This window comes from Symsagittifera roscoffensis, chromosome 1, assembly GCF_963678635.1.
Source record: "Symsagittifera roscoffensis chromosome 1, txSymRosc1.1, whole genome shotgun sequence".
Classification (NCBI taxonomy): Eukaryota; Metazoa; Xenacoelomorpha; order Acoela; family Convolutidae; genus Symsagittifera; species Symsagittifera roscoffensis.
Window position 1 is genome coordinate 83,018,559 of NC_087062.1, and position 72,089 is coordinate 83,090,647.

Here is a 72,089-nt window from a genome sequence, read left to right on the forward strand (position 1 = left end):
TAAATTAATACCAAAGGGAGACCCTTTGGTTGGTGAGGGGTGGAATCCCTGAGAAGAATGGGGCGTCGATCGCTCCCCCTAAATCCGCCCCCTAATTCTAATCTAGTTGCGAAGTGGAGGTGGTTCTTTTCAGTCAGGATTTGAAATAAGCTGGTTATGAGTCACCAAGCAACCAGTAAATTTTAAAAATTTGCAATAAAAAATTAGCAATTTTGGCGTAAAGACTCAGATTTTAATCTTTTTCTGCGGAACACTAAAATGTGAAATTACTTACACTTGCGAAAGCAAGTGTCTTGTAATAGGGAACTAATTCTTTTTTCCCGGCAACAACTTTTCGGACAAAACTTTCTGGCTTTTCCTACTGGTATTATTATTGAAGCTTCAGATCTTTCAGATTGTTCTTCATTCCCAGTTGCCTAGAGGTGACGCCGTCTCATTTGAACCCGATGGTCAGGGTTTGAACGCTGTGCTCGGCCGGACCTTTTTTTTCAGTATGCTTGCAATAGTCGTTTTTTTCCTGTAAAAATTGAATTGACGGACTTTCGTTTCTCTGTTTTAAGATTGTCGGCTTAGTTGACGCGCCAGAGATTTTTTTTGAACTGTTGGTAACTTTCATTGTAGTTGCAAAATCAAGAGTTGCTAAAAATAGTTTCAGGGGGCATTGAAAATTTTAAATTTTTTTGAAAATCATTTTTTTTCTGCTCCACTTGTGTGTGCTCAGTGGTTTATGTGCTCCATATTAAGTACCGATTCAGTGTAATAAACGTAACGAGCGTACGTTGTTTGGGGTAGTTTTTTTAAACTAGAAAGTCAAAATTGATTTCCTATTGGCTATTTTTCATTTAGGGTTAAGCTTTGTTTAAGTTTCGAATTAATTTTCCAAGCAGAACTGAAGTAATGCTCTTTGAGGACGAAAGTTGAAATGGCGTAAAAGTTGAATTTTAATTCGTTTCTTCAGCGGAATACTTATTCACATGTGGACTTAACTTGGTGGTCAACTCCAATTTTAGTCGGCGTCCTATTTTTACCCATGGTTTTGATTCCCATATTTTAACCCATGGTTTTGATTCCCATATTTTAACCCATGGTTTTGATTCCCAAATTTTTGATTCCCATGGTTTTGAAGGTTAAAATAGCATAAATGTTCTTCACAATAAAGTTTAATTATTCGTAGAGTGCGTAGATTTCACCTCAGTTTGTGTCAGGTTTCTTTTGGAAGTTGATTTTCCTCATGTTTTTTTGTTTTTCCAATTACATTTAGCTTCGGTATAATTTTTTTCACAACTAGCTTTAATCAATTTGATACATCTAGTTTTTTCGGCATTTCAGATTTTTCTGAAATTTTTTATCTTTTTTTTTCGATTTTTTCCCGCGGTGAGAAGATATGCTTCGCCTGTGTTAGATATTTGTAAAGGGGTTAATATCATTTTTAAGAATGATGAGGAAACAGCAAATAAGGCTGAAGATCTGAAAAAAGCAATGAGTTATTATTGATTCTGGTAGCTTTGTGATTTATTGTGTGCGCTTTTTAAACTTCAAGTTCCTTAGTTATAAGTAAGCACTGAACTTTTCATGATAGCTCATTACGTTTCGCTGAAAGTAGTGCTCTCGTCTCAAGTCCAAGAATCTCTGCAGCTTGGTTAATTAATGGGACGATGCGTAAACTAAGGCAGCTAAGGAGTAGTATGAATTCCATGTCGGCTAAATTTCATTTTTTGAGCTACGGTTCGTTTTGAAATTTTTGTTAACTGATCCATATCATTTTTGTCTGATAATTTTTGTTTCTGAACGGTTTGTGAGAAGTTGCTTCGCCGCTATGTTGCCAGAAATGACTTGAAAATTTTATCCGAACTGCGTTGTACGGATAGTCCTGTGATTGTAGTGTTATCGTGTTTCAGATGCTATGAAAAGCAGCAGACATCCAATGGTAATTGCGAGCAGTTCGCCTTTGAATGTTTCAAGATCAGGCGCAAGCACCAGCTTAAACACAACACCACAAGCGCAACCTGAAATGGTGGAGCGAAATAATAACAACAACTCACTCTCTTACAGAAAACCGCTGAAGCGACACAACCCTGTGCAGACATCGGCAGCAGCCGCACCCCCCTTTCCGAAATTGGCAGTCCCAACTGGGGGAGTAGCAAGGACACTGTCATCGCTGAGTTCGGGTGAGTCAACTGAAGGAGATGGAAATTATTCGAGACGACGTGAACTTTTTGGTTAATTTCAATTCTCGACTTTGCTAATCAGATCTGAGTCACGGCAATAAAATCAAATATGCAAAAATTTCTAAAATTAGAAACTGTTCACTTCTCACTTTTTCTCTTACTTTCTTCGGTTATTGCTATTTTGATAAGACCAATTCGTTAACTACCCTACCCGCGAAATAATAAGTTAGGAGTAAAAAAACTAATTTGGAAACTTTTTGAGTTGTTACTAACGTATTTGTCTTGAGGTATAAAATATATAAATGATCATGTTTTTTGTGTTCAATTTTTTAGGTATTAAAGATGCGAGTCCACTGAAGCGATCTAGAGAAGATTCATCGTCTCGATCATACCTGTCCCAAACTGAAATTGCTCTGCGAGATCATACTAAATATGAAAGGGACACTAATCGGCTGCCGTCTGGGCTTGGGCGAAGTGCAAACCAAAGGAAACCTTTCGGACAAACTTTTGTGCCTGTCAAAAGGTCGCCCTCAAAGCTGAGGCCAAATCTGCACAATAAGCCACCCGTGGCCACGAAAACACCATTTGGAGAACAAGTACCCGCAGATGTTGAGACTTTCAGTGACTGGGGGCGACCACGTCCAGCAGGGCAGCAGGACAACAAAGGGCCGGTAACTGACCAGTCAAACGTGCCTAAGGCGACCTTAGTTCCTCCTGTCGGAATCCAAGCAGTTCCAAGACTGGGAGCGCCGCCTTCAACGGTGCCGGATATACTGGCAGAGAGAAATCGAAGGTCTCAAGAACCACCCATGCATAAAGATCTTCAGTCTCCGGTTGATGAACTTGGACCTTCTAGGAGTTATCCGGAAAGCGAATTAAGGAGACAAAATTTCGGGAAACCTCCGCATTCGGCAAATGAAACCCGTGATTTCAGAAATGGACCTAGGGATTGGTTGAATAGTAAAACAGAAGATCTAGAACCATCTAATGATTCCAAGAGTTTCTGGAATAATGACAGGCGAGGAGGTTTCAGAGGGAATTCGAGGTGGGGTGATAATAATAAAGGGCATTTCAATGACCGGCAGCAACATTTTGATGGTAGAAACGAAATACGTGATCAATTCAGTAACGGAAGAGATCAGTTTGACAATAGGCATGATCAAAACGACAGAAGAAACGATTTTCAAAGCGAGCGAAGACGTGAAAACGAGAACTTTCCACGTGGGCGTGATAATCATTTCAGACGCGATTGTGATCGAAATTCATGGCAGTCTGATCGAATGCGATCAAATGAAAGACTTGAAGATCGAGGATGGTTGGATCCTGCGACTGAAAGGGAAGCCAACAACTCATTCGAAGCAAACTCTTTTGGAGCGAGAAGTGCCAGTCGCAATGCTGATGTATGGACAGGCGGTGATAACCATCGCGAAAGAAGAGGGGAATTTGTTCCGAGGGATGAAAACAGATTTCTTCGAATGAATGAAGATGTAAATCGAGAAAAGTTTTCGCAGTTTGAAGAAAGCTGGAACAGTGGAAGAGGCAACCAAACACATTCTAATGTACATCGTATAAGTCAGAATTCGTTTGGTGCCTCGCCATTTAACAGTTTTGGGCAAGCAGCCCCCCAGCGCTCGGATCAGAGAAACGAAGTGGTAGCGGACGATGGCAAAGAAATAATCATCGGCAAACACATGTCCTCAATGAAAGATAACAGTCAGTCAATTACCGGCTGTCTTCAATTTTTAAATTTAATGATTTTGCAAAATTTTTCCCCGCTTGATGATTTTAACTAGGTGGTCTTAAAATGTACGATTTTTTTTTTTTTAAATGCATAATTTTGGAAAAAGAGCTAATGAGAATATGGAACGATTAACAATTAAATCAAATCTATTGTTTTGTCCAATTGCGATTTAGAAAAATACATCTGTTTTTAAGATGAAAGTAACATTTTTTGAGAATTTGGTTTTAGATATCGCGGACACCAATCAGCAGGCGACTCCTTATGACCGGTTTCACAGTCAGCAGAATACAAATGTCGGGTATATGCAGCAACCGCCACCTCAACTTTATCAGCCAAACTCGGCGCCAACTGGTTTTGGGGCTCAGGTTGGTCAAAACAATGCTCCGGTTGGATACACTCCTGGATCTTTCCATCAAAGCCAAACGAGTAATTCTAATACTTACCCCATGGCACCTAATAGTCTGGCATCTGTTGGTGGTCTTACGAATAACATTCAGGCACCACCACTACATCAGCAGAGCATCGCTCAGCCAGGGTTCCCATACGGTCAGACGCAGTACCAAACTTACCCCCCTACTAGTTTCCAGCAGATGCCAAACCCCACTCAAAGTTATGCTGGAATGCCTCAAAGCTTCACGATGCAACCTCCGACAATTGCAGCAGCTCCGTCTTCCTTCTCTTCTGCACCAAGTATAGGCCACACCTCGACTACGCATGCTACGGCATTGCAAACATCAGTTCAAGGAGGCATGTTGGCAGGCCAACCGTCTCCACAGCAAGTCCAAGGACAGTTAAGCCAACAAACGACGCAACAATTGAACCCACTGGTTGCGCCTCAAATGAACTCTCAGAACGTACCTGGTTGCACGCCTGAACAGTTGAAAGAGTATCAAAAACAATGGGACGAGTACAAAGTGAAATACGAGAAGTATCAAAAGGAACTAGCCGAGTATAACCAACAGATGCAGCAGATTTATGCCCAGTCGGGACAAACTCCAGCTAACCAGCAACCGACTCAAGTGTCTAATCCTATTGCTGCTCCTAGCTTTGCTAATCAAGCACTAGTGGGAGGAGTTCCGGCAAATCCGATGGTTGGCGCTCAACCAACCCCTCAAACCCCGAGTATCCCTGGGACTCCGACAATGTCAAACTTCGGTAACAATCAAGCCATGGCCTTTATGTACTCATACCAGCAGCAGCAACCTCAAATGAGTCAGCAAGGTGTAGCTATGAGTGCGACCTCAATGAATGGGCAAACACCTTCGTACCCAACTGGTTTTTACCCGCAACAGTCAGTGGCAGGCATATCTGCCGCAGTTTCAATGCCACCGTGGATGTCTACGGCGATTCAGAAGTAAAGTCACAATTCAAAACCAGAACAACCTCCATTTTCCATTCTTCAACACCTGAGCAGCCTTATTAGTTCCTGGTCTCGATTGCTTACTATGTTATTTACTTCGTTTTAAGTATGAGCATTACCAAAAAACAGCAGTGCTTTTCTTCACAAGAATGGACCTGGCCGAATCTCGAAAAGTAATCGTGAGTCAATTTTGATCTTAAAATGTGCTTTCAGGGGTTGATGCCGTTCGTGGAGATGAAATTATAAAGCAATAATGTTTTGTTGGTTAGTGTGAAAAAAATGCTATTAAACGAGACAAATATATCTCGTTTTGAAGGCGTTGATCAAATGAGCAAACGCTGTTCATTCGCTCAAATGTATGCTAACTAGCTTAATTGAATATCTAAGGAAAAAATTCACATTCTGCCCGAGGTAATCATAACGGTGTTATATTCAAGTAGGACACTTTAGCAGAAAACACTAGTAAGGGTAAGTGTTTTTCTTTCAATAGCTTGTGCAGCAAATGCATCTAATCAATTGTAAAAAGATTTCGATATTGTCTTTTTGATTGTTTTTCCAGCGTGGAAGCGTTCAAACTTCGCATCTACAAAGTAATACCGCAGAAAAGGTTATGAAGATAGCAGAACCGCTTGGTTTGTGCATTTTTTTTTTTTCAAAACAAGGTGGTTGGTTTAGCATGTAATTTGAAATTTTTTTTATTTGTAAGCTTCGCTAATGTTCAAATGCGAAGCTTATTTTTGTGTCTGAAAGTAGCGATTTGAGCTATGTGAAGATCATGATTTATGTGTATTGTTATTTCCGCGTACATGGGCTAATCGCTTAGTTTTTTTTGCAACCAAGGATTCGTTTCTTGTGGTGACACTATATTGTCTTAGAGGTTGACTGGTGGACTTGGAATCAGTAGCTCGAGGTTCGAATAAAAATATATGCTGAAAATGTCTATGTTCGAGCGAAATTTTCATTTGAAAGCCATTATTTAAACTTCAATTATTAAATGGCTTTAAGTTTTCCAACTCGGCTATTTTGAATTTGTCCGTGAAGATGTTAACGCCTACGCGTTTTGCGGACTCGTAGTTCTGTTCAGCAAGGTAGATTTCACCGCCATTAACCTGATTTTAAGGTTGCGGGCTTTGTTTCATATGCGAGAGCAACTGTCTTGTAATTGGGAAATTTTTTCCCGTGATCAACTTTTCTTAAAATTCTGTAAAAAGATGAAGTTGCTTTTTGATTAAACCCTAACAACTTCCAGGCCCCTTCTAAATTGACTGCCTTTGCTCCCTAAATTGACTGCCTTTGCTCAAACTTCGCATCTACAAAGTAATACCGCAGAAAAGGTTATGAAGATAGCAGAACCGCTTGGTTTGTGCATTTTTTTTTTTTCAAAACAAGGTGGTTGGTTTAGCATGTAATTTGAAATTTTTTTTATTTGTAAGCTTCGCTAATGTTCAAATGCGAAGCTTATTTTTGTGTCTGAAAGTAGCGATTTGAGCTATGTGAAGATCATGATTTATGTGTATTGTTATTTCCGCGTACATGGGCTAATCGCTTAGTTTTTTTTGCAACCAAGGATTCGTTTCTTGTGGTGACACTATATTGTCTTAGAGGTTGACTGGTGGACTTGGAATCAGTAGCTCGAGGTTCGAATAAAAATATATGCTGAAAATGTCTATGTTCGAGCGAAATTTTCATTTGAAAGCCATTATTTAAACTTCAATTATTAAATGGCTTTAAGTTTTCCAACTCGGCTATTTTGAATTTGTCCGTGAAGATGTTAACGCCTACGCGTTTTGCGGACTCGTAGTTCTGTTCAGCAAGGTAGATTTCACCGCCATTAACCTGATTTTAAGGTTGCGGGCTTTGTTTCATATGCGAGAGCAACTGTCTTGTAATTGGGAAATTTTTTCCCGTGATCAACTTTTCTTAAAATTCTGTAAAAAGATGAAGTTGCTTTTTGATTAAACCCTAACAACTTCCAGGCCCCTTCTAAATTGACTGCCTTTGCTCCCAAAGGTCTGAGGTTTGAGTCTTTGTTTTTTTTTAGTATTTATTTAATTGAAAATTTGCTCCGGAAAAAATTGAGGATTCGGAGTTTCGATTGTCTGCATATGTTTTGCAGACTTAGTTGGCTTCAGTTTATATTGTATCGTTTGATGTGATTTTTTTTCAATTTTTCGTTGAGGTCAAACTTTGCGTTTTGTGAATTATAAGCGGATTCCGCAACAGGCTGAAAACAGATTTGTCGTGGAATCCGCAACCTTGCTCTTTTTCCTTTATCTTCTTTGCTGTTTTGGATTCCACAAACAAATAGTTAATACACGGTATTGCTCAAAATTGCTCCAAAAACAGGCAATTTTGCGGAATCCGCAACAAAGTTTGCGGCAACCGGAACAGTGTGTGAATTCCAGTATTATTGTATCGTGTCCCGGATCCTAAGGGGGGGGGGGGTCCTTCCTAAGGGGGGGGGGGGGTCCTCACGTAAAGCAAAATCCTAGGAAAGGGGTCCTTAATTTTTTGGAGGACCCCTATCCTAGGATTTTGTAAATGATCGCAAGTTCCCACCCCTAAAGTAAAAGACCCCCTCCTTAGGATCTTGTTAAGCTGAGCTCAACAACCGGGACGCGATACAATAATTCCTTCTAATTCCTTTTAAAGCGGTCCCTTTTCCCGCGATAATTAAAATTAATCGTCCTAATTCCTGAACTTTTCTTTTTCGTCCTAGTTTCATGTGGATATCATTTCCTGGCTTTCTTTCTTTCTTTTCGTCAAAGATTTGTCATGCTATTAAAGTTTGTTAAAGCCTAAGGATTTCACACATTTGTTTGAATTAACACTTGGTTTGCGTCTACTAGTTTATTTGCCTGAAGCTATTTATGTTAAAACAGTGATTGAGCTCAATACGAGTATTTTATTAGTTGTAAATTGGTAAAAACCAAAACATATACAAGTCGAAGTATAAAAAGGACGAAGAGTAAAAATCATCTGAAAATATATGTTTCAGACTTTAATGTTTATTGTTTTGGTTTTCTTTGCGCTGTTTTTTAGATGGTCGTTCTTCTGAAGCTTCAGATAAAATAAATGGGTTTTTTATAGGGGGACGTTCACGGACTCGGCTACTAGAAGCTTCTTCTTCTTCTTGCAGCTCTGCTTCTGAGTAGGGCCGCTGTAAAAATCCCCAATCCGGAAGTGTAAAATCGGGAGAACTGTTATCAGTTTCATTGTATGAGTTGGCCCACTCGGTGTCCATGTAAATGTCTTCTAGAAAAGCATTTTCTTCAGCGGCTTTATGGCCAAAGGGCACTGTCGAAATTCCGTCGAAAAGTAGAAAACGTTTTGAGTCGAATGGTGATAATGCAAGTTTGTTTTGTTTCACTGTCATATTGGTGTGACCTTTCGAAACTATATTGTAGTTGTACACTCTCATTGTTTTTCCAGTGAATAATGTGTCCCTGAAGGTTTGGTGGACCAGTTCTCTCTGTGCACTCCGTTTAATTCCTTTGGCACTCAATTTTTGAGTGCCTTCTAAACAGAAGCAAAATTATTATTCTTTTCTACAACGTTGGGGATAGCTTCATTTCACTTCAGCAACTCAATTTATACCGAACAAAATTTGATTCATTTTACCAAAAAAGAGCAGAAGACTCTAAATTATCATTAAAAAAGAGGAAAAAAGAGGGAATATGTTGTCAGATAAATCAACGTTTAGGCAACATTGTATAATGTTGCCTAAATCAGCTAAATGCCCAGAGTTTAATGCAACAACTTAAGGGGTGTAGGTAGGTTGGTGGTGGTATTTTTGTTCTGTAAAAGGTAGGAATGGGGGTGGAAGGGTGGCTTAAATTTTATTTACCATTAAGGACGACCGAATATAGTTTCGGTTTTAGGGCGATGAATTCTCTGATCGGCTTCCCACCAGTCTCGTCTTTGAACTTCAGCACAACTTTCTTGTTGGTATCCTCGAACAAGAAATGGTCCTTATCGTAATTTGAAAAGTCGAAATCAGCTTTTATTTTCTCCAAGTCTCGGTAAACGTCATCAGTTTTTATAGCGTAAATAAAACTATCCGTGTCGGAGTAAAGGAGTTCCAAGTTTAGATTTGGTTTCATTTTTTGATAATGAAACTGAAACATGAAGCGCTTGGCGAGGTCTAGGATGGTTGCACCAACTATCATAGGTTTATCCCACAATATTTTTGTTACTGAAAAGCTAATTGTGGCTAATTGATCGTCAATGATTTGAAAGCTTTTCATTGTGCTCAGAGCTGTTTTTTGTAAAAGTTCTCTCTCATTCCTTACAATCTCCAGCTTCTTTCTTCCTAACTTAGACTCCATTGTCTTACCGAAAGCTGAATTAACAATTAGCTTGTAGAAGTTCTCCTGGAATTTATTTACCGCGGCTTTTCGTAGGCGGGCGTTGAGGTCGACAAAGGGTGCCATCCAGGGTGCCATCCATATAATGCAGATTTATGGCTTAAAACACTCTGTTACTTTGCGTAAGACCTGGCTAACCCCACCGGGCACAAAGTATGATGAGAGAGAGAGAACAGAGAGTGTTTGATAAAAAAAGCCAAATAAATATGGTTGGACTACCAACAAGAAAATGTTGGACCCTTCCATATTTATCTTTCTTTTGAAAAGAAAGCAATATCCCGAAAAGGATATTCCAAATGGGGTTCACTACTGAGCAAGTGTATTTATCTCTCTCTATCTCTCTCATTCTTTCTCAAACAACAATTTTAGCGTAAAATTATTCTCGATTTGAGATTTTTTTCTAGTTTTTCTCTAAGATTTTGCTGAAAACTTTACGGGGCAAACTTTAAACTTTAATTGATCTATTAAGCAAAATAAAAACTGAGACAAAAAATATATACACAGTACTGTTAAAACAGCTTAGAAGTCAAATCAAACAACAATGAAAATATAAAACCTTGGAGTAATATTTGAAACAAAGGAAAGTTTTTTGTTTAAGTTATTAGAAACCTCGAAACTGTAGTTTTCTCTTTTTTGGCGCATAGCAAGCTGCATTTGGAGGATTGCCTTGAATGAGATCTGGGGTGACTAGATCAATTGTCTCCGCACTAGATGAAACCCGAGCATCCGAATAGGAAGTTGATTGTTCTGGAGTTGAAACTGCTCCCCTAACAAACGACTCGGGAGACATTGCTGTCGGAATATCCCAGTACGCTTCGCGCTCTGCATAGTCACGAATACATCCCTCCTGATTTTCATACAACGGCATTGACTCGCAGTCATACGCGAAGAGAATTTTTCTTGGAGACTGCTCGAGCGAGGTTGTGTCGTTTATCTCCGTCTTTTCTAATGCCGGATAGCTCTCGTGAATAGTGCAACTCTCGTACATTCGTTTTCGATTCTGTCTAAGTAGATCGATGTGATCAAGGAGGTAGTTCGGCAGCATGATATGACTTTTTGTAGTCCATTCCTCCTTTTGATTCTCGTCGTTTTTTCGGGGAGCCAAGTCATTGAACGGACTTGCTGTAGACGGAGAGACTCTCTCTTTCTGTTGATGGATGACTGCAATCGACTCTCTCGTGTATGTTTGGTAGATAATTGTTCTTTCTCGATCAGACACTGAGATTATTTGTAAAGGACTAGTCATGACTTGAAGAGGTTTAAAGTTTTGTTAAAATGAAATGACTGAACTACCGAAATGAAATTGAGAGAATGAAAAGTATGAAAAGTTTATTAATGAGAATGAGATCAGGAAAGGGGTGGCATAGTTCAATTAGGTCAAAGCTAATAACTTTTTAGGCGAGGCTATCAAATTTTATTCATTCTTTTAAGCATGACGCCTGAGGTCATGTTAGGAATGAATGTGAAAACCCGATTTTTTAGATTTATGTGACAGCTTTATTATAGTGGCTACGGGCGAAAGCACTCAAAATCAAGTTTTCATGATAGTTTGCCAGACAATCATTGTTATGCTGTTAGAAATTCATTACCATGATTCATAACAGTCATTAAAATAACCGTCACAATAAATAACACTAGAAGATTTTTAGACAATAGCCGGGGGAAAAAGTAACTAAATACCCATATGAAAAGAGGTTTATCGTTAAAGAAATTATATCCTTGGTGATAAAGTCTTATCAATATGGCTTAGGGCGCTCGTAAACTTTATCACCTAAATTTTTACTTTGGGAGCGCATGATCTGTCTCGTATACTGTGATCAGTCATTCTTCAACGTTCCACACTAAAAACCAGTTGGTTGTTATTCATTTATAATGTACGCTTCTCTTGACACGGATGTAGACTATTTCGATGATTTTAGGGATATATCTTCGAATGATAAACGTTTAGTTAGAGTCGGTGCAAAAACATTCGCACAGACCGGTACTTACATAACTATCAAATTGTACAAAAAAGACGAAGAGGGAACTTTCAAGTATCGACAAGGAATAACTTTGTCAACTGGTGAATTCGAGTCCTTGGCGGACAATTACACAAAAATTAAAAGGTTGACGAAAGCAAAAAACTGCGACGTGACTGAAAAACTTAGAAAAAAGCGAAACAAATCTAAAAAATCTTCATGCTCTGAAAAGGAATGCGAAAGTGAAAACGATGATAACTGTCGGGTTGTGTAACATTATCAACTCGTTATTCTATTGAAACTTCAAAGCAATGGTTGAAGCAATGTATGAGCAATCCCCTGATTATTTCAAACAGTTCCGTAAAAATTACAAATTTTTCATCCTGAATCATGAACCCAACTTTTCGGGCTTCGCTTCAAAAGCAAATTTTGCAGTATCCTCCCATTCGAATAAATTAGATTTTTGCAACCATTCGATTGACAACGAAAAACATTATCATGTGCTGGTCGAATTTACGAAAGAGTCTACCGATTTACTTAACAAGATGACTTCAAAATCCTTCGTTGTTCCTTGTCTTCTCTCTACATTCAAATATTTAATTTTGGGTTGCTCCAACTATGAATTGTCTGGCCCTCTGATGGAAAAACTGAAAATAGCTGTGAATTATAACTCCATCAACAACTTAGATGTTAGTGGTGTTCCAGTTCGCAGACGGTTGCCTCAAGTTTGCTTCGGCTCGCAGACTAAATCTGTTCAAACTCAAACTGACCTGATTACTAACGTAACAATTGAACGCTTTACTAATATTTTGAATGGTGAAAACGCTGCTGAGTTTTCTAAAATAATTGACATAATTTTAAGTGGGTATGGTTGTATGGAAATTGATTCAAACACTTTGTTTGTGAAATTTATCATGGAGAAGAAATTCAAGTTTTAAATATTGGTTTTCTTTCGCTCTTGTATATCAAAAAAAAAATGTTACTACACAAGCGGGAGGCGTTCCCGAGCAGCGTAGCGACGAGCAACGCCGGGTTAGCTATTGCCCCTTAAACCAAACGGCCATGCCTTAATATTTCGAAGGACTTGATATGAAACTTTTCGCGGTACACATAAACTTGCAGAAAAAACTTTGTTGTTAATAAGAATGAATTGAAAAAAATACTAATTTATAAATTTTACAAAAACATCAATAAATTAATTTAGAATAACATATGTTTGGCAAATCTTATCAAATCATGATCATTAAGTTTGAAACCTATTGGAAATTTGTTTGTAATTAAAACATGAGCAACATAAATACAATAAAGTCCGCATAACACTGAATTAGCTGATTGTATTGGTTTTTTCAACAGTAGTTGATTTCCCTCGTGAATTGTACGTCGCATATTCTTGTACACGAGGGGATAATCACATAATCGTTTACCTAGAGGATCTGCGAAGAATATCTGTCCTCCAGCTTGAGCAAAAAGCAACCAGTGGGTTCCAGGTTGATCCGATGGTGAGGCATTCATAATCATGAACGTATTATCGTTTTTCAGTACTGAAGAGCATGGCAAATCTGCCGGAAAAACACCTCTAAAGCGATGTTTCAAATGTTTACAACGGTTAATAATTTCTACTAGTTGAAGATTATCCATGTCTATCTTAGGTCATAAGAGTGTTTTTGGTAATTTTTCTATCTGAACGCACATAAACTGTTGATGCACGCTCTCCCATAAACAATAACTCGACGTTATTACCGAGACCTGCGTCAAACTTGAGTTCGAGCGAAATAGTGCAATTGGTCAATTCAGGATGAATAAAATCGTGTGAAGCCTCCTGAGTAGACGTGAGATCAAAAGCCATAATATAATGATTATCATAATTAGCGAGACTGATTCCATGACTAGTGTTTAAAACAAAATCAAGAGCCTCAAGCGTATTGTAATAAATTCTTTTATTGTCTGATGTTGAGATGGGAGTTCCGGCAATGGGTAGACCGTTTCTGTACACAATGATCTCATTCAACCCAAATTTCTGGTAATGAAAAGGGTTTGTTCTATTAGTACCCAAATATGCTTCGTTTATGCTCATTGCTACTATCATTCTTCGAACAGGTTCTTTTGCAAAAACATCCTCTTGTCGCCAGCTTTGTACTCCTGCAGTTGCGAGAAACGTTTTTGGTACTACTTCGATGTAATTGTAAATTGCCGGGTTCTTCAACAAAGTTTTTTCTATTGATGAGAGAACATAGTCAGTCACAGTCATCTTTCTGACATAGAGGTTAGCTTCGATTATTTGGACCTTGTAGTGTTTAGCTGCATCTTCAGATATGACAACAAAATCATTAGGAGAACGTCTAAGAGACAATCTTATTGTCACACCGCTAAGTAGATGCTTGTCACACGACAAAAAGTCGCAAGCAATTTTACCAAACAGCTTCAGCTCGCTCGAGGCCGCAACGAGACCTTTACGCTCCGTAACATCATCAGCTCTCCTTCCAGCACCGTCAATGGCTGATGGATTTTCTTCATAATAATAACCTTGACAAGCCAACCATGTTTTCTTGGCATCATTACCGTATGAAAACTCGGTCTCAATAAAGCTTTTATGGGCAAAATTAGCATTGGTAGTTGATATTTTTTCACCATTCAGAGACAGTGTACACTCAGAAAATAATGAAGATAAAGGATTGTTAACAAAATACGGTTTATCTCTGTTTGCCGCCTCTGTAGCATGCGTTCGAAGCACGTTTCCATTGCTTCGAACAATTCGTGCAACTATTTCCAAACGAGTACGTTGAAGATCGATGAAATTATTTCTGTCGCCGAGTACTTCAAACTCGAGCATAGGACCATCAGGAGAGTAGGAAGGTCCAATTTTTTGGGTGAATGCATTTTCAAAAGTGACAAGTAAAGGCGGTTTCTCAAATAAGTCCAAGGAGCTGTGAGTTGCTTCACTCGGGATTAAATTAGAAATCATTTTTAACCCTTGTAAAGAAATCGGAGCGACTTCTCTGTGCAGTTCGTTTTCTGGGAATGACGCGTCTCGTTTTTCGTTTAAACGCCGTCGTTCTTTTCGGATGACTTTTCCGAGATCTACTTCCTCCTCCTACTTGCTTTTTGATTGTTTTTCTAACGGTGCTTTTGAGTGCCTGCTTAGGACTTTTTCTTTTTGTTGCAACTTCTATCAGTTCTGGAGCTGCCTGAAGAAGTAGTTCTTTTCCGATTTTTTTAGCCGCGGGTATCACAAATTTTCGAGCCAGTGGAAGTGCGACTCTTCCTATTCCCAAGGCTAATGCACCGAAGCCACTGCCTCGTTGTCTATAATGCCCCGAGAAATGTGGTAGGTTTGCTTGGTTGTGGTAATATGAATCCATTTTGATCAATTGCTAAACTTTTGAAATTTCAAAGTCAGAACAACTTTTCCCCCTCCAGCGAAAGGAACAAGTCCTCCAGTTTCTGTGCGCAAGTTCACAGAAATATTGGAAATATTATTGACCAAAAGTTTTTTAAAATCCAAATTACTAAACACTTTACGATGATTCGGTTCAATTGTACATGCGTAACCGTTTTTCACTCGACGATTTGTATCAATGACTCGTAAAAGGGGTGCTTTTGTGTCTCCGACTATTTGACAATGAATTATGTCCAGATAAATAAACATAAGCTGAGTACCAGCGCATACATCAACGGGATAGTCAGCAATAAGATCTTGGGTAGAGAATGTGCTATGTTTCGTGCTTCCTTGTTTGTAACCTATATGATAACCAGTTCCATCTCTGACGCCTTTGAATCCAAGTAGACTAGGAATTTGCGGGCTTGAAAAAGTTATACCTTCCCAATAATGCAGCCATAAGGAAAGATGTTTGGTTATTGGATCTATTACGTAATCCAATTTCTCTAATTCTGTCTTTCGACGAATCTCGTCCAGTATTTGATCAATGCTCGTATATTCTCCTTTTGTTATTTTTGCTGTTTCTCCAAGGTAAGGTCTGGAAATCTTGTCTTTCTCAACTTTCATGCTTGCTATAACCCGATCTTTTTTGTAGTACACAATGTTGTTGTCAGTTACGTTGTTTATCTGAGTAGGGAAGGTAATTTCTGTAACTGCTACTCTCCATTCACCTTGCAAATTTATTTCTTCACTCAGGAGATTTTTGAAGTTGGCCAGAGTGTTATCTTTAAAAACGTTCATTGATGCAGATGAAACTAGGGTAATTGTGAAGGAAGGGGGAACATTATGGGTGAAAAGGCTGTCGGAAGTGCCCTCAGTCATGATTGTCCTTCTCCAGAACGCGAATCAGTTCAGACTCGTAAAATTTTCCCTCAATCGGTTCTCTGTTAGAATCAATCAAATTGTATTTTGGGGGATTTCGTGTTGGTATGTCAAAAACTTCAAACACTTCATCGGTGAACGATTGTTTGTAACCCTTGCGAAAACGTATGTCTACTTTGGCAAGTCTAACATAATCACCAACATAAAGCTTTGGACGTCGAACTAACTTCAAAGACTGTTCTGCTCTTAATGAAATCAGGCGAGGAACATCTTTTTTAGTTACTTTATTTGGTGCAAGATTTGTGACACGATTTGTTCTCGAATTAATTGCATTGACAAAATCTTGCAATTTGTCAATGTATGAGTAAGTCCATTTATCCTCCAAGTACTTATAAATAAGATTTTTCAAGGAACGGATATTTCTCTCAGCGAATGCGGACTTTTTCTCGCTCTCTGTGCTATATGTGTTTATGCCTTTCTTTTTACATAATGCTTCGAAGGACCCTTTAAACTCTGTGCCCTTGTCCACCCATACTTTTTCCGGTTGTTTTGTCGTTATCATTAGTTTGAACGCTTCTGCTGTTGTAGTAGCATACTTTGATTTCAAGGGTTGCACTCTGAGATAGCGGGACATGCAGTCAACTGCAACAAGCAGATACTTAACATCATGGTTGTACTGGGCAAGTTTATCAACAAAGGCCAGATCTAATGACCAGATTTCGTCGATATCGTAAACTATGACCTTGAGTCGCGGCGTTTTTCGGATCACAGTTCGATATTTCGTGTAAGCAGGTTCAGTATGAAGGAAATGTTTAACTTTCTTTCGCGACAAATTGCTTGCTTTTATCAAGTTGTTCACACTACCAAATAACGCGGGACCTTTGTCACTGTATTTAGTTTTCAACAATTTTTCTTCAATCTTGGTAATTTTCCCATTGTTTCGTTTGCGCCTTCGTCTTTTCTGACGTTGGAGAATCTGAATCGTTATGGGGCGTTCCGTATGAGTCAGAGCCTTCTTGTGACTCTTTTTCACGTTTTTGGTTTTGGGTTTTTCTATTACCGCTGAGACTTTTTCGTTTGTGTTTTTTACTTCTCTTAAGGTTTGCACTACTTTTTTCCTGCCAAGTGGGCGACGTTGAGCGGGTTCTTGAGAATCCGGGTTCTCGTTTCTCTTGAGCGTTAATAGGCGCTGACTGAACCGCGTGTTTGGCATTTCGATTTATTACCAGGTTTTCATTCAAGTTGAGAGCAGTTAAAATGTTAATGAACGCCGGATTGTGTAATTTTTTCGTTGGTTGTTGTATGTCGTATAAAAATATTGTAGCTTTAAGTCCTGTTGGTACTTTATCTACATATATCACCTCATTGTCACGGTTTATGGTTACTCTTTCTGAATTTTCTATGATTTCAAGTACGGTTTTTGCTCTAACAAATTTTTTGTCTTCTAAAACTTGTAACTGTGCTAAAATGCTTTCGGTCTGTCTATTGTGTTTCTCTTCTAGTATTTCGTCTTTAACACGTTCGACCGGTACTTCTTCATCGTCCGTTAACAGTTTAAGCTGTTCTTGTTGGGGCTCAACATTATCCGTAAATGTTTCCTTCGTTGCAGTAGTCTTACTAGTTTGTGGAAGTAATTGGGGTCTAAGCCGGTTAAGATAGGACAGTTGAGCATTTTTATGTTTAATATTATTATCACGAAGAACACGTGCAGCATGTGGCTGCTCTTTAACATATAAGTGTTTCGGAATTAGAATGAATTCTTCAGCAGTCATCATTAAGTTGTGAGGTACTTGTAACAAAAATAAAGTATTTGTCGAACTAAATGGAAGCCTTCTTTACTTAAAATAATCGCACGTTTTTTGACAGCACTGGTTTTTGGAGTTATTAAGTATTTGTATGCTGTCTCGAATCGTTCGATGTTTGCGATTTTAACGGGTACGTTTCCATTGACTACATTGAGCAAACATTCACAAATAAGGGTTATGATCTCACGATTTGAAGTTTTTCTAATTAATCTTCTTAGCTGGTCAGGTTTCAGTTGTACCATATGCCGCAGAATAGATAAGTTTTTCTTTTTCATTTGTGATTGGAGTAGTTTCTGCTTCAGATAAGGGTAAATAAAAAACTGTTGGCCCAGGTGGTGTGATATTTGAACAATATCTCAAACAATCTGATGTACGGGGGTCCAAGTCGATTAGAAGATGTCCAAAAGAGTCTCTGGTAGCTAATTCGTAACAGTTTCTCAAAAATTTTGATACATTCAATTGTCTTCCTAGTAGATCTAGTTGCTGAACGTCGCGAGGCGATTTGAACAGAATGATGTGTGAAGTGTTCAAATCAATCGTACGCGACCATCGACTTTGTTGAAACAAGTTATGCTTAACATATATTACATCTATCCCTCTATGTCTACCCGCTGTCGCTAACCTAACAAATTCCTTGTCATTATAGATGTCTTCACATGAATCATCGAAAACTAGAAGAACATTTTCTAATTTTCTCACAGATTCGAATCCGTCGAATTTCTTGAACTCCACATTCACTTCGCGAGAAGACACTTTTTCTGAGAATGCAGGTTGCATCTCTTTGTAAAGATATAGAACGGTTCCAAATTTAGGGTAAAAAGTATTTCCCATCAGAAGTTTCAAAATTAACTCAGTTTTCCCGGATCCTGAAGGTCCCACTATCGCCATAAAAATTATTGTCGAAGTATCAATCACTTTATTCATATTCTTGGGTTTGGTAGTACGTAACCAACCAAGCCTGATAAAATCGAGAACCAAACTGACGTTTCTTCGCAACTTAATTTAGTGAAAGAAAGTTTGAGAATGCAGAAAGTTAGTAAAATTAGAATTACTACCATTTGCGCAACAAAAACTACTTCAGACCTTGGCAAAGTTACATTGTTACAAAACTTCCATGATTTTTTTTCACTGTTTGTCTCGTTATAAACAAACTCTGTTACTAATGTTGCGTCAGGTTCATCTACTGCTGTTGTTGCTTCTGACATTTGAGAAACTATTTGTTCTACAGACTGTGTTAGACTTTTTCTCTCTGTGAATGAAGCTTGTAAAAATTTAAATTACTTTTGAGAACAGTAAAAAATTTCATAACGTGTGAAATCTCTATCATTTATGTCATGCATTTCTAAAACAAAGTTTGCTGGGATATTTGCAGTTTTTTTGTAGTACATTATTTTCTTCACAGTATCCTCTTTCACAATCGTCTTAATCTCATCTGGCAATTCACTGCTGTTTAGATCCATCTGAACTCCTGGCTGACGTTTGGGTACTAAGACTAGTTCGGGAAGATATACTCCTCGCTTGCTGGCTAACATTTCTGATAAACTTGAATCTCTGGAAGTATACAAATTGATCAATAACTGGAAAAAACCTCTTCAACGTAGACAACTCTTCTTCGGAAATTATTATTTGCTCCTTCCTCTGAACAATTTGGCCACTACAATCAATACGCTCTATTCTCGTTAATGAAATTTTAATATCACCCTCTGGAGTCATCCACGCACAAAGCATTGAATTTGGTGATAGGTATGTCTCCACTTTCGCTGATCTCTCGCTGTTGTTCATTTTTCAACCAATCATAAAAAACCTTGGTTTTCTTCAGGGCACAATGATTCCTGGAGTTGTAATGTGGAATATGTTTATTGCAACTTGGATAATTTTTAAAATATAAGTTTTCAAGCCGAGGACAGCCCAAATCATCTAGGTTTTCAATCTTTCGGTCCAAGTACTTGGCCAAAAATTCTGTCTTTTCTTTTCCTTTAGCGTAAAAAACGGCACCGGGATTTCTCAGCACAAAACTCTGAAGTATTTGATTCAAGTTTATGTAAAGATAATCACCGTTTTCCCAATGGAGACCGTGTAAATAATTTGTTAACCAGTTGTAAGCTTTTTGTTCAAGCTTTGGTAGTATATTGAAATTCACTGGAGGTAGGAAAATGAGTCGATCGCTGTAGTCTGAAGTTGTTATTGCTAATTCTTTAACCACAAAGGCGTTTTTCTTGTAACGAAAGCCTTCCACGTCAAGCACAACTGATCTCTCGCCTAGCATTCTAGTAAATGATAAACTTCTGGTTTTTTCAACTTAATGAAAAGGCAGAACGCTATTCCACTCAAATGTCCCAATAAGCTGTTGTTACAGTTCCAGGGCAACATGTAACAGTACGTGGGACCCTGTTGATAAAATTCGTGTATAAATCCGGCCGCATCGTGCAAAATAGCGTGCAATCGTAAAATTTTGGAATTTTTCAAGTATTTGTCCAAGGAAGAGTTATCAATACCAATCAAGCCACCATAAGGTCTCAACTTAATTAAAATGTCGTAGTTAAGGTTATCAGAACTAACAAAAAACGGAGAACATGCAGCTAGAAAATAGTTGCGTCGGTTAGAATTATCAGGATAAGTTTGTTTCAAATACGTATAAATTTCGTGAATTATTTTCAAATCAATAGGAGTTACTCTGCTTTTTTGCAATTTCATTATTTATTTTTTCCAACACCTCTCCAACCTGCTGAATTTCAAGCCAGTGGAAATAAAAGTGACCTTGCAAATACCATTTAGTCTCATTAAGATAACGGTGGTAAATAATTAAATAAACCACCGGAAGTTTTTTGTATTTTGATAGCTTGTTGAAACATAGACGGATTTTTCTCTCCAAGTCTTTATCAACCCTTTTTGAGGTAAAATCAAACGAATAGTCGAATACGTTTTCATAATCAGCAAAATTCAAATCGCTCACAGTACCATACTGATGTTTTGTAGAAATGCACCAAGAGATTTGTTGAAGCTCACTCAAATAAAATTGTTCTTTGAATATTAACTCGTATTCTTTCTTTGAAATTTCCTTTGCCCTTTCGAGGAAGACGACGTAGCGTTCATTACTAAATTTGAAAAATGAGTTTTTTTCTGCGGTTGAAAACACTCTTAATTGTAAATGTTCATTATCAATATCTTCAGTACACCAAGTTCCCTCTAATTTCATTTTTCTTATTTCAAAATTTGTCAAATTTATCATTTGGTATATTTTGCCCAGAAACGGCCGCCGCCTTTTGAGAGTAATTTCAATTTACTGCCTTTTCACCATAAAATTTAGGTCATGTTAAGGAATTAGTTTACTGCTGCCAACAGTTAAGCTACGCTGCCAAATTGGCCGGCGCATTTTTATTATATACCATAAAAGTCAATTCCCCGTTCACTAACAAATTTCAACTAGGTCGAAAGTTCATTTGCCCGAAACAAATATAACAATTAATATGATTCATATAATTAACCAGGACCAATAATTAGGACCCCAAAAATTGGAATTAGAAAGAATTTTGTATCGTGTCCCTTGTTGTTAAGTTAAACTTAGCAAGATCCTAAGTAGGGGGTCTTCTGCTTTTTAGGTGGAAAATTTCTTTCGTTTACAAAATCCTAGGATGAGGGTCCTCCAAAAAATTAAGGAACCCTTTCCTAGGATTTTGCTTTACGTGAGGACCCCCCCCCCCCCTTAGGAAGGACCCCCCCCCCCCCTTAGGATCCGGGACACGATACAATACTACTAATTCCTCAAGTAAATGATAATTTATGTCTATAGTAAAATTACGCTGTCTGGGAATCCGCAACTCTAAGAGGAATCGGCAAATTGTAAGCGGAATCTGCTCATATTTGCGGATTTCGGAACAACTAGCAATAATCGTTCGCTAAGAATCCGTGATAAAACTATTGTGTCGAAAAAAGTTACATTACATGTATTTGTGCGCGGAATCCATAGAAATTTTGTCAGTGGAATCCATTGAAATTTTGGAATATGACTTAAGACTTGTCTCTCGATTCCAGTGACATACAGACACCGAAATGTGCGCCTATCCAGTGCACAGTTTGGCCCCTTAATGTTAGTATAAATAATTCAGGTCCGTTGTGATAACAATGCAATGTCTTTTGGTATTTTTTGTTTTCCGCTCAATAAGCGTCTACTTATCTAATGTCAGCTTGATGGCTGCTCAGTAATTGCTTAAAGCTTATTTAGTGCTTCTTGTGTATGTTGCTTTTTGTTGCTTCCTCTTTATTTTCCAGGAATAGTCTTACGTTTTGTTTACGCTCAAATGGGCTTTTTAGTGGTTTGACTAGGAATGTATGTTGAATTTCAGTTCATTTCTTTCGTTAAAGAGAGGGCAGACTACACCATCGAACAGCAAAAGTGGAAAAATCACGAAAAACGTGATCGATTTCTAATTTCGAAATCGGATTTTCTTTTTCAAATTTCCCATTGGAATGAAAATTTTACCTATTGATCCAGTCATTTGTCCGAATTGAATGAACTATGTTTGATTACTACGCAACCGCAGCTTGTGTTAGAGCGCGAGTCCGTTTTTCCATTAGACGTCGCTAATTTTCTTGCTGTTTTCAGCAGAAAATTCTGTTGTTTAGGTAAGCAATATAGTTCTTGTGCGAATTTCTGATCTCGAACAATGAGATAGATAAAATATTTTTGTTAGTTACTGTTTGCTAAGATGATTATTCTGAAAATGTAATGAATTGTGTTTTATATTATATTGTTTTGGAAACACTTTGGAAAAATCGTCACTTTTCTGAAAACTCCTTTGCCGATTTTTGCCAAATAGCTAAATAGAAAAATCAGCCTCTCGTCTACTCGATTGCATACTTTGCTACTTTCTTTTTATAACGTTACTTCGTACGGACCTTGGGAAGGTTCAATATCTAAGAAACTCTAGGACACATTTTAGACTAATTTTCTCCAAAACGACCCATCCAGTTTTGAGATGAATCGAAAGAACTAGTTGTAAGTTCGCGGTTTCGTAAAATTTTTTATAAAATACGCCCTTCTCGCAGAAGCTGGTGATCTCTAATATTGTTTGGGAAACAGTTATCCTCTTTGGAAAAGTCAATTTTTGACATTGTCACCATTTTTAGTTGTGTGAAGCTTCAGTTTCACCATTTTCAGTTGAGACCTCATTTGTGTAGAGTTTAATTGTTTTACTTCAAAGCACGGTCGTGTATTCAAATCCCGCTTTAGTCATGGTTGGAGGGGTCCCAGTGTCATCGGCCTCCTCAAGGTGGGACTGGCTGTGGCATAATGGATGACATCTCTCTCCCCCACGCAATAAAAAGTCCAAGGTTGAATGGTGGGAGCTGGGCCGGGGGCAAATAAAAAAAGTTCAAAGCAGCTGGGTATGGCTTCGAACACAGGTTTCCGGAATGTTTTTTTTTTTTCAATTTTTGTCTGTTGAATAGCTCATTTGTTTCAACTTTTTGTTCAACTTTCGTTTTTTTTTACTTACGACTGATAATCTATAGGCTGCAGATCGAATCCGAGACCCAGCCGAGTTTTAACAAATTTGAGGTTTATTTCTATTTTTTCTTATTGCACTTTATAGAGCTGCTTTTTGTCGTGTTCTCGCTAGTGTTTGCGAAGCGAAGCTTGGCCTTTGTGTGAACTATACGAAGAATTGTTTAGATATTGATTTGTTTTGTGAAGTAGTAAGAAGGTGACTTCATTTTACTGGTAATATTTACCTGTTAACGCACCATAAGAACTTCGGCCATTTTATGTCTTGCATTCTTGTGCCGACCTCAGAAGGTGAGACGATTTTTACATCACCCGGGATTTTTATACATCATTGCGAAGTGGGTCCTGAATAAAGTTTACCTCACTAAATAACCGGAGTATAGGAACGAGGTATGTATACGGCAACGAACGGTAACCAATAGTGCTTGAAGACCTACAGACGAACCTTCCGGTGGCATGTTAACATTCATGCATGACGTTGCACGGTTGACGGTAGTTGACCAGCTGCCAGATCGCTCTTGGAAGCCACTGAGCATTGATACCTCGGTATGTCTAAAAAGCAACCTCCTGTTTTTGTCTGAACAGGCCAGATTGGGCTGACTGTGATCTACAGTCAGTCTAACCGTTAAAGCTCATTTTTAATATCCCAATGACAATGGGTGTTTCTGAAGTTGCCGCACGAGGTGGACAGACAAGGCGTGTTATGCCTTGTGCTAAATGATGCCATCTATTTTATATTTAAATGCGTTTGACACGTATCTTGTCATGTTTAAGCGTTTTTTCGCAACAGTTAAGGGCATAACGTATCTATGCGTGCTTAACCGATATTGTATATTGCAATGCTTAAGAGTTTTTTTCGATATTCCTGTTTGAATTTAGTGTTTGTTTCACCGAGTTTAAAGTTAGCAACACAATAGTGGGATGCTGTCAGAGGTTGCGAGTTTGGTCTACAATTATGAATGCACAAATCATTTTAGTGTACGAGATACGACGATTTTTGTGATGTTTTTGGAAGTCAATTCACAAAAATACAAAACTTGAAATTCCCAACTCTGTATTTGGGTGCTGTCAGAGTACTCTCAAGGATTGCGAATCTTGCATCCAAATATGACTGCTCAAATCCTTGTAGTTTTCGAGATAAGACATGTTTTATGATTTCTTTATAACTTTTTTGAAAATTTAAAAATTTGTTAAAATTTTCAAAACATTTAAAATCCCTAAATTTCAGTTAGGTACTGTGAGGCTTCTCTCATGAGTTTCAAGATCCAAATCTTGCGTCCAATTTTTTGAAAATTCTTTAACTCAATTTGGGGGCTGTCAGAATACAATCGGGGCTGCGAATCTCTTTTCCAATTATGACTTCAAGTCTCTGTATTTTACGAGATATGTCATTTTTTGTGATTTAAAAAAAACTCAAGGAAATTTTCAATTTTTGACTTCCCAACCCTTCAATTGGAAGCTGTCAGAGAACTTCCGAGGGTTGTGAATCTCGCCTCCAATTATGACTATTCAAATCTTCTTAGTTTTCGAGATATGACGTTTTTTTTTTTGATTTTTTCAAACAATTTTCAGAAAGCTTGATTTTAATTTATTTTCAAATTTTGAAATTCATTCCTTGTAATGGAAAGCTCCCAGAATAATCCAGGGGCTGTAAGTCTTGCATTCAGTTATGACTACTCAAATCTTCTTTGTTTTCGAGATATGACATTTTCTGTGGTTTTTTCAAAAAAGTTTCAGAAAACTTTAATTTAATGTTTTTTAATGTTTGAAATTCCCAACCCTTTATTTGCTGGTTATCAGAGTACTCTTGGGGGTTTCATGTCTTTTTTTGGAGATGTGACATTTTTTTATTTTTCAATGTTTATTTGTCAAAATTTAGTTGGGTACTGTTAGTATTCTCAAGAGTTTCAAATTTTTCTTCCAAATGCGACTGCTCAAATGCTTTAGCTTCCAAGATGTGACGTTTTTTATGTCGTTTTAAAAGTTTTCAAAGAACTTAGATAAAAAAATTTCAAAAAATTTAATAGTCTTTTAAAGTTTGAATTTAAAAAAATGCAACGAAAAAAATTCGCAAAATTTGAAATTACGAACCCTGTTACTGGGTGCTGTCAGAAAACAATCAAAGGGTGCAGTTCTTCTGTATGTAGTTTTTTATGAGCTAGGAGCACCGGAGATGCGTTACACGCTCGTAACAGTGCATTATGCCCGAAAGATGGTTTGGACTCGAAAGGTGGGTACTTTAGGCAACTTGCTACCCTGTCAGAGTCAAACTCGTGGTGTTTCAGACCCCCTCAGTAAAGGTCTGGGAGACTACATCTGGTGCAATTGATTTACCAAATGCACTAGGCTGAGAACATCTCCGAGAAATTGGTCCAACATCAGTGATATATGAAACTGAAGCTACATAGGTCAAGATTCGAGCCGCATTAAAGTTTGCTTGAAGTTATATCAGTAAGGAAAAAAGTTCAAATCGTTTCACTTGAGAGTTTTTTCCCGTAAACCACTTTGTTTTGTAAATCTGTAAAAATTGGTACTTGCTTTCAATATACTTGTTCTTCTGGTAATTTGCCTGCCTTGAGAGGCTACGGTCTTGGGTTCGTTTCCCGGCTGGACCTCGTTTTTTTTAATCTATGGAATTTGAATTTTTTCTGCGAAAACTTGAATTGTCGGGCTATCGTTTGTCTGCTATTTTCTGTTGCCTCACTTGCGGAACCATGGATTTCACTTGAAGACTCCGAAAATTCTTACCGTTTTAAGAGTGGCGTATTTAATGATTGTATAAATGCAACTAATTGATTTTCAAATTTTTGTATTGTTCTCGGTTTTATTTTTTTGCTTTAAGTGTTCCTGGGCTTTATTGTTTTCGGTTTGTGTTATATCGACTTAGTTGCCTCATAAAAGGTCACTTAAAAGGCGAAATTATTTGTTCACGCGTTTTTGTGTTATAGGTTACATTTTGGGAAAATTTTCTCGACTCAACGGGCCTCTACATAAAAATAGTCGGCCTAGTAACTGCTTGGTAAATTACTAGTTAAACGCTGGGAATTGCGTTTGTGGACTTAATTTCCTAAAATTGGTTATCATTGGAGACGTTTGTAGTTTCTTTTCCCGAAATTTTCAAATAATATTTTTGCTCAGTGGTTACCGTATTATTTTCTATCCGCTGGTTTGATTCGATGTGTTTGATGCATGCCAAATGTCTGCATTTTGAACTAGCGTTTCACCTGACACATGTTTAAGAAGACGCTATGTTGAAATGTAAAAATGTTTTCAACGTTCTAAATTTTTTAAATAAGAATGTAGAATCTTTAAATCCATACGAACAATAGAATGCAAATTGCTTTGTCATGTACGGTTTTCACCATACAATGTTGGAGCGCCAATGCTTTTAACTCTACAGTGTGTTCCTTTCGCAATGCAATATTTCAAAATATGTTTATTTTAAGTGTTGATGTCACAAAAATTGACATCAGTTACCCTGTGGAGGGGTTAGCAGGGTCAAATTTAGGAGTTGTTATAGAGCCTCAAAGTCCTACTGCTGAAATCCTTTTGTTTGTTGAAATATGACCATTTTTGTAATTTTGTGACTTTTAATCAAAAGAACTAAGTTAAAAAATCACAATTCTGAGGTTTTCAATCCAGTGACAGTGTGCAGTCAAGATACTCCCTGTGATTGCAAATCTCGCGACCAAATATCAAGTTTCAAATCATTTCAGTATCCGAGATATAACTTTTTTTTTGAAAAATTTTCCAAATATAATCTATATCTATACTATATTTAAATGCGTGTGACAGCTATATCCCATGTTTAAGCATAATAATTTTACATGTTGATTGAAAGAATTTTTTCTAATTTCAGCTATATCATTTATTGCATATTATTTTTGCATGTTTAAAAAAAAGAATTTTTGAACGTCTTAGTTATATCGTTAATTGCAATGGTTAAGAATTTTTTCGATGTTCCAGTTTAAATTCAGTGTTTATTTCATCAAGTTTGAACTAAGCAACCCAATAGTGGGATTCTGTCAGGGTTTCCCCAGGTTTTGAGTTTTGCGATTCAGGCCTCCATATATGAATAAACCAATCCTTTCAGTTTACGAGATCCGGCAATTTTCGAAATTTTCTGGACAATTTAATAAAAAAAAGTTTCTCAATTTTTAAAATTCCTATCCTGTAGTTGGGAGCTGTTAGGGTACTATCAGGGGTTGCGAATGAGTATGGCTGCTCAAATCCTGGTAGTTTTCGAGATATGACGTTTTTTGTGATTTTTTCAAAAAATATGAAACTTAAATTAATTTTTTTCTTTAAAGTTTGAAATTCCTTACTTGTATTTGGGAGCTGTCAAAGTAATCTCAGGGGTTGCGAGTTCGGCCTCTAATCAAGAATGCCCGAATTTTTTTAGTTTAAGAGATAAGATGATTTTTGTGATTTTTTCGGAAACTTTCAGAAAACTCAAATTACAAAATAATTCAGAAAAGTGAAAATCCCAACACTGTAGTTGTGTGCTGTCAGAGTACTGTAAAAGATTGCGAGTATTGCCTTCAAATAAGTTGTTCAAATCTTGATGTTTTTCGAGATGTGACATTTTTTCTGGTTTTCAAAAAAAAACGTTTCTTAGAAAACTTGCGGTTGAAGTTTCAAAATTTGATTTTCCCAACGTTGTAGTTGGGTACTGTAAAAGTACTGTCAGGAGTTGCAAATCTTGCGTGCAAATGCGACTGCTCAATTGCTCTTATTTTCCCGGATGTAACGTTTCTGAGGTCACTTTAAGTTTTAATTTTTATAAAACTTCTCAAAATTTTATGGTTCTTCAAAAATTGTATAAAAAAACTTGAATAAAAAACTTTGCAAAATTGGTAATAACGAACTCTGTAATTGGGCGCTGTCAGAGTACGCTCAAAGAAAGCAGATCTTTTTTAGAATATGTGCGGTTTTTTATGAGTTGTTAAAAATTCGGAGTATCGGAGGTGCGTTACACGCTAGTTTTTCAAATAAAAATGTTCCAAATTTTTTTTGTTTATAGAAATAAATTTGCGTTTGAAATAATTTTTTACAAAACTTGGCCCTGTGGTGCGATGATTTCAATGTATTCCGAGGGGTTGTAGAGCGGGCCTGCAAATGTTATTGCTCGAATCTTTTCAATATGCGGGATGAGACTTTTTATGATTGTTTTCTGTTCAAAAAGTTTGTATTTAAAAAACATCTTCAAGTTTGAGTTCTTGACCTTAAGATGGTGTGATCTCAAGGTATTCTTAGTGGTTGCAGATGTGGCCACAAATATGATTGCTCGAATCTTCTAAATATGCTGGATGATACTGTATGATTTTTTGAATTTGAAAAATGTATATCGAAAGCATCTCTAATTTAAAATTCTCGGCCTTATGGTGCGATGATTCAAGGTACTTCCAGAAGTTGCAGATTTGGACCCCAAATAAGATTTCTCAAATCTTTCCAGTTTCCCGAGGTATGACCTTATATAAATTTTTCTTCAAATTTGAGTTCTTTTTTTGATCCTATAGAATGTTTTTGATCCTCTCGATAAGCAGTTTGAGCTGTTGTTTAATCTCTAATTGTGTAAAATAAATGTATTGACTTTTTATCTCTCATTTTTTTTTCGTTTTCAGGGATCTACTCGGTTGTAATACATAGCTATGCTTGAAACACAACTTTGCCGAACTTGACGCGCAATACATTGAAAAGTTGTTAAGCTACTGATTCAATGAAATCAATCGACATTTAAGCCAAGGCCGTTCTACGTTTCGATATAACTAACGACTATCGGATAAAAAAAAGGTAGTTGAAAACGGTATTTTGGCTAATTAAGAGTACTAAACCAATCCGAAGTCAAAGATTTTCGTGGTCAATCTAATTTGAGAGGTTGTTAAATGCATTTTCATAGGCAGTTTTAGGCAGTTACTTAAGGTTTAATTATCCCCTATCAGATATTTCGGGTATTTTCGATTATACCCGTCTTTTCGACTCTGAGGGGAGCCTATAGCTAGTTGCTTTTCGCAGAAAGAGACTTGACCGTTTCAGTCTGCGAGGCGTGAATTGAATTAGTTAATCAATCATTAGCACTGTAAATACGTCTCTCTACATTTACTGTCAGTGTTTCTGAAAGGCTTGTTTGTAAAAGTGCTTTATCCAAAATCCGTTCATTACTTCGTCTGCAAAGAGCAACGTGATTAGAGCCTGTTCTTAATTTTGGATCAAACATCGTGAACAGTATGTTAAAAGTCAAGCAAAAAATTTGAAGTCAGATTTTACGATTCAACTCTTAATAGCGCACAAAAAAGCAAATGCGTATTTTTTTAACCTTAATTAGATACTTATGAAGTTTTTTTTTGGCAATTTCTTCGAAGTAGTAGATAATTATAAATGTTACTTCTTGCTTTTTTTGATTGGTAAAAAAGCGGCTCTTCTACTTTTGCCCACCACATGTGATTTTTTGTACGTAAACATCATTTTCACAGTGTAATCATTGACTTTACCAAGTTGTATTATATTAAGAGGAAAAATGTTACAAATTGCGTAATGAAACCGCATGCCAATTTTCATGACATTACTACGTGAAAATCAGAAAATATCATATGGTGGAGAAAGGGTAGAATAGCCAAAAAGCCTATTTTGAAGGTTTTTTAAAATAAGTTTAATTGAAGTAAATCAAATTTTTTATTAATCTAGAGCTTATGTGCTCCAGCGGTTTCGGGTTATTTTTAATAGGAACGTATGAGTTTGCAATATTACGGGTGAAAAATTGAGACAGCTCAGCCCGAGATATTTCAGCCATTTAATGATAACAAAATTTCGGAAAAATATTGAAATATTGAACCAAATATCAATTTCTAGGACCAGTATCTTTACAAATTTATAACTGAACACGGCATTGACGAGCTGAGAATGCTGACTTTAATGCACTTGACTTCACTAAGTAAGTAGTTTTGTTGCGATCCAATCAATGTTGGCTTTTAATCAACATTATTTGAAAGTTTTTGGAATGAAATTGGCTGAAATGATTCGATTTTCAACAGGGTGGATTGTCTATGTTATTTTGGCTGAAATATCAAACACATTCAATAAACATACCAGTAATTTGTTTCGATAGCTTAAACGTCTATTTCGGGTCTGAAAATGTCAGATTTTATCATCTGCAGCAATTTTTCCCAGCATAGTATAAACTATTTTGAGAAGGATTGACATATTCGTTTATGTTGGGAGGCGACAGTTGGTAACAGACAACAATTCGTAACAAGGCATTGGCAAGTAGCGTATTACCTAGTAAAAAAGATATAGTTGAAGATAACCAATAAAACCCGCTGCAGATGATAAAATCTGATCTTTTCAGACCTCGAATGGATGTAATTGTTGAAATAAATCATTAAAGCATTAATGAATGTGAACTGATATCATTAGAGCTCGATCAGCAAAGTTTTTTAATCGAATTGAAATAAAAGTTCCCGAAATACCGTGACAAAAAGAGTTTTACGTATATAACCGATACGTTTATATTTCTGCATTAGTATTTTTCAAAATGATTTATATTAACGGTTTTAGAGCAAAGCATTGACCGTTATATTTTGGAAGTATAGAAGCCTTGTTTCTGAAAGCAAAATTTGAATTTGACAGAAAAAATAACTTAGGATTCTTCTTTGGTAAAAAGTTCCAATCGTTGCTCGTTCGTTAAAGGTTCGTTTTGAGTTGAAATTAAATTCGGTTTTCAATTAAATTTAGTTCTGAATACTGAAAATTGCTTCTTACAAAACCTAAAGCAGAAAACATTTTCGTGAGTGCCGATTTGTGTTTTTGTGTCACGAGAAGATATTCTTGTTCTGCTGGGTGTTATTTTGTAGTCAAGTCATGCCTAGCCATCAATCATGCGAAGGAGGAGCCGGTGGACCATCTCTGATGTAAGTATGGATTGACGTCCACTCGTCCACTTGTTGCTGTGCTTAGATAATTTTGAAGCGCTTCGTGAATTTTGAAATTCACGGAAGCAACATTTTTATAGTCGAAAGCTAAACGTATTCACTGGAAGCAGCTTTGCAGCTGTCTCTCTCATTTTCTCGAAAATTTAAGTTATAGTATTTGGACTCGATCTAGTTTTTAAACTTTGGAAGAGCAAGTGTATCGCAACTGGTTACTGCTTTTTTGCGTTATAAAGTTTGTTCACAGGATTCTTCTGCTGGACTCCTCAGCTTGATTTCTTAGTGTAAAAAGAGCCAGATACGCATTTTGCCCATGATGTAGTGTGAAATAACAAAGCTCATGGGCAATTGATTTGAATTTAACGTCAATTGAAAATCATTTTGATTTTTTGTGTAATTTGTAAATTTACCCTTGATTTTGCGTTTGTTATTTTTTTTTGTTCAAAAGATTTAAGATTCGATTAAAGTGGGTCAGACTCTAATATGGTCGCAATTTTTTTTTCAGGAAGTCTTCAAAATTGTTCAGGCTCAATTTTGCTTTTTCGCGGTTTTACTTTTGATTTCTGTTCAAGTTCAGTTCATTTCTTTTGTTACAAGGAAGGCAGACTCCACTAACAAACAGCAAAATTATAAACGTCACAAAAAATGTGATCGACTTCTTTCTCTGAAAGTGGCATTTAATTTTCAGATTTTCCAGCGAAGTAAAAGTTTTTCTTATGGATCCAATTTTCTCAATTTGGGTTAAAAGTTTATCAATGAAGTGCCAATCGTACAGAGTTTTAAGGCTATCTATTTTTTTCATTGAAATTCAAAATGAGAAAAAAAAACAAGTCAGTGTTTTTTTCGTCTACTTGCGTTTATTGACTCTTTTCCACTGCCTTTAGTCTAAGTTTTGATTTAAATAGTGTCGGTTTTTGTAATAATGGCTTAGCCACCTCATAATGCGTAGTTTGAAGGTCATGTATAGATTTTTTTGTCGTTTTCAGGGATGTTGGGGGTACAAACCGAGAAAATTTTGGCATGGGGTAAGTATTGTATGCTTTTTAACGCTGTGGTTTGTGTTTCTCGACAAACGTTTCTCAAATTGAACTTCATTCGCGGCAATCGTATCAATATTTTTATAGATGTTGTTTTTTCGAACTTTTTAGGAAACGAATTTTTGGGTGGTTTTTGTCTTTTTCTGGTAGCTAATATTACGAAGTTTTTTAATACGGCGTTTTTGTTTTTCTATATAACTAATTGTTTGTTTCGGAGACACCTGAAAAAGTTCGTTTTTTTTTCTGTCGACTTCATGGATTTTGCTCAATGGTATCAAATTCGAAGAAAAATACAATTATTGCTTTAGACCATAATAAATTTTAAACTGAAAATTACAAAATCGGTATTTCAAAATAAGGTAATTTAAAACCATCTAATTTTGTTTATATTTAATAAATATGTCAACGCATCTTTTTGAACTTCGAAAAACTTTCAGAAGTATGCAGAAATTGAAGTACAGTTTGGTTTATTCAGTTGAAAACCCTTGCCCAAAATAGTCACCGTTTTCAAAAACTCTTTAGTTTCAAAATATTTGAAGAATTTGATTAAAACTCTTTTACAATGGCCGTTTAAAAATCTACTGCGCAAAAATTTAAATCAAATTCGTTAAATATTTTGAAACTGTGAAAGGAGTTTTTGAAAACAGTGACTATTTTGGGCAAGGGTTTTCAACTGAATAAACCAACCTTTACTTCAATTGCTGCGTACTTCTGAAGGTTTTTTAAGTTCAAAAAGATGCGTTGACATATTTGTTAAATATAAACGAAATTAGATGATTTTAAATAAATTACCTTATTTTGAAATAGCGATTTTGTAATTTTCAGTTTAAAGTTGAAATAGGTCCATTGATGCACTAATTGTATTTTCATTTGAATTTGATACCATTTTGCCCTAAAAAGTATTTGATAATTAATATTGCTGCTGAAAAAAGTTCTGATGTCATTTTGTTTATTTTGGTCTTCGGGCTTTTTCGTTGAAAATAAAATTTCCAAATGGATGTTTACTGTTATAGAACGGAACATTTTTCAATTTTTGTTTTTATCAGAATATCGAATTAACCTGAAAATTGTCATTCACAAAAGTAAATTTCGTTCTGAAAAAGTTGAGTTGTTATATATTATTTGACCCTGATTAATTCCTCAACTATTACTTCTACTTTCGCAGCAACTGGCTCGTTCTTGCTGTTTCAAAAGGATATCGAAGTTACCGATAATCATTTCTGTTTCTATATCAGAGAAACATTGAAATTCCCTATTTTTCACACATTTTTTTCATTTATTTTTCGTTAAGAGAAATAGACTATGCGTGGACAGGCTGCAAAGCCTTTCATAGATCCTCTGAGAATCGGAGAATCGACAATTATTATTACTAATGTCAGTCCGTTCTTAGTTCTCGATTAAAAGTTAGGAGTTTTTGTTTGTAGTTATTGAGCGTTGCATTTTTCTATAGATTTGAAATTGTTTTGATATTTTTGCTCTGTAACAATTAGCATTGCCTTTATTGATGTTTTTTCTTAATTAATTTTTCATCTCTTATTTGTCGGGTAACTCTACTGAGAAATGGTTACTGGCTTATTCTTCAGCTTTTTTCAGAAGTCACACGTTTAGGTTGTGTGGTTGAAGTCAATCAAAGTTTGATCACGCTCAAATTAAATTTTTCCAGGTTTGACTTCGCTTTCTTTTGAGCTCAATCCAATGCGTGTGGTAAAACGAAGGCAAATAACGCTCCCCAATTAAGATAGTGCAAATTGTTCGGAGAGACGTCAATAACTTATAGTTTTGATAGATTTTTTCTTTCAAAATTTGCATGCCAAGTAAAAAGTATACCTTTTAGTTTAGTTTCGCTTATAGGGTTAATTTTCTGCTGCGGAAGATCTTTGAAATTTAACTGGCTCAATCGTGATGTATTTCTTCAAGTTGCAAAAAAGTGATAGTTTTCAATTTTTCTGATGGCTATGTTATAGTTTGTCATAGCCAGGCCATCGTTAACATCTAATGAAAACTGCAATTCTACCATGATTGCGCCATAGATTCAAGCGACGAACGATTGCGGCTTTCTTGGCCCCAGCTCACGCAATGAGAAAACGGAAGATGGATTTGAAGAAACAAAAGGAAAACGAGTTAGCATTGTGTCGAGATCGCCGAGAAGTGATCAATTCGGAAGTGTTGAAATCTTTAATTCCTGGTCTCTCCATTGACACAGCGCCAATTGACTATCAATTGAAAGGTTGTAAACCCACCTTTGGATTGTGGAAATATGTTTTTTGTCTACTGTTTTTTTGTTTCTTCGCTGAGCTTTATTCGCCGCTGAATTTTGAAGTAACTGCCTTCCTTTTTTTAACCGATGGAACCGCGACGCGGATCGAATTTTGTAGATACATTGTTTGCAGTTTTTAAACTCATATGTTCGAAAGAATTCAATCTTTCTACAGTTCTTAAAGCATAAATGAAACACGAAGTGACTCGTTTATGTTAATTGTTAGTTAGTGCTTTTTTTCTCGGTGTTGCTTTTGGTTGCTACCTTTTATCAATCGATACAAACAACAAAAATTCAGATTATTTTTGGTGTGTCGCTTTTTAGTTAGAATGAACGAGGCAGTATAAGTATTTAATGCATTCCCAGTGCCGCAGCACGAAGTGAGCGCGTATGATCAGTTGGCAGAAACATCCTAGGTAAATGCAACGCCAACGTCAACAATTTCTATCTATCTATCCCATTTAATATTTAATAGCGGGTTTTACTATTTTGCCACGCTTAAGCTTTTTCAACATTATTTTTGCATGTTTAATAACGAAAGAGTTTTTTTTCACATTTTAACTATATCGTATATAGAAATGTCTAAGATTTTTCTTTTTCAATTTTCCAGTTTGAATTCAGTGTTTAAAATTAGCAGCCCAATAATGGAATAGTGTCAGGATTTCCCCAGGAGTTGCGAATTTGGCCCCAAATCCTTTTAACTTACAAGATACAACAATATTTGTGACTTTCAAGTGTTCAGAACACTCAAACTAAAAAATAAAATTACAAAAGTTGTTATTCTCAACCCTGTTGTCGGTGCTGTCTGCAGGGTACTCTCAGGGATTGCGAGTCCTGCCTCCAAGTATGACTGCTCACATCTTTGTAGTTTTCCAGATATGACGTTTTTTGTGATTTTTTTCCTAAGTTTAACAGAAAACTTAATTTTTAGTTTTAAAATTTGAAATTCTCAACCCTGTAGCTTGGTGCTGTCAGTGATTGCGAATCTTGCCTCAAAATATGACTGCTCAAATATTTGTAGTTTTCGAGATTTGACGTTTTTAGTGTTTTTATTAGAAAATTTTCGGAATACTTAGTTTTAAAAGGTTTCACATAATATGAAATTCTCAACCAAGTCGTTGGGTACTGTGAGAGTAACCTCAGGGGTTGCAAGTCTTGTGTCTAAATGCGACTGCGCAATTGCTTTTAGTTTCCGAGATTTGACATCTGTTGTACTTCTTTAAAAGTTTTCAAAGAACTTACCTACAAAAATTTCACGAAGTTTGAAATTCCCTACTTTATAGTGATCCAACTTTATTGTCAGGGTACTGTCAGGTGTTGCTATTCTTGCCTCTAAATTTGAATTCCCAGATCCTGTTTGTTTCCGAGATGTGACTTTTTTATTAATGATTTTTTTTTTCGGGAAACATCGGTTTAAAAAAATTCACGAAATTTGAAATTCCCAACCCGTTAGTGGGGTACTCTCATGTAACTCTCAGTCGTTACAAATCTGGCATCTAAATTTCTCCAAAGACACTAAGTTTTCGAGATATGACGTTTTTATGGTTTTTTAAAATTTGAAAAATTTCATACATTTTAAATTTCGAAATAAGCAAACCCTGGAATTGGGAGCGGTCAGAGTACACTCATAGGCTGAAGATCTTGTTTCCAAAATATTTGGTTTTCCATGAATTACACGCTAGTGTATTCCTAAAACAGATACGTAATTTCGAGGAAAAAAAAATCCATTTTGAATCGAGTTTCGAAGATGCAGGGCTGGCACTGCATCGAGTTCAGAAAAATATTCAAACTGCCGTCCCCGAAAAACATTCAATCAGTGCCTGAAGAAATCGCAAGTTTTTAGTTTCAGGGCATGGTTTTTAGTTTCAAATTTCCCAGCGAAAATTTTGTTGATTTTCTCGCCTATTGATCGATTTTCCTCCAGTTGCCTGGGCTTATCGTAGTTTTTTAAATCATAAAAAAAGTATCTCCGAAAACAAAGAGCGCTTTCAGATGATTTGTTATTTAGGAATAGTGAACTGAAATAAAACGGAACAAATCTGACTTGTTTTCCATCATTTCATTATTACTATTCCAACTGTTTGTTAGCAATGCTTTTCAATGTCAATGAACAAAGTCAAGAGATTTTTTTCGGTCTTGAGGCACGTTCCGTTGAGCTCCTCTGTTGGCTATGTTTTATTGATGCATTTACACGTGGATTTTCTATTCTTAAGCATTTTTCTATAAATGGAAGTGATTTTGATTTATTCCTGTTATGATGCAGGTAATTGAGTTCGAATCCCTCTTGGTTCCGGTCGCAGGGTTACCATTGTCATTCGCTACCTCTAGGCGGGAAAAGCTACGGCAAAATGGATGAAAAATACCACCTCCATTTTGACAATGGAGTGGATAGGGCTGAGGGATAACAATTTTTAAAGAATAATTGATTAATTTGTAAATTTTTTTCTTAGTTTCAAGAAAGCAGTGAATGAAGCGTGAAGTCTTGAAGCCTCTAAATTTTTTTATTTTATCTGATTTCAAAATTTTTAGAAATAAGTCAGGTTTGTTCTCTGCTTCATAAATGATTCATTTCCGTGAAATTAATTTGTCAACTGAGTTTTTATGAATTAAAATTGTGTTAGAAAATGGATGGAGGTTACTTCTGAAAGATTTTTGAATAAAAAAAACGTTCAGTTTATTTTTTTAATATTATTTCACATATAAAATATTGTATCGCTAGTGGTACGAAAATCCGTTCAGCTTTTGTATTAATGGTTGTAACTATTGTTCGTAGGCTTCTTCACCTTTTTCCTGATGCTGCTGATTCCGAGTATTGTTACTTTAATGTACACCGTGCCCAATCACTGGTACGCCGACTGTTTGCTCTACAAAGGAGAGCCTCAGAAAAATGTTCTCGTGTTCAAAAAGCCGCCCAACGAGATCAATGAGAACCCGTAAAGTCTTTTGTTTTCTCTTATTTTCTAAGAACTTTCATTAGTAAAGATCAGTGTTTTTTTATTTTTCTAAGAACTTTTGAGAGTATAAATCACTTTTTTCTCTAGTTTTCTAAGAACTTTTGAGAGTAAAAATACGTTTTTTTTCTAGTTTTCCAAGATTTTTTGAGAGTAAAAATCACTTTTTTTCGCTAATTTTCAAAGATCTTTAGAGAGTAAAAATCACTTTTTTCGCTAATTTTCAAAGAACTTTGGAGAATAAAAATCACTTTTTTCTCTAATTTTCTAAGAACTTTAGAGAGTAAAAATCACTTTTTTCTCTAATTTTCTAAGAACTTTGGAGAATAAAAATCACTTTTTTCTCTAGTTTTATAAGAACTTTTGAGAGAAAAAATCACTTTTTTTCTCTAATTTTCAGAGAACTTTTAAGAGTAGATAGTTTGGGCTGGGTTTGTTATGATGGGTTGGTTTAGAGAGGGCATATCGGATTCGAAGATCCACAAGATAGCAGACAGACAAGGAAGTTGCCTAGGAACGTCCGATATGTTCTGTTCGACTCTAAGTGAGAAGAGCAACAGCTATGACGACAGTGTCCAGTATACTCTTGCATGTTACTGTACAGAGAGGGTGGACCTGGTTGACCTTTGGGATCCCGGACTGGTCCCACGTGACCCAATTCAAGAGTATTTCAAGCTCAATGAGTCCAATGAGGAAGATGCGGCAATTGATGGTTAATAGATAAGACTTCGCTAGAAAAGATCAGATCGCATTTGGTTTCAGATCGCCTGATCAATAAAAGTATATAGATTGAGTTGATTTTTTGAAATTTCGCCAATTTAGTGGGTTTCGATTTTTCAGTTAATTTTTGTTGTTAACCGGAAGGCAAACTCTTCTATCGAACAGTAAAAGTGTAATGGCCACGCAAAACGTAAACTGCTTTCAGTTTCGGAAGTAGATTTAAATTTAAGGATTTACCACCTAAAAGTCTATAAATAACCGCTCGGTAAATGAAAGCTTATTTGATTTTTGATTATGAGTCGATGCACGTTGTTCAGACTCTTATATAGGTCGTGATTTTTTCTTAAGAGTAATGAACGTAGTGAAGACACTTATATAGGTCTTGCTGTCTTTTTTTCAGGAAAAAGTCTTAAAATATGGATGCACTTTTTGAGTTAAATTGAAATTCATCAGCTGAAAGTGACGTAAATAGCATTCTCCAAATACGAAAGTGGAAATGGCGCAAAAAACGTGAACGGTTTCTAGTTTCTTAAAAACTTCACTAATGAAAAAAATCACTTCTTCACTAATTTTCTGAGAATTTTTTTAAGAGTAGATAGTTCGATTGTAAAGCTATGATGGTTTAGAAATTTGGCTTTTCGCAGTTTGACGTCTGATTTTTTTGAATTTACTGCATAACGTTTGTTCAATGACAGCAAACTCCACTATCGAACTGCAAAAGTGAAAAACTCACGAAGAACTTGAAAAGTTTCTAGTTTCGAATGTGGATGTTTATTTAAGGATTCTCGGCGGAATAAAAGATAATCTATTGATCAAACTTTCTCAAACTGGGTTAGTTTAATGAAAAAAATTCTCAATCAGAAATTGTTTCAGTAATTCAAAGAACTTCAAGACCATCTATTTTCTTTGAAATTCAAGATTTTCGAAAAAATACCAGTTGCTATTTTTTCTTTCATTTACTTGCGTTCATTGGCTCTTTTCCAACTGTCTGTTGGCTATGTTCTGATATCATCTGTAAAATGATTGTGAAAAAAATATTTTAAGTGATCTGAATATCCGTCGCAACCCTTTTTTGCGTGATATGTTTATCAGTTGGTTTTTCAAACTCGGGTGGCTGAAAACAAATGATCCGATTCATAGAATATCAACAAGTGAACACAGAAATGTTGCAGTTGGAAAGCAAACAGAACCCAATTCTTTGTGCCATAGTTTTGATAATAATAATTATTGCTTCCATAGGCTGTTCCGTCGTGTCAGTATTGGCGGTTAAATGGAAGCCAGAATTAAGAATGAGTGGCACTTTTCATCTAGTTCTCAATATAGTATGTCTCCTTTTGACAGTGTTTAGCATGGCTGTTATCATAACATCTCTGCGAGTTATCAAAGGTTTCGGCTCTCAATGTAAATCGCTTACATTTGTCGTATATTTGGCAGTGATCGCAACTGTGCTTATCACAGCCTGCTGGTTTATTTCGTTGATGATGACGGGGCTTGCAACGGATTTACGCCGAGCACGATATTTGGAAAAGCGGTCAACTCTAATAGCTAAAAGATTTCGAGCTAGAGATAGGATGGCTTATTTTTCACGGCCAAGTCAGCAGCAAAGGTTTAAAGGAAGAAGCATAATTTTTTTTCAAATGATTTTACTTCTCTCAATTGCACGGCCAATATGTTTTTTTTTGGTTTCGATTACTCAAGCAGTGAGAAGTAAAGGTGAACTTTTTCCGCACGATTTTTAGTACTTCAAAAAACGTTCGTAGGAGTCAATTTTGGTACCATTTTTGGTCCTTTCAGTCAGCATTGAAAAGATCTCGCGTCGCGAAAATACGGTTAAAATTTTTTGCTAATCAGACGTAATTATCAGATTTTAAACATATTTAGTGCCAAAATAGGAGTTCTGCCGAGTACCCTCAGTGCACCCTTGTTCGCCGCTGATAAGCGTATTTCAGAATCAATCAGGTTCTCTTTGTTAATTCCCATTTCCGACCAGGTTTCTATCATCATCACGCTTAAGATTATTGCTTGTAACAAATTTATCGGACAACGTCTTAATATTTTGAAATAATTCTGACCTTGAGACAGTGATATGGCATTAAAACTGCAATCAAAAATTTCAAAACTGCATGTGAACGGACAAAAGATCAATGCAAAATGATTGCGCTTTTTCGTAGAATTTCATTTTTGCCCTATTTCAAGAGCACAATTGAAGAAAGTTTTTCATTAAACAACGATTTGCCATGTAATTTTTCAAAGCAAAAAAAAACACATTAAATGCCGACAAAAAGGCAAACGCGAAACTTCAAAGAGTTGTTTCGTTTTGGTTTAAATTTGAAGGTCAGAATTATTTCTGAAGTTTAATACGTTGTCCGATAAATTTGTTAAAAGATATAAATTTTAAATTTAACTCGCTCACAAGCGGTAAACACACTTGAACTGCGTACTACTCTCTTCACACTGATGCCTAAATCTGACTCGAAAACCCGAGTTTTTTTTTAGTTTTTTAGAGTCGATGAACGTAGTTCAGACTCTTATATAGGTCGTGATGAATTTTTTCGGTTTTTATTTCAGGAAATGTCTTTAAATTTGGCCAGGCTCAAATTTACATTTTCACCTTTTGTTTTTTATTTTCTTTTAAAGTGCAGTTCATTTTCTTTGTTAAAAGGAAGGCTAACTTCACTATCGAACAGCGAAAGTGTAAAGGTCACTCACGACAAACGTGATCAACCTCTAGTGAAATAAAAGTTACTTATTAATCCAGTTTCTCGAATTGGCTTGATCAAAAAAGTGTTAATCATAATTTGTTCAGGAAAATCAAAGAGCTTTAAGCGCATCTATTTTAGTTCCGAATATTAACGGAATATTTGTGCTCGGGATGGTTTTTTCTTCAGACAAATTTCGTCTTTACAACTAGCAATTTTTGACGGAATTTTAAAAAGTCATTCAAAAGATTTTGTTATCCTGAGCTTAAATTTGGAACGATTTTTCACCTGTGATCTTTTTGGTAAAGTTATGGCGGTTTAAAGATTGCCATTTTGGCCAATTTGGGACAATAACGCGCGATAAATTTCGCTGTAATAGCGTGTAAGCGGAGATTTAATCCGTCTTGAAATCGTTCCAAATTGGTTGAAACAAGCCTTTTTGCCATAATTGATTTGTTACAACGAGCGAAATCTATCTTTTTGTGCTTAATATGGCGTGTGGGGGGATGATTTTCATAAATTTCAAATTTAAGAAAAACAATTTTTCATTTTGTTTTTACGTTTAATTTTTTTTTGCATATTACTGCTACATAAATTTTAAAAGGCAGTCGGAACATTCAGTGCTTCGACTTGATACGAGCAGTCTTGTTTTCTTTGATTTTCGAAAGTTGAGATTTTTCAAAAAAAATGTCAGTCTATTTTTTCTGTTTACTTGCGTTCATTGAATCTTTTCCACCTGTCTGTTGGCTATGCTTTCAAATTATCCATGAAATCATTAAATTATAGGCAACATTTTAATGATCATATGCTTCTTGAGATACCCAAACTTCCAACCATCCTTCCGAGCCTCCGATGCAGATTTGAGCAGTGGCAACGATTCGTATACGCGGGCCACTAAACACTCGAGCCCAATAAGACCATTGTCTGGGCTAAACCAAAGACTTTCCGCCTCCCCTTCCCATCCTCCCTCGAGAAGTGTCAGTCCTTCCGTTTCCCCGCCCCCAAAGGGATCCCAGACCCCCTCTTCCCCGTTTAGCCCCCCGTATATACCGCGACACTCGCTGGCAACATCGGGAGGCACGAACATTATGGTAGATGGAGCGAGTATTGCCGAGGATAACAGAGGAAGCTTGACAGTTTATAATTACGAATCGTCAGTGTAGACGACAGAGTTGCATATCACTTTAGGCGCGACAGAATAAACGTATCTAGATTGCTAATCGAAGCTGCAAAAAGTTAAATAATAACTTAATTTTAAAGGGAAAGTTCATTAATTTGCATTATCAATTGGGCTTTGAATGTGGCTGTATAAGAGTTACTGACTTCAATGAGGACTGTTATTTTTTTTTTTTGTGAAATTTCATCTTTCAGCAAAAGGTTGTTGATTTTTTTAAAGTCAGCCGGTCTTAAATTAAAATGAGCTTTTCAAACTTTTTTCGAACAAAGCTGAAATTTTTCTATACATAAATAAATTGAATTGGAGAGAAACATTTATGACTCAAAGTTCGAATTTGTTTTCAGATTCTAATCAATTTTTTATAAATATTTAGCCAGCGTTATCAAATCGGAGTATCGACTTTCTTCAAGCTAACATCCTTTTTTACATCCTCTTTTTATAAGTTAGCAGCTCTTTTTACTCCACTCCACTATCAAAAATAGATTTTTTAGATTTCCCAGCGAAATAGAAAATATGAATCGGTCCAGTTTAATCAAAATGTGTTTAGTTAATCAAGAAAAAGTCAATCGTAAATTGCAAGAGCTTTAAGGACAAATATTTTTTCTTTGAAAATTGAAAATGATGTTTTTTTTTCAAAAAGCAAGTCAGTATTTTCAAGTCAAATGTCAATGAAAATAGTGAAGACACTTATTTTTTTTTCTCGCGATATTTAATCCTTTGGTTTTTTTCAAGTTCAGTTCAAATTCATTTGCTGAAAGGAGGGCAAAGGGCACTCTTCGACTACGAAAGCCAAAGTGTCACGCAAAAATCATGATCAGCGCCTAGTTTCAACTATGGGTTTTTAATTTAAGGTCTCCCAGTAAAAAAACTGACAACGAAAATTGAAACTTTATTAAAAAGAAAAGTCTTTTTTAACTGCTCTTTGACTTTGACTATGTTGGTTAGTCGTCAAACAAATCTGAATCGTCTATTTCCTTTTTTTGTTTTTTTTAAAGCATCTGGTTTTAGTTGATGGTACATCTGTTTAGGTGCGTCTTAGTTCTTATGATATTTATTCATTTCTGATTGGGGAGCGTAAAACTTCCAAGCTTCGAAATTTTTCTAGCTCCAATTTTTTCGGGGCTTAGCGGTCGTCCATTTAAGTGCTGCCTAAGTTTTTTTTCAGCATTTTTCCTCCTTAATATTACTAATTAAAAATAAATATTCATAGAAGGATTGAGGCAATAAATAAAAATTTGCTTGGATATATATCATTTGACTCGTAGTTAAAAATTTGATTTAGTCAGTTTATTCGGCGCACTCAGAATTCTGAGGTAACTTCAATGTTGTGCCTGTCAATTGATTGGAAGATTAAATCCTGGTTTCTGGGTCGAACAGAAATATTCTTTGCTGACTAATTGTTATTTTATTGTCGGTCTACTTTTGTCCCAATTGTATAGCGCATACCATGTATTCATTGGCGCTTGATATTGTTTTAAGTTAATACTCTTGGAGGAAGATTTGTCTCTGCAGAACTCGTAATAAAGTGTCAATGAACGAAGTGAAGATCCTTATTCAAGTCGTGTGGGTTTTTTTTGTTAAAATATTTTTTAAAATGTACATACTGAAATATACATGAAAAAATATAAATATTAAGCTAGTTTTCTCAAATTAGATTAGTTTTTATTGAAGCGTATCGGTCATAAAAGATTCTTGCAACTCGAAAATTTAAAGATAGCTCTTGGATATTCGAAAGTTGAAAAACATAAAATTCAGTCGGTGTTTTCGGTTTTCTAGTTCATTGACTCTTTCAACTGTCTGTTGGCTATGTTTTAAAGGTTTGACTCAACTAATCACAACTTCAACCAATGAACGAAGAAATTCGCTCTTTCTTGTGAGTGACCATTACTTGACAAATCGGCTGATGATTTGGACTTGGAGACAACTGGTTCCTGAAGTAGCTTATTCTGTGTTTAGAAGCAGTGATTCTGTTTGATTTTAGGTGGAGAATGAATCTCGTTTCACAGGTGCGATTCAGTTTACCCCCTATTGCAACCAACGGCAATATCATTTGAAACATATTGCCAGGACAAAAAACTTTGAGGAGAGGACTTCAAATTGAGCAATACTAGATTCAACAAATACAAACTTTTTTCAAGCTAGTTTCGAAGCGAAATTCAATCACCGGAGCAGACAACAACTGGTATATTCCGACAAAAAACTGTTTGACAAACTGGTTGCTTTTTTAATTGGAAGAAGCGAAAGTAACTTGGAGCTCAAAGTTTTGATATTTTACATTTTATGCAGAAGTAGTTTCAACTTGATAAATGTCTTGATGTTTTTCGGATAGAAAGTTCGATGTCACTCATTTTAACTGCAGACTTACTGATTTGATGAAGTATTCGTGCAATAATTTGATTTGTTCTCATATACAATTGACGTTCTCTGCCTAAACCATAATCTCACAAACCGACTGAAATAACTATTGCTTTGCTGTCTGTTCAAATGACTGTTTTTCAATTAAATCGATTCTCAATTTAATGTCCCTCTTTCTTTCTTCTTCGAACAATTAGAAAGAAGAATAAAGTATTTTATGATGAATCGATCGACGCTCGAGTAAGAGTCCTTATACTTAATCCGACCACTGAAAGCTGATAGCGGGTTGAAATAGCTCGTGCGCTTCAATCTTTAAGGTGAGCTCTTGTAAGTAAGTCATAGCTTAATGTGGGCGCTGGGCATATGCGCTCTTTGTCAACCTAAATAGTTAACCTTCGGGCTAGGCCTCCGTGAAACTAGGCCTCCGTGAAAAGGTAGAAACTTGGCTTTTGAGTGTGCGTAGACTTGCGAAGCAATGTGTATTAGTACGAACATTCTTTTTTTTCCAACCTAAGTCGCAAATATAAGTGCTACTTTTGGTGGCACTTTTGAATCGTTAGGTTACGGTAGCAGTATAATACCATTTAGCGCGGGAAGAAAACAAAACTTAACATAGAGGCGAAGCTGCGCTTCGCAAACACTTGTGAGAACACGACCAAAAAGCAGCTCTATCAAGTGAAATAAGAAAAAGTAGAAATAAGCCTCGAATTAGTAAAAACTCGGCTACGTGTCTGATTCGAATCTGCGACCTAGCAATTTTGAGTCTCACACACTAACCACTAAGCCACGGATGCTTAAAATCCCCAAAAACTAGCCACTAACAAGGTAGATACATATGCTAAAAAATTACCAATTCGATGCAGCAAAAGAAGCACCACATACAAAAAGTCACAAATTTACATGTAATAAATTGGAAAGCATGTGTCTTTTTGTATTTGGTGCTTCTTTTGCTGCATAGAATTGGTAATTTCTTAGCATATGTATCTGCTTTATTAATGGCTAGTTTTTGGGGATTTTAAGCATCCGTGGGTTAGTGCGTGAGAGTCGAATTTGCTAGGTCGCAGATTCGAATCAGACACGAGCCGAGTTTTTACTAATTCCAGGCTTATTTGTACTTTTCCTTATTTCACTTGATAGAGCTGCTTTTTGGTCGTATTCTCGCAAGTGTTTGCGAAGCGCAGCTTCGACTCTATTAAGTTTTGTTTTCTTCCCGCGCTAAATTAGGTATCACAAAAAATCATTTCAAGAGGTTGCGGACTGCTATATCATTTTAAAGCCCTTGAAGTCTTAATTAGAGTGACAACAAACTTCAGAAATTGCTCGAGCGAGTTAAGCTAGATAGTTACTTCTGTTAGATAAAAATGAATCAATTGAGCGTGAAAGTTTCATTGTTTGAAGCTCATTTCAGCGCTTCCTCGTCAATAAAAAGTTTTAAGAAACATAAAAAATAAGGTTTTTTCGTTTTTAGACAACTGTAGTCTATTATGATTAGTTTTTATCAAGTTCAAAGCTTTCGTCTTTTCCACAAAGAAGCAACGCTCAAAAGCATCACACACTTGGAAGAAAAAAAGGTTTTTGAGCTTTTTTTTATGAATGTTATCTTTAGTTTTTGAATATTGAATTTACTTTAGTGCTTGCACAGCAAACTGCTTTCCTTGTGTTCTTTGGGATATAGTTGATATTCGGGAAACTATTTTTTTTATATAAGCCAGCAAATCTTAGCAAATATCTGAATAATTGGAATCGGGTACAAGACTTTTGCCGATAACCAAGATTTGACTAAACTAGTCCAAGACTAACAAATTGGTGTCCGGAGACGGTATGTTTAGGAAATTTAAAATTTTCAGTCGTCTTTATTCTTTTGCCTCGATTTCTGTTGGCGTAGTCACCCTTTTTTAAAATTGCAATACCCTACGGCCTATTGAATTCAGCCATGTAAAGTGTTTCTTAAAGGGGGACTCATGTGTAGTCACTAAATATTTTGATGATAAATGTTAGATGGTTCCAATTAGGGAGAATGGCAAGGAGGTGCCTTCTGTGCTACTATATAGCTATATTTTTTGTGATTGCAGTTTCCGATTTTTTCAAAGTTCGGAATGTTTTAATGACATATTCTGAAAAATATTGGAAAAAGTAGATATCTCATCTGCTTTTTTAATTTTTCAATATTTCTTTCCCTAGTACTAATACTTGTTTTTAGAAGTCTATTAGTTCAATCATTGATATATTCTGCAATTATTAAAATAAATTTTTGTCCTAATTTAAAAGTTTATTCGTAATTATGATACAAAAAGTGTTCAAAAAAGTTCTCATTAGGCTTTCGACTAGCAGGAGTTATCAAATCCATAATAACATATTGATAAAGTTTTCTCAAAAAGTCGATTTTTTTGCAAGTCGAAGAATCTTAAAAGTAATATATAAATTATTTCAACTTCGAAAGTTTCAGTCTAATTTTCCTGTTTCCTTGCGTTCATTGACGATTGCCATGGGTCTTTTGGCTATTATTGGTTTAGAGGCCAATTTCAAAGAAAAAATAAATTTTTTATTTCTGTGCTTCCAGGGGAGTAAATTTTAAGAATATCTTTTTAGATCAAAGTTTTTGTGAGCTTCCAGGTGGAGTAATGGTTAAGAATATCTTTATAGCTCAAAGTTTTTATGACAATTTTTTATTAGGCTTATTGGGTGTTTATCCAATTTTTGTCGCTTAAGTTGCCGCTCGATAAATGTTACGTAATACTTATTAAACGCCGTCGGTTGTGCTGCTGAACGTGTTATCCTCAACTTGAAGTTTTTAAAATTAAACATTAGTTATGAAGTTTTTTCAACTTAGTGACCTGTGTTTCAGTTTCTCTGTTATCCTGCAATGTTAGTTTTTTACGGTGCGCAAGTGCTTCGAAGCTCTGCTTCCCCTCTGTGTGTGGTTTTTTCCCATTTTTTCTTCAGTTTGTTTCCCGTTTTCACTATTTTGAAATGATAAGGTGGTTATCACCCTTGGTATAAGCAAGGGTATTCAATCGGGTACTAGACTTTTTCCTGTAAGTAACTTTGTTCACCAAATGGTCAAATGGTAATCTGTACAATTTGTACCCGCTGTATGATTGGTGTATCGCTGCAAGATTAATTAATAGCTTGGTAACTATTTTGGCTGCTTAAGTGTCTTGCGTTCACGTTAAGAGCTGGAATTTAATTTTTGTCGGATTTGAAAAGTACATTTTCGGCAGTACTTGTGGCTTTAATTTTTGGTCTGCTTTAATTCTGTAGCCTTATTTTCCAAAGTTTTTTCTTTTGTTTTTTGTTAGTTTTTATGACGAAAAAGCTCCAATCAGACAGTTTCGAGAATCAACCTTTCAAGCTCTTTACAAAAATTGAAAAATTAAATATGAATGATCAAACTTTTTTGAAATTATTTTTCGGCTCGTGTATTTATATAGAATCAAATTCGCTCAACAATCCAATGCATCTCGCGTAGAGAAAACACTTATGCTTGAGACAACCAAGGCATAAGGTTCGAATCTATCTTTTCTGCTTTTTCAAACTATCGTCCGTCTCTTTTTTTTTCGGCTTAGTTTCTGTTGCACGGACACTGACACTCTTTGAAGATTCAGCTTTCTTTCAAACTCCTGAACGCCATTGATGGAAGTAATTGAGTAACAATGCTACAATTTCTTCGCGGGATTTTTTTGCGCTTTTTCTGAACAAGATTTTAAAAGTTTTGTTTTAGACAATGAATGAGCTCTGCTGTATATTTTAAGATCGATAAGACTCTTGAAAAACAACTTTTTGTTAATTTTTGTTTTTCATCCGTTTTGTCTACGCTCGAAGTCATCTCTTCGCTCGAAGTCATCTTTTGCAACTTCTTCAGCGTCATGCTGTTTAGATCCTATATTTGTTGTATCGCAAGTGGTGCAAAGCTCAGTTTCGCATCTGTGTTGATGATTGTTTCAGTTTATTTATCATAGATATTTGAAAGTTTTTTTTTCAATTTTCTTCGTTGTTCATAAATTAAGGCCAAGATTTTTTATTGCATCGCATTATATTCCGGGATAAAATGTGATTTTTTTCTTTTATTTGTTAATGTTTATTGATGGTTCTTTATTGTAAAGTTATTTATAATTAATTGCTCTGATAATTGGCTTCAGTTTGTTCCACAGATTCCTAAAGAATTTCAAAAAAAATTCGATCAGAATAATTTATCTGATATTTTGTTATCATTTTGTCCTGGCCCCTGAGCCAACATGTTTAGCTCTAAATTTTCATTACCACAATTTTTTAAGCTTGACAGGCGTCCATTTACGTATTGTCACTCTTCTAACCGCATTGTAAGTTTTGCTTCAATGCTAATTGAATGCTTCTAATTGTCTTTCCCGACATTTTTCCTCATCGGTTTTGATTGAAGACACACATTTTGTCGATTTCGTAGCTAATGTCTCATTTTACGTCGGCTTGCTATGTTGTTTTTTTTATGTCTTGAGGAGTGCGAAGCTCGTTTTCGCAACTGCGTTAACCTTAAAGGCTTTTATTTTGGCTTACATTAAGATGCTATTCCGTTAGATACGAAACTGGTCGGCTCTGCTTTTTGCGTCCAATTTTGCAGCATTTGGCAAATATTTAAAAGCCGAATCACTTTTTTCTATACTTTGCGAAGTTAAAAGAACTAAGGCCTTCATGCGTTTGTAGATACCGCAAAGTATTTCAAATTTTCCTTAACATTTTTGACCACTCAATATTTTTTCTCATTGTCCGAATGTTTCGTTCTTCAGGACATTTTTGGCAGGGGAATTGGATGTGAAAACCAGAGATGATTTAGTCTTAATCTGACTTTTCTTTTGACTTTTAAAACGTTCGAGCTTTTTTTGTTACTCCAGTAAAATTTAATGCTTTCTCACCAGAATTTTGGGGAAAAGAATTTTTTTTTCGTGATTTTCAATTTGCTTTGCAAGTATTGCCAAGCTCTTGAGTTTTTTGTTTCACTTGAGCAATAAATGGCTTTTTTGCAATTAAACGTAGATTTAATAAATCTATTTTGGATTTGTAGTTTTATATCTTAATGAATGAGGCGAAGTTTCAATTAGTATTTTAGTCGTGTTAGTTTTTTAAGTAAGTTGCCCTCGTTTTCATTTTTCAATTTGCTTTGCAAGTATTGCCAAGCTCTGAGTTTTTTGTTTCACTTGAGCAATAAATGGCTTTTTTCAATTAAACGTAGATTTAAAAAATCTATTTTGTATTTGTAGTTTTATATGTTAACGAATGAGGTGAAGTTTCAATTAGTATTTTAGTCGTGTTTGTTTTTTAAGTAAGTTGCCCTCGTTTTCATTTTTGGCGGTTTGACGTTTGATTTTTTCTGAAATTGACTTGATTTTCATTTGTTACAAAAACATAACATTATTCAGTTTTCTCAATTTCGGGTAGCAAAAAAGCCAATCATTACAAATTTGAGGAAATCAAAGATATTCTAAATTATTTTTCTCTTAGAAACTCTCAAGTTGGCAAATTGAGAGTTGGCAAAAGTTTCTTTTTTAGTTTTCTTGACTTCAGTAACTCCTTAAACTTGCTGTAGATCAAGTTTTTCATTTACTGGTTAGATCATTTAAATAGTGTAGAAACACAGTAACTAGCTTCGACATAAAACTGCTTCAAGCGAAATAAAAAATACACGGAGATTAATTTTTAAGTTTTGTTTGGCTAAATAAGAGGCTTCTAGTGATATAATTTTGTCAGTTAATAAACAAATAAGTTGGAGTAATTTTTGGTTGACTAAACAAAAAGTGATCGTTTTGGGGTAATTTTTTGGACACGGCTTTTGTAAAGTAAATTACACCATAATATTACTGTTACAATTTGAGCATGATTGGTTTTCATCAATTTTTGTCTGAAATCATCCCAATTTGAGAAAAACGCATTTTTAAATTCAAGTTTACAATTTTTGTCCGGATAAATCAAATCAGCACTGCAGCTTTTAACAGATATGTTTCGGAAAAGGTATTCAATTTTTGAAATAATTCTGAACTTCAAATTCGAACTATATCGAAATACTTCTTTGAAGTTTTGTGTTCTTCGTTATGTCAGCGTTTTTTGGCTTTTTCTTTAAAAAATTATATGGCAAAATTGTTGTTGAATAGAAAATATTGTTTACTTGTGCTCTTGAAATTGGGCACAAATTAAATTCCCCCAAAAAGAGCAATCATTTTGCATTGCTTTTCTGACAGTTCGAATACAGTTTTGGAAATGCGATTTACGCCACTTCACTGTCTCAAGGTCAGTATTATATCATAAATTGATAAGTGGTCCGATAAATTTGTTCAAAGCTATATAGTCATTTCTTGGACGTACCAGTTCAAGTGGGAATTTTTTACTTGTTTTTTTTTGCAGCTAAGAGATTTCGCTTTTTGTCTTATGTTCCAAAACTAACAAATGTTGTGCAAAACAGTATTTGAAAGCGATTTTCAGTATAGTGAGCAGTAGGAACTAAAAGTCTCGAGTTTTCAAATGACACTATGTTAAGTTTAATTTGACTCAAATTTTCTCTGTAAAAAAATCAACAATTTTGTTGTTTAAGTGATGTTTGATGCGTTTTTGTATCGGATTCTTTGCTGCATCAAACGTTATTTTCAAATTTCATTTCACAGTCTCATCTTTCATTTGACAGTTTCATATATATCGGTGGTTTCCAGGCGCGGATCTAGGAAAGTTGCGCGCCTCATCTCCGTAAATTGGTAAAAACTATGAAGTCGAATGCTTGAATAAATCATAGCCTTTATTGGCAAAAATTCTCGGAAACTCCATAGTTCATCATAATTTCGGTCAAGCATTACATCATAAAACATCAATAATCTGCCCGAAAACGGTACAAATGGGCGTAAAATAGCCACAGAAACCGGTAAAAATGTATTTGAAACAAATAACTCCATTTGACGGTTAACCTTAATCAAGGCTGAACCGAATTAGAACCAAAAAGCAGTAAAAGGCGGTCAAATAGGATGAAAACCCCTTTTTCAGTATGTTAATACATGGGCCCGTGGGATACTCGAACCTGGTTGACCGGCGTGAGAGACTTGTTTCTTGGCCGCACGGCCATCCTGCCTTGTTTTGTCTACATTTATTATCTTGTTCCATTTGCAACATCCTCCGCCCCTGAAGAAGAAAGACCAGGAGCGAGCTTAACGGTCGGCCGAGTGAGTTCACGCTTGCGATCTTAACAAGAGCGGATCGTGCGCAACCGTCTTGTCCATAATGTAGCTTAACGATTCGGGCGAGAAGGAAGTATCCGCGCGGAATATCGGGATCAATCACCCATACGGGATCGCCTTTCTAAAGAGTGAAGTCAGACTGAGCGTACCACTTGACACGCTTATTCAATAATGGAACATACTCACCGAGCCAACGAGACCAAATAGCGTAAGCGTACGACTGCGCTCGCATGTACCTTTTTTTGGTGGTCGAAGTGTTCCCCAGATAAAAGCGAAGGAAAGCTTGTGGCTTTATATCAAAGCAGTAGGAACTAAAAGCGTTAACCCCAAAGGTGGTTTGGGGTTAACGCTTCTAACTCGATACTAACGAGAGTGGTTGGCCGCGAATTCAAGGCCTGCTCAGCTAAGCAGAGTGTTGTTGCTAACACCTCTTCAGTAACTCGCCTACTGCCTAGTATAACCTAAAGCACGCGTTTTACGCTTCGGACGTGGCTCTCCCAGGAGCCGCCATGATGGGGTGCACCTGGCGGATTAATTTCCCTAGCAACAGCTTTGTGTGCTAAATTGGTCAGAGCCATGCCGTTCCAGTTCTTGATGCAGGCAAGGAATTCCTTTTCCGCGCCAACGAAGTTCGTGCCGTTATCCGACCAGATCGTACTTGGTGTACCACGCCGCGCAGTGAACCGTTCAATGCCCATGACACAAGAACTAGTGTCCAGAGATGGCACAATCTCAAGGTGTACAGCCCTGGCGGTGAGGCAAGTGAAAAGAAATCCCCATCTTTTTTCAGAGCTTCTGCGAACCGGAACGGAAAGCGGTCCAAAACAATCCACACCTGTATGATAAAAGGGTGATTGCTTATATTCGTATTATATTCGTTGTTGCTATATTCGTGGTTGCCACACCCGTGTTATTTTCGTGGTTGCTTATATTCGTGAATCGGACATAATTGGCTGGATGGCACTTGCTTTATGTTTACGGCATGTTACACATTGATTTTTGATTGACCGTAGTTGACGCAACGCAACGCAAGTATTGCATATTTCATATTTAAAACGGAGCGCATATTGTCTAAATCTTGATCAAAATGCTTATGGTGGAGGCTGCGGACCAAAAAGCGAACTAGGGTTTGACGGGCGTCGAGTAATATTGGGTGCTTAGTATCAAACTCGGTATTCACTAAGCAAACGATCCGGCTGATGGAACGAATGATACCAGCGGGATCGACAAATAGAGAGTATGTGGCCATTATACTAGTATTCTTAATAGGTTTGCCAGTGGTGAGTCTTTTCAACTCAACGGTAAAGGATTTCATCTGAGCAAGATGAATTGTCTTGTTTTCTGCAATATCAAGTTCAATGGGGTCGTTGATCCGTAAATCCTTGTCGCGAAAATGCTTTTGTGAAGGCAGCATCCTCAACGTAAACTTTTTTATATCACGTAAAGAAACTGAACTTTTCCCAATTGAATCCCTGTTCGGGATATTTAATGAATATGACAACGGTGACGTAGGAAGATGATGTCTCCAAGCAATTATCGACATCACAAGAAGGACCGTTCAAATTTAAGTGAAGGACCGTTCAAACTTATGTGAAGGCAGCTTACACTTTTTTATACCTCATAAAAAAACTCAATTTTTTTCCAATTGAATCCGTGTTCGTGATGTTTGATGAATGTGACAACGGTGACGTAGGAAGATGATGCCTCCAAGCAATTATCGACATCACAAGAAGGACCGTTCAAACGAATTTTTTTGATCTAGTGCGTCGGGTATAAACGACCAATCAGAAGTCCTGAGAATGCTCGGACAAATAACCAAGATTCTATTCTTGAGGGCTTCCGATGAAATCCCCCAGGTACCGGTATCGGCTGGGTTATCGCCGCTCAAAACACGGTGCCACTCATCAATAGTGGCCGATTCGAGGATTTCGCCGACGCGGTTAGTGACGAATACGGGTAACTTGTCATTACCCGTATTCGTTCCAGTCGTGTGGCAAGCAGAGCAGCTTGAAGCTCTAGCTTAGGTATAGATAGCGCTTTCATCGCCGCGACGCGAGTTTTACCAAAGTTGAAGGACATTTGAGTTTTGTGCAAAAACCCTACCGCACAGAAAACGTTCAATGAGCTATCACCGAACATGTGAAGCTCAATTTGATCGACAGGTTCTGAGAAATAGCAGCGGGGAATAGTCAGTTGTTCTAAGGGTGGGAGACCGGAATGCCATTCGAGAAACTTATTTCTGATGTCTTCCGGTATATCGTCACTCCAACTTTGGCCACTGATTTTACAAATATCTTTAAGCTAAAGACGGGCCCTAACTATGTATGGAGCTTCAAACCCAACAGGGTCAAACAAAGAAGAGACGAAACTCAAGTTGGTTCGTTGAGTTATTGTCGTATCGAGAGAACGATCCACACCTCTGCTAACAACCAATGTGTCTTTCTAATGGTCCCACTTAAGACCTAAGACGTGTGATGATTGGTCAGCACCGTTACATATTTCTTTGACGGGCGAAGAATGTGTTTGGTATACCTCGGGATTCATTGCTAAATTAATTTCATCAGCACTACTGACAAATTTAGTCAAGTTAAATCCCCCAGCTTAATAACGAAACCAAATCACGGCTTATTTTGATTGCATGGGTAACGTCCTCAAACGAATCCAAGTAATCTTCCATGTAAAATTTTTCGTTTACGACTGATGCAGCCTAAGGGTATTTGGACATAATATCAATTGCTGTTTTTCGGAAGGCGATTTTAGCGGTTGTAGGCGAATCCCATGCGCTCAATATACTGCACCTTGTACTGGTGAACTACCACACACATCGGAATTGGTATCCTCCCGCCACAAAAAACGGAGCGAAATTTGATCGCTGGCTAGGACCTCTACCTGGAGGAAAAAACCCTCTATATCCGCGGAGACAGCGTGCTTGTGCTAACGCTGACGGACTCGCAAAAAAAAATTAATTTTGGAGCATGACCGGACCCACCAATAAGGATTTTTTTAAGGGCGTGCCGTGAAATTTGGAAGCCTCATTAAGGACTCGGCGCACCTTGCCCGGCTTGTTCGGATTTGCGACGAGGTGATGCGGAAAATATCACTCGCGATCGCAACGCTTACGTGGATCATGCGATTTGACAGTAACGACATAGCCTTTCCTAATATCCTCTCTAATTGTATCTGCGTATCTTCCGCGCAGTTCAGGGTCTTTACTTAACCTTCGCTCCAATGTTTTAAATTGGGCGAGTGAAGAGTAAAAATTGTTCGGCAGACTGACAATACTTTCAATCCAAAGGAAATGGTACAATGTATCTTTCGCCATCGTGAACGGTTTCAGAATTAAGGATGGATAAAGCATGTTTATCCGCGGCGGAACGGGCATGAACCTGTTTGAAAGCATCATAAGATTCCAACTCGTACCAGGATTTTAACTGGTCATTCGAAGAAAAATCTTCAACAATGCACTTGAAACACGAAGAAGTAAAACCAACGGACAGCGGCAACGGAGCACTTACGACCCAACCTATCGGTAGGCCAACGGAACACAGTGAAATATTATCATCTCCCAAGATCAACTCGATGGGTCTAATGGCGTGGTAGTAGTCTTGTTCTATATTAACTTCAACGTCCTCATAGGTAAATTGAGTGGGCTTACTAATTGTGGATTTTTATTCTGCAAATCAGCAGTGTTGATTAATTCGGAACCAATCCGAATTTTGTCTGTAACATATGCACACAGAGTGAACACAAAATCAGTATTACTCGGCTCGGAGAAAACTGTGAGCTTGACCCTCTGAGTCTCAACAACAGTGGTTGAAATGAAACCACCAATTGACAAAGTAACAGGCTCCCCTACTAAGCTGAGACGGTTAACGAGAGACAAAGACACCCAAGAGTGCGTCGATGCACTATCACAAAAAACCAACGTCAGGAGACTGGTTAGATCCGAGGACACACCAAGGGTTGCAATTGGCAACAACCCTTTAGGCGATTCAATGTCATACTATTTCCTTGGACTTCAGCCTTATTTGAGACTTGAGTTTTCCTTCCGAGGAAAAAAATTTCGGCTCCATGGAGCAAGACATTATGTGTGCTATCGCACTCTGGCTTCGGGCTTTTTTTATCTTTAGAACATTGCCGGAAACTATGATTGCCATTGAGGCAAGCGAAGTAAAGTTTCTGTTCAGCTACTTATTTTGCTCGCTGTGTAGCATTCTTTTGCTTGAAAACAGCACAGTTCCACAATGCATGACTACCCTTGCAAAAACATACGGCGGGAACTTAGACCTTTTCTGTGCTTTACTTGATACCTTAGTATTTGCTGCAAAAATTTGGTTGTTTTTGGCTGAACTGGTTCCTGGTTTCTTGCCTTAGAGTTGAGTACACGTAACCTTTTAATGCCCCTTGGCCGTTTCTTTCAACCAGTTATTAAAGTCTAAGAGTGTTGGGCGCTGCCAATAATGCCTAACAGTATGCACTGACCAAGCTTCCTTGAAATTAGGCGGAAGTTCACTAACAGCTTGGTTTAACATGTTAACACTCTTTAGATCATCGTTGAATGATAATGATTTGAAAACTGCTACGAGGCCAGATATGGCAGAGGAGAAACGTATGACAATTCCCGAATTGTGCATCTTAAGTCGTGGAAAAGTACTCAGCTTATCAAGATGCGCGCTAACAATATGCGTCAACAAAAATTCGAAAATGTATTAAAAATCCGCCCCGCCCCCCTCGAGAAAACCCTAGATCCGCCCCTGCATTACAAAGACCCTAATTTGACCAAATTTTTGAAAAATGGTCAAAAAAGCCCGTTTTCGGGCGATTTTTGGAAAATTTGAAAATTTCGAACAAAAAATTGCGTTTTTTCGGCGCGCACTCCCCCCTCAAAATTTGTATAGATCGGTGCCTTCAGAAAAATTTTACGGTCAGTCAGCAAAAATGGATATCTCAAAATGGTACAAAGGGGGACTCTTTGGGTCGAATCCTTGATTTTTTTCAATAGTTCATTAATTACTAACTGTTCATAAGCTCTTTGCGTATGATTTCCTAAAGTTTTGATTTCCCTCTCTAAATCAGCTACTCTTGATATCTTTTATAAGCTTTATTCATTTTTTCACTAAAATTTTGCGTCTCATTTTGTGCACTGAAGATTAACTTTTTTTATGTGGTGCCGTGACATTTTTGGACACTGCTGCTAATTTGAAATTAAAACATATTCAGGACAATAATTTAGTTGATAAATTATTCAAAAATCCTTGCATTTATTATTCTAATTCAGAAAGTGTCCTATGAGGAGCATATTGCATATTGATTTTTTGTAGTCTAGTTTCTTCGAATTGCTTGCTGCTATTCTATGGGAAATGTTTTTTCTTTCCGAGGCCATGTTATTTTCACTGTATTGCACAACCATCCGTTGGCCATAGCCAACTAATTTATGTCCAGCAATTTTACTTTGTAAATAATTACATAGGTTCCATGACCGCATGTTTAGTGTGATGAACGCGTTATGCGATCAACCCAAAAAACTTGGTAATTCCTTGTTGTTGTTAATTGTGCACTATATTGGCGAATCGGATCTTTACGTGCCCCCCCCCCCCTCCTTTTGCAAAAAAAAGATGGAGAGCTAGGTACAAAATTCACGTATGCTTTACTGTTAAATCAGTTCTTTATAGGGGGGATTCGTTACTAGGTACCATAGAGGGGTAGAGAATTATATAAAGAGATCCGGCTAATCCTTGTAAACTAAATATGCCTCAACTATTCAGAAAGAGCTCAAACTAAGCGGTCTATTTTAGAATGAAAAATTCGGAACAAAAACTAAATTCCTGATATCGGGGGATGGGGGGATGGGCATGTTTAGGCTTGGAAAGAAAATGAAAATGGTTTCTCAAATAAAATCTTTTCTTAGTTCGAAAAATTTCTGTACTTAGGTGTCATAGGGTTGCCGTATACAGATTGTAGAATTGGGAAAATCACACTAGATCACTACTTCCCGTGAAACCTGAGATCGGTGGGGCAACCAAGTCTCAAGTCCTCTACAATCCCGAAAGGGTTGATTTGGTGGTTGGCCGTTCTGTATCGTATTATGCTGCTTGCCCCTGGGTTTGTGCTCTCTCGACTGTATCTCACTCGTCAATCAATAGTCAATCGCAACAACAATTCCAATAATAAGAATGAATTAAGAAATAATTATAACCGAATACAGAATAGCCTATAATTGGCTGGAATATAAATTAATCATTTAATCAAAGAATTCTCCTCGAGAACTCCTTTCAATTAACAATCGTTCGACACCGATTCCGCTATCCTCTAGATAGCCTAACTTACATTCACTTAACTAACTAAATTCACATCAACGGGTAACTTAACCCGTTCTCACTTTTACTTCGAGATACGACTCGTTACTAATTAACTCCCAATCGTTCTCAGCGAGAATAAAGCGACTACCTTCAATTGTAGCCCGAATCGTTCTAACGCCTAAAGGTTGTACCGAAACATCCGTGCCTTATGTCTATTTACTCTTAGTTTTAGTTAGAGATGCCATCCCCTTATAAGTCTTAGCATTTACCTTTATGCCTCCTACGCAGCGTTCCAGTTCATAAACTCGGCATGATCACATTAATTTAAATGCCAGGTTCCAAATGCCAATCAAAGCTATGCAAAACAAATAGCAAATGCAACTTCAACTCTATCCAAGCTATATTTACATATCAACATTACCAAGGACTTTATTTAACTTTCCCGTAACTTTTCCCGTCTCCCACACTTAGGGTAAATTCACAAAGGACTTAATTTCCTAATTATCATAATCCAAAAATTCCCATGCATAACCTATTCAAATTTCAACCTAATCGACCTTCAGGTTAAGCCATTCCCCCAACTAGTGTCCAATTGAGCCAAAAAAAACATCTCACAGAAGCCAATGGAATATCCAGTCCATTTCTAATATTTATGTTAATTAATTCCCTATTCCCTCTGTCATATTGCCAAATTAATATGTGACTACTTTTCTGTGCCATTGACGCATTTCTATTAATAGTTCATTCGCCAAGTCAAAATTTAACCCAATGTTTATTTAACTAACTCGTATTAAATCCAACAATATACCACTATACATTAAGCCAAGATATTCCATCGAATTCCAGGAAATGCTTAACTAATTTCCTATGCACGCAAATTGTCACCCAATATCAATAACATATCTCTATTAACTCCCCTGATTACGAAACATATGATTTGGGCTACTTTCCGGTGCTAATTTTAGGGGTTTCGGGGCTAAAATTCCAAGAGGTCAAGTAAAGGTCAACCCGGGGTCACCCGGGGTCAAATCTCCCATAATCGGTTCGAGGTCACATGGGGGTCATACCTACCAAGTTTCATCCATATCCGACAAATACTTCTCAAGTTATCCCACTTTTAAGGTTCATTATCACTTTTCCCGGGAAAGGTCAATTAGCACCAGAAAGGTCAACTGGGAGCTGAGACCTATAGGGGTCCTTTTTACCGGGGTGGGTTATACTACACATATAAGCCATAAAATCGATATGCCCTCGCGCATTATTTTTCGCAAATAGCCCATTAACACCTAAAAGGGGTGATATTCCCAAGTGCTAATAGCCCGTGCCATTATCACCCAATCGGGTCATCATCCTAATATACGATAAACCATGTCACTATCTACCATCCCTCCAAGTTTCAGCTCCCTAGGGTCATTGGGGGTCGAGAAATAGCCTCCGGAAGTCGTGTGGGGGTTTGTTTGTTTAGGGCATAAATCGGGCCGGGGTGACCTTGGAGATCTGGAATTCCAAACTTAAGCTTCCCTCATCCAGGGCTACCACATATTAAAAAATGAGCTCAATCGGATCATTAGTTAAGGGTTTCCGGTGGGGCCATTTGCACTTCCGGGAACCGTTATCACTCGGCCCCCAGGGGGTCAAGCGGGTCCGGCGCTTTGCATGCCCGGGTCAAATCATTTCTAGTATCACTCCATTAAATTTCATAAAGTTCGCCCTTATAGTTCCCGAGTTGGGGGGGGGGGGGTTGGCGGGAGCTATTGCATTCACTATTTTCACTAAAGAGGGGGATTAATTCCCTGAACTTAAGTAAACACAAGTTTAATTCAATCTTAACTTAACTACTTTATTATTTACCAATCTTTAACAGACTACATCAACGAATAGCTCCTACTACTCTTAGTTTGCATGTTCAAGGTTCGAAGAAAAAGCCATGTACGCTACAGAGTAGAATTACCGATTCTACAGTCTTCCATTCTAGTCTATTATTCTCCCGAATAATGAAAAAGTACCTCCTAACAAACCTAAGTGTAACCTACATAACGCTTCGTTCCGCTACACCGCACGCTCGTCTTACTTTTCTTTTCGTCTTCTAAAGCAATACCCTTAAAAGATCGCGGACCCATCAGTTAGTCCCCGTTAAATAAACAATGATATAGCACAATGAGTAACCTAAGAGGGGACGTAACTGTAATAATTTTACTCTTCATGGTACGATCCAACCCTTTCACTTTCATAATATCACTATCAATGGTCCGCACAACAGTTCAGGTGGGATCGCACTCAATGTAAATAAGCATCAATGAGAATAAGAAAAGAGTTTAGTAACCTAAGGTAAGTTTTAACTCACAAACTCGTCGATTCCAAACCTCACAGGTGGTCTCCTTTCTCGTGTTGGCCGACCGCCATCATCTGCAGTGCCAATTGGCATCACTGGTTCAGCAACCATCGGCTCACCCGGAGGTCTGCCCTCCGCTTCACTCGGTAGATTCGCAGGCTCCTCTTCCCTTCTGGCCTCGAGCTCCGTCGCATCGTACGTCTCTATCGCATCTTCTTCCCTTCTAGCCACTTCTTGCATCATTCGTTGTGGTGGATCAGCAAAGTGTTCAGGCATCGCCCTGTTTCGCACATTTCTCCCATGTGGATTAACTTGGGGTTCCACTGCTCGATTTCTCGCAGGCAACCATCTCACGGGTACATCTCCTGGGCCTGGGTCATGGCTAAAACCCTCCCGGTTGTTTTGCCATAACAACTCATCTTCATCATACAGCTCCGGATCATCGAAGAAGTTAACCGACCGATAGGGCGTTCGTCGCTTGCTTGCTGTGGGCTCCTCTGACTGTACCGTCTCCTCATTAAATCGCTTCAACTTATTGAAGTGCAGGAACTTCACTTTGCTCGGAGTTGATTCCTTCGCCACCTTATAGTTCACCTCGGACAATCTTGCCAGTACAACATAAGGTCCTTCCCATGGATTGAAGTGCTTCTTCGTTTTGAATTTTTCCTTCGCCCACAGCCATACTTTATCACCAGCTGTATAGGGTTCCCCATGCACTTTCTTCCAATACTGATCCTCCTGTCTACGTTGATCCGTCCCAACGATTTCTCTCGCACTGCTATGAGCATCTCGAAACAGCTCATCCAATTCCTCCACAAAACCATCCTTCGTCAACACTTCATCATAAGGTTTCGCGTAGAACAAGTCAATGGGGTACTGGCATTCCTGTCCGTGAACCAAACTGAACGGCGTAGCTCCCGTCATCCGATGAATCGTCGTGTTGTACACAAAACTCAAATAAGGCAGCATCGTATCCCATGTTTTTGGATTTTCCGCACAGTACTTAGAAATCACCTTCGTCATTTTGTCGTTATATCGCCCTGTCATTTCCTTGCCTTCAGGTTTGTAGGGCAACGTCGCAGTGATGTCAATTCCCAAGGGTCGGCACATCTCCTTGATCAGTTTACTGCCAAAGACTTTTCCTTGGTCCGTACGCAAAGCATTGGGAGTTCCAAACTTCAGTACCCAATGTTCCACAATTGCTTGAGCCACGTCTGATGCATCTGTCGAAACAAGGGGGACTGCTATCGCATACATCGTGAACATATCCGTCATCACCAGTACATGCCTCGCTCTCGTCTGAGTCGCCATCGTCATTGGACCAAGTAAATCCACCGCCATCGTGTTGAATCTGATTCCGGGATCAAATGGGACCTGAACAGCAGCCCGTTTCCTTTTTCCGCTGACATTCTGTGCTGCCTGGCTTAAGCACCACTGTACTTTTCTTTCGACATCCGTCCTCATCGTCGGCCACCAAAATCTTCGTCGTATCTTCGACAACATCTTCTCCACTGCAAGTTGACCTCCTCCGGTTTCCATCGAGTCAAACTGTCCGAGGATTTCCTTTCGTCCCGCTGCTGGAACAACCGTCAACAGTGTCGGTTTTGACCCATCTCTCTGAAACCATTTTTTGTAGAGTATTCCACCTCGAATACTCAACTCGTCCCACCTCGACCAGTACGCCAGTGTCTCAGGTCCGTACTGAATTGCCTGTCCCTTCGAAATAAGATTCGTTCCCAACGAAGGCATATCGCTTGTCTCGTCGGCTGTCCCTGCCCAGTAGAATACTTGCGCAATCGCTTCGTCTTCTTTCTGTATCGTCGCAATCTCTTCTTTCGTTAGTTCCCATCGGATCGCGTCGCCGTCGCCGTCGTCTTCATCGTCCGCTTCTGCTTCTTGAACTGCTGCAACCCTCTCTGGTCTTCCGCCACGACTCCATCTCAGCGCTTCCTCCAACGGAACTGGCTTCGGGCATCCATACATTTCGTCTTCTTCAGCTTCATTCTCTTGAACCATATTTACACTGTGACTCTCATAGTTGGCCGGCCAACCCTCTGGAATTTCGTCCCGCACATCACTGGACATCTTTTTCGGCAGCATCGGTCTGTCCCACCGATTCGCTTCCAACTTGCTCTTTCCTCCTGGGTCTGGAGGAACTGTGGGTAACAGCTGGGGAGCCTTATAGGTCACTGGCACAATCGATCCTTCCGTAGTGCCCGTCCACAAGTTGTCTCTACCGAATTCTAACGAACAGTTGTACTCCCTCATTGATCTGAGACCGAGTACCATCTCCGCCTTCAGTTCGGGTACCACTAGAGCCTCAATTTCATCATCGATGACACCTAACTTCAAATTCGTCGTTATGCAACCGTCAACAACGACTCTCTTTCCATCTGCTGTCTCCAAGCGGCCCCTGTACTGTTCTACCTCAGGTCCATCAACAATTTTCCGAACCATATCGCTTCGAATCAAATTCGTTGTGGCTCCCGTGTCCAATAAGGTGTCCATGTTCGTTCATCCAACACAAGCATCCACATAAGCTCCATACGGATCATTTGTCAGATTACTGATACCCACACACTCGTATCGTACCTTCGTTTGAATATTCTCATTCGCCACTGTCTCGTTCGCATTCTCCGTGGCTCGTGGCAAACGCTGTAATATTGCCCTCACATGCTCCCGATCAAGTATCGAATCATCTTCGCATTTATCTTCACGTATTCGCTCAGTCTCGATGATCCGTCTGGGATCCCCAACTGTCGCTGGAGGTCGACTGGCACCCCGTTGCTTCTTATATTCGGCCGGAACAAAGCCTCCCTCGAACTCGTCTACTGTCCCGGCCCCTGGTAGTTTAAATGGTTCGCACTTCTTTGGGGACACCCTTTCGCGATGTGGCCCACCTGTCCACAATTAAAACAAGCACCCTGGGTCCATGCGGTCTTCAAACTGTATCGGCCAGCACCACTTGCCGCACTGTTCTGACCGTTTCCTCCAGGTTCGAAAAGTTGCCTGGGCTGGGAGTCTGCCCCCTGTTGAGGTCTGCCGTCGGGGTAGGGAGTAGGGGTAAGAGAGTTAACTAACTTTCCCATCATAGCCGTCATGCCCTGTATCTGAGTCGACAAATCTGTCTGAACCCCATCAACTGATTGAACCTCTGGTCGGTCTGCGTGTGAAATCTCGTCATCTCCGACCGTATCTCCTGAACCTAGCAAGCCAGCGTATCGTTTCCGCCATCGCCTGCAGTCGAATCTCGAATCTCGTCAACCACGCGTACGTGGTTGGAACGTCTCCGACTCTTCATTCTGAGGGTCTTGTGAGCCATGTCCAGAGCCTGTGCTCGGGCCACTGCCTGGTTGAAATTCTCGAGTTCCTCTCGCAGAAGCAGCTCCTGAAGCTCGAAGTCACCCAATCCATCGATGAACTGTTCACGGTTCATGTCGTCTCGTGCTTGTGCACCGAGGTTCGTATTTGCGATTTCACCCAAGGATCGCACTCGTCTCGCAAACTCTCTCAGTCCCTCTCCTTCTTCCTGCATGAGATTCTTGAACTCAGCCCTCGCAGCTGATCGTGTCTGAAATGGCATCATCCTTTGATCAAGCTCGGCGAGCATTCTGCCGAGCGTTGGCTCGTCGAATCCATCGACCTCTTCTCTAAAGTGGGCTGGCATGCTGGTGAATTCATCCAGTGCCCTGCCCGTCAGGCAAGTGGGTAGGACCATCCTCGCTTGTTCGTCGTCCCATCGATTCGCGTCCGCAACCCACGCGAAATGTTTCCTCCAGTCCGCCCAGTTCTGATAACTAGTGGAAGGAAACCGATCCGGTCTTATAGTTCCGAATCCAAACACACCCTGTTGCCGGTCGAGGGCGTTCGCTGCTGCCACTGCAGCCTCCGCCATGAGCTGTCTTTCTTCGTCATTCATGGCTGTCGTTTGTCACTCGTTCGTTCACAGTACTAGTCTTCACAGTCTCGCACAAATCGTTGCAGCTACAATCCAGAATAGCGCCCACCAAGGAGCGCCACTGTAGAATTGGGAAAATCACACTAGATCACTACTTCCCGTGAAACCTGAGATCGGTGGGGCAACCAAGTCTCAAGTCCTCTACAATCCCGAAAGGGTTGATTTGGTGGTTGGCCGTTCTGTATCGTATTATGCTGCTTGCCCCTGGGTTTGTGCTCTCTCGATTGTATCTCACTCGTCAATCAATAGTCAATCGCAACAACAATTCCAATAATAAGAATGAATTAAGAAATAATTATAACCGAATACAGAATAGCCTATAATTGGCTGGAATATAAATTAATCATTTAATCAAAGGAATGGGTCCGCGATTACTATTATTTAGACAAGCTGCCTCCTGCAGTTCAATTACCAACTAACTAATATCTAACGTTCTCCTCGAGAACTCCTTTCAATTAACAATCGTTCGACACCGATTCCGCTATCCTCTAGATAGCCTAACTTACATTCACTTAACTAACTAAATTCACATCAACGGGTAACTTAACCCGTTCTCACTTTTACTTCGAGATACGACTCGTTACTAATTAACTCCCAATCGTTCTCAGCGAGAATAAAGCGACTACCTTCAATTGTAGCCCGAATTGTTCTAACGCCTAAAGGTTGTACCGAAACATCCGTGCCTTATGTCTAATTACTCTTAGTTTTAGTTAGAGATGCCATCCCCTTATAAGTCTTAGCATTTACCTTTATGCCTCCTACGCAGCGTTCCAGTTCATAAACTCGGCATGATCACATTAATTTAAATGCCAGGTTCCAAATGCCAATCAAAGCTATGCAAAACAAATAGCAAATGCAACTTCAACTCTATCCAAGCTATATTTACATATCAACATTACCAAGGACTTTATTTAACTTTCCCGTAACTTTTCCCGTCTCCCACACTTAGGGTAAATTCACAAAGGACTTAATTTCCTAATTATCATAATCCAAAAATTCCCATGCATAACCTATTCAAATTTCAACCTAATCGACCTTCAGGTTAAGCCATTCCCCCAACTAGTGTCCAATTGAGCCAAAAAAAAACATCTCCCAGAAGCCAATGGAATATCCAGTCCATTTCTAATATTTATGTTAATTAATTCCCTATTCCCTCTGTCATATTGCCAAATTAATATGTGACTACTTTTCTGTGCCATTGACGCATTTCTATTAATAGTTCATTCGCCAAGTCAAAATTTAACCCAAATTTTTTTTTTAACTAACTCGTATTAAATCCAACAATATACCACTATACATTAAGCCAAGATATTCCATCGAATTCCAGGAAATGCTTAACTAATTTCCTATGCACGCAAATTGTCACCCAATATCAATAACATATCTCTATTAACTCCCCTGATTACGAAACATATGATTTGGGCTACTTTCCGGTGCTAATTTTAGGGGTTTCGGGGCTAAAATTCCAAGAGGTCAAGTAAAGGTCAACCCGGGGTCACCCGGGGTCAAATCTCCCATAATCGGTTCGAGGTCACATGGGGGTCATACCTACCAAGTTTCATCCATATCCGACAAATACTTCTCAAGTTATCCCACTTTTAAGGTTCATTATCACTTTTCCCGGGAAAGGTCAATTAGCACCAGAAAGGTCAACTGGGAGCTGAGACCTATAGGGGTCCTTTTTACCGGGGTGGGTTATACTACACATATAAGCCATAAAATCGATATGCCCTCGCGCATTATTTTTCGCAAATAGCCCATTAACACCTAAAAGGGGTGATATTCCCAAGTGCTAATAGCCCGTGCCATTATCACCCAATCGGGTCATCATCCTAATATACGATAAACCATGTCACTATCTACCATCCCTCCAAGTTTCAGCTCCCTAGGGTCATTGGGGGTCGAGAAATAGCCTCCGGAAGTCGTGTGGGGGTTTGTTTGTTTAGGGCATAAATCGGGCCGGGGTGACCTTGGAGATCTGGAATTCCAAACTTAAGCTTCCCTCATCCAGGGCTACCACATATTAAAAAATGAGCTCAATCGGATCATTAGTTAAGGGTTTCCGGTGGGGCCATTTGCACTTCCGGGAACCGTTATCACTCGGCCCCCAGGGGGTCAAGCGGGTCCGGCGCTTTGCATGCCCGGGTCAAATCATCTCTAGTATCACTCCATTAAATTTCATAAAGTTCGCCCTTATAGTTCCCGAGTTGGGGGGGGGGGGGGGGGGGGGGGGTTGGCGGGAGCTATTGCATTCACTATTTTCACTAAAGAGGGGGATTAATTCCCTGAACTTAAGTAAACACAAGTTTAATTCAATCTTAACTTAACTACTTTATTATTTACCAATCTTTAACAGACTACATCAACGAATAGCTCCTACTACTCTTAGTTTGCATGTTCAAGGTTCGAAGAAAAAGCCATGTACGCTACAGAGTAGAATTACCGATTCTACACAGATTTCAGAAAAATCACATTAAAAAAATCATTTCTACAAGGTTCTACTCGGCTACGGTTTGTGCTAATTTTAGTGAGGCGACATAATTTTTATGACAAAGGGAGGTGAAGTTACTCGTATTTTCTTCCAGAATAGCTTCGGGGGTTTTTAAGAGGACATTTTTTGTAATTTTGATGACTAGCTCCCTTCTCGGTCAGATAATGCTGAACAATGAACAAACATGCAAAACGGCGGTCTTTAGCTCAGTTGGCTTTCATTGAGTAAACGCAAAGCTGCTATACGCTTTTAATTTTTAACCTTTCAATCAAAAAAACGCTCTTGGCACAAACAGACATCACGTTAGAATTGAACTTGAAAGACTAATTTTCCAGTTTACAAAGCGATTCAGAAGCATAAAAAGGAAACATACAACAAAAGGATATCTGAATATCAATCTTTGATCAGACCTATTTGGTCTAAATCGAGTATTGATTTAGAAATCAGCAGTGTTTTAGAGCATGAGTGGAGCAATGGTCTGTTCGATTAAATGAAATTTGCGCCGGGTCTGATTTTATGGCTTGTTTTCGTTTGTTTGTTCATCATCTTTCGTTCACCAATTCTGCCAAGTTCTGATGCGCCAGGAACACGTCCACTGAAATAAATACCAATTTTCAATTACGAAGCATTGTCATATAACCTAACTCTCCCCAATAAACTAAATGAACTATCGCCACCCCCAGAGCAATATTAAGAAATGTTATTTAGATTGATTCCGGTTCGAGTGCTGAAATTGTTTGGCCGACAGAAAAAATAGCCGAGCAGTTTTAATTTAGCAACCAAAACTTTTTTAAAAATAACTGAGAGAAAAATTTTCAGCTCTTGACACATCTAACTTATTTTCCGAGTTAAGCGTTCCGTCGTTTTCCGAAAAATTTTGATAATTCAATATTTTTCTGTAAGTTTTAACCCCTAAACTTGATAGGGCAAGGTTGTCCACTTGGTCCAATATAATTAAATTTACATAATTTTTAAATCCTCTTTGATATTGGCTGAAACGACAAAAAGTAGAGCGTTAAATGCACTCCCTTCCTATCGAGAGGCGAAACTTTTGATTAATAGTCTGGAAAATTTGAAATTCATAATTTGAAATTATCACCCCCACCATCTCTCTCCGTCTACTGCTTCTCGTTTTGCCTCAAATTGTCAGAAAGTATTCAGCCTCAATTTAAAGGGATCTCGTCCTTACCTTACTTATTGCTATCTTATGTTGTCAGAATAACTATATTAAAAAAAAACAATGCAAAGTGCAACAAAAGTAGATGAAGGGGGGGGGGAGGTGTATCAATTCAGTCTTAAAATTTTTTTTATAAAAAATCAGTTCTGAAACAAAATTATTGATAAAAAAGAAAACTTCAAATGCCGAAACTCAATTAATTACGACACAGGTTAACCTAAAATCAAGTAAAGCTCAGAATACATCTATTATAAGTTTGAGGAATTTATTGACACCCTTATGGCTCATTTGTTTGATATTAAAGCAATTAATTCTGAGGAACGCTTACTATGTGGCGACTTCAATATCAATATCATCGCTAGAACAGCCCAAGGAAAAGAATTGATCGAACATTTAAAACACTGAATTTGAAATTATAATAAATTTTGACTATTTTTACGAGAGAACATGGGAACAAACAGATCTGAATTGATTTAACCTTAGCTATTTTTGTTCCGACTTTTGATAGGAAAGTAACGGAATATTTGTGCTCGGGTGGGTTTTTTTTTTCTTCAGACAAATTTCGACTTTTTAACTAGCCATTTTTGACGGATTTTTTTATATCATTCGAAAGGTATTGTTGTCTTGAGCTCAAATTTGAAAAGATATTTCACCTGTGATCATTTTTCGTAAAGTTATGGAGGTTTAATGATTGCCATTTTGGCCAACTTGGGACAATTAACGCGCAATATATTTCGCGTTATTAACGCGTAAACGAAGAGTTAATCCGCCTTAAAATCGTTCCAAATTGGTTGAAAGAAGCTTATTTGCCATAATTGATTTGTTATCTTTATGGCATGTGGGGTGATGATTTTCCTTAAAAAAATTCAAATTTTAGAAGAAAAAAAATTTCATTTTATTTTATTTCTTCTTAAATTTTTTTAATGGTATTACTGCTCCATAAACCTTAATAGGCAGTCGGAACATTCAGGGCTTCGCCCTGATACGAGCAGTCTTGTTGCTTTTGTAGCTGAAAATAATCAAAGTAATAATAATGACCATCATGGTTTTTTAGTAAGAGAAATTATAACACCAGAAAAACAAATTGAAACAGCATTGGTAAGAAAAAAAAACTGAAGTTTTTTTGAACATTTAGAAAACCGTTAAAATTTCAATTACGAATTGCACGAATTGGTAATAGAAATATGCGAAATTGCTGAAAACAAATTGAGCTGGATGTAATTTAATTTGTTTGACAGATCTTATAAAAACAAAACACTTTAGATAAGTTTGTCCGAAAAAATCTTCAAATTATAAAAAAAAGATATCAAAAGAAGTTAAAAGGTAAAGTGCGAAAAAGCAAACTTTAGAAAAATACATCAAATACAGAATACAGAAAAATCACAATTGCTGCTAAAAATTTAAAACAAACAAGTGAAAAATGATGAGGTCAAAAAAAAAACTTTTGATAAAACTGTTTTTCAAAACGAATTCGACAAGAACTCACAATTTTTTTTTCGACTTCCATAAAGACCTGAAAAAAAAAGAAATCATACTGTAGACTCATGCAGATGGTAAAAAAGCCAGTGTGACGTCTAATGATATCAATGTTTTTTAAACAACAATTGGGCCATCAGTTGCGACAGGTTTAAAGGAAGTGTCTGACAATTTTTTTGAGTGTGTAGAATCTGCTGTGTAATAAATGCAACCAAATAAAAAAAATTTGAAATATTTCAATTCTTTGTCAATAAAAAAGCAATTATACTTAATGGTATGTCAAATTATTTGATCAAATTGTTCGATCCGGTATACTGTCAAAACATGTAACATCTTGATTTAGTTTTTGTCAACTTCAACATGTCCGGCCACTCCATCTCCGGATAAGTCAAATCAAGACAAAAAGCAGGCAATCAGATTCCCTACCTTATATTGGGATAGAGCTACACTTAACCTCACAACAACTCGTAAACAATTTCGTGTTCATATTGACGAAAAGCTCAATTTTTCAGATTTTTGCGATGCTGTTAAGAAGAAGTCAAACAAGTGTATGAACATTTGTAATTCACAAGTAAGTTTCTAGGCCAAAAAAACTGTTGATGAAAATCTTCAAAGTTTGCGTTCAGCCACTGTAACAATTTAGAATGGTTTTTATGGAACTGCAAACAAAACGACTCTGTTCAAGTTGCAGAGACAACCCATTTTTTTGTTGCGCATTGTCAATAAATCCAGAAATTTTGAACAAGGTAGAACCGTTGAAAGAAACAAATAAATTTACACCCTCTTTAAACTACATTTTTATCAGTTATTAGTCGATTTTCATAAATTTTAACAATAATGAAAAGTCGACGCTGGATGCTTATATTCATAAAATAAAATATTATTATTCAATAGACTCTGAGATGTTTACCAGGTCATTTTAGTGATGCTTCCTTCTGAAAATGAATTTTTAGTTAGTTTGTTTTTGTTCTCATGTGTTCTTCTTTGGATTTTCAGTTTTAAAATTTTTGACATTTTTTTCCTTCATGAATAAGTTAGCATAGTTAAACTCACTGACAGTTGGTTACTAGCAAACATTTAGGGAAAGTTTGCATACGAAGCTTTCTAACAGGATGTAAAGCTTTCAGCGTGCGTTCATGTTCAATGCTGGGTAAATTTTGAAGTTTAATAAGTTATCAGTATAATATACCGTCATTGAGAACAATGTATTATGATTACTAGTCCAATTTATTTATGATGTTTGCTAGAACTGAAAAACAAATATGAAATTGTAAGCAGCAACCAGATGCTTTGAAACTAAAACAGGTGTATAAATATATCAAGTGCCTAAATTGCATAGCAAAATTTTTCAAATAAAATTATTTTTTTTGTAGAAATTAGAACGTCTTTTTTGAAACTTTCCTAATCAGGGACTACTCGGACAAATCCAAGTTACAAAACAAACTTCTACAACCTAAATTCAATAATTCCAGTGGTGTTTATCAATAATTTTCATGAAGGACTGATCACTTTTGAAAGTTTTTTCGGCTCAATTCGTGTCTTATTTTGCGCTTCGCAAAATCTGTTGTTCTACTACTTCAAAATTAAGCTATTACGAAATTTTCCAAAATTCCGACTGTTTGTGGCGGCTTGGTCTGCGCTAGGTTTTTTAAAAAAATCATTTTCACATTCCGAGAGCAAGTTTCTTGTAATCGTGAACTAGAACTGTGTTGTTCATTGTAGCTTCAGGGGGACTTGAGACTTTTTTTCTCGAAATTAACTTTTCTTCTAAATCTTAGTAGCTTTTCTTACTTGCGTTATTTTTCAACCTTTAAAACTTCCTCTTTTGCATCCCATTCGGCATAAATGTAACGCCGCTGCCGTTGCAACGGTAGGACAGGAGTTCGAATCCCGCCGGACCTTGATTTTCCAGTATGTATTCAATAGATTTTTTTTTGAAATGTTTGTCGGGTTTTCGTTTGTCCGCTCAGGTTTTTTGCCTTAGTTTACACATCACAGATCTTACTTGGGCTGTATGCAACGTTCCCTTTAGTTGCAAGTGCAAGTGTTGTTCGTTGTAATTTCAGGGAGAGTTGAAACTTTTTTTTGTTTTTCTTAAAATTTATAATTTTTCAGCTCACCTCGTGTCTGCTCAAAGTTTGTCGGCTTTGTTTTGCGTTTCGTCATTTTTGTTGTTGAGCTAGTTCAAAATTCAAGTTTCTTGCCTGGCATGCTTGCTTAGAATTCTTGTTGAATGAAATGAGTTTAATGAAATTGTATGGGATTGGTTTTTGAAAAATTTTTTCGAGACGCATTAGATTTAATTTTTTTTTCTCAAAAATTACCGTATGGAATTCCAATAAACGTTTATCAGTTGGAAGACAGCTCAATTTTTTAGTTTTTGGTAATTTTTCTGTTTTCGCAAAAACTACCCTCCCAATCTAAAGCTACTCTACCAGTTCTTAGGCAAGTTGTTCAAAAAAGAAACAAGATTGTAGGAAACTCTTTCACTTAAACGGCTACGCCCATTTCTTTAAAATAAAAAGTTATGGTCCTCTGTATAGTCAAAGGTTGAATTTTTGACCGTTCTTTTCATCTTTCGGACTTTTCTCGAAAACTTATCTCCCACATCTGAAATAATTTGGGTTCAATGGAGATAACGAGTTGTGAAAAGTTCCCTTGTTTTAGCGGCTACTCTCAAATTATGGTAACACAAAAAATATTTCCCTCGGAGCAGTCTATTTTTTTCTACTGGCTTCTGACTCATTTTTTGACTTTCCTCGAGAACTACTTTCCCAGATCTGAATTTTTGGGTGTGCTCAAAGTAAAGGGGTTCACGGGGTTCACTCTTGAGTTCAATCAAAATAATGGGTCTCATCACACGAGTTCTTTCAAAATTTGCTCCACCG

General features: G+C 37.4%; 1 protein-coding gene across 7 annotated transcripts; it reads left to right on the plus strand.

The window, feature by feature from the left end:
• Positions 1-1,902: 1,902 nt before the first annotated feature.
• On the plus strand, positions 1,903-44,458 carry LOC134851129 (uncharacterized). 7 transcript variants are annotated; one of them, XM_063867092.1, is made up of 6 exons: positions 1,903-2,168; positions 2,502-3,881; positions 4,138-5,448; positions 37,153-37,312; positions 37,786-38,042; positions 43,744-44,458. In XM_063867092.1, exons 1-3 carry the CDS (start codon positions 1,904-1,906, stop codon positions 5,265-5,267), a joined length of 2,775 nt encoding a protein of 924 aa, XP_063723162.1. In that variant the 5' UTR covers position 1,903; the 3' UTR covers positions 5,268-5,448; positions 37,153-37,312; positions 37,786-38,042; positions 43,744-44,458. The 7 variants fall into 7 exon arrangements, with proteins under 7 accessions (XP_063723162.1, XP_063723169.1, XP_063723178.1 ...); XM_063867099.1 differs by lacking the exon at positions 37,153-37,312; XM_063867108.1 differs by lacking the exon at positions 37,153-37,312 and having other exon boundaries at positions 4,138-5,442.
• The last annotated feature ends 27,631 nt before the right edge of the window (positions 44,459-72,089 follow it).

Bases quoted from the DNA above. Each gene is read 5' to 3' on its own strand.
- LOC134851129 (XM_063867092.1), top strand. From the start codon at position 1,904: ATGAAAAGCAGCAGACATCCAATGGTAATTGCGAGCAGTTCGCCTTTG. The intron at 2,169-2,501 runs GTGAGTCAACTG...TCAATTTTTTAG, and splicing joins ACTGTCATCGCTGAGTTCGG to GTATTAAAGATGCGAGTCCA. The intron at 3,882-4,137 runs GTCAGTCAATTA...ATTTGGTTTTAG, and splicing joins GTCCTCAATGAAAGATAACA to ATATCGCGGACACCAATCAG.